The following is a 72,089-nucleotide window of genomic DNA, read 5'->3' on the forward strand; positions in this document are numbered from 1 at the left end:
AAATAAATGAATAAAATAAGGGTATTTTGTCCAATTACAACTAAAAAATAAATATTAAAAAAATAATTCATTCTGCATTGCCTTGCCTTTTCCATCCCTCCATTCTACTACTTCTACACTGAGGATCTTCCCTATATTTTTATGACATCCTACCCTTTTCTCCTCCTTTCATTTATCTTAGTCTACCTTCCACATATGAAAAAAACATTGATCTTTAAGTTTCTGTGTCTGGTTTATTTCACTTAGCACAATAATCTCCATTTACATCCATTTACCAGCAAATGCCTAAATTTTATTCTTCTGTATGGATAAGAAGAACTCTATCACAATTTCTTAATCCATTCATCTACTGATGGGTATCGGGTTGATTCCATACTTTAACTATTGTGAATTATGCCTCTGTCAACATCAAGGTGCCTTATATTGCTATAATATACTGATTTTAGTTATTCTGGGAAAATACCAATGAGTGGAATAGCTGAGTCATAAGGTGGTTCCATTCCTAGTTTTTTCAAGAATCTTCACACTGCTTTCCAAAGTGGTTGTACTAGTCTGCAGTCCCACCAACAATGTATAAGTGTACCTTCCCTACCCCTAACCTCGACAACATTTATTATTATTTGTATTCTTGATAATTGTCATTCTAACTGGAGTGAGATGAAATCTTAGTGTAGTTTTATCTGCATTTTCTCAGTTGCTAGAGATGTTGAGCATTTTTTTCATATATTTGTGTTTCTTCTGAGAACATTTATTGATTGGGTTATTTTTATTTTGGAGGGGGTGTTAAGTTTGTTGCATTCTTTATATATTTTGGATATTAATCCCCTCTCAGTGAAGTAGCTAGCAAATATTATTTCCCATTCTATATTCGCCTATTCTCTCTTCATGCTTTTAATGGTTTCCTTTGCTATCTAGAAGCTTTTTAATTTGATGGCATTTCATTTATTGATTTTTGGTTTTCTTTCTTGCACTTTGAGGTTCTTGATAAGGAAATCTATGCCAGCATCAATATGATGGAATGTTGAAATATTTTCTTCTAGAAGTTGCAAGTTTTCTGGTCTAATTCCTAAGTCTTTAATGTATTTTGACTTGAATTTTGTGCAGGGTGAGTGATAGGGATCTGGTTTTATTTTTCAACATAGAAAGTCCCACAATTTACACAATAAAATCTCCTCTGGCAGCTATAACTTATTCACAAACATCCGCCTGCACTCGTTTTCTCAAGGAAATCTTCCAGAGGGCTAAGAGCAGGAACATGGAAATTGCATGCCTTCAAGGTTCCTTGGCTTTACCAATTAATAGTTTTGTTCAGAATTTTAAGTCTTCAGATGAAAACCTGCCTGAAATACTTCTGTCGTAATTATGCAAGGTCTTGAAAGGTTCAGGAAAGAAGCAATCTCCATATTGATCATATAAGCCAAACTGAAAGCAGCCAGTGATCCAAAGCCATGATCTGTGCCATTGCCCAGACAATCCCATCCTATTTGCTTTGCATTACTCAGGAACCTTTCGATTTTCCAATTCACAGAGGGCAAGCACCATTTGAAAATTTCCAGGCCTCTCCTTCCTTCTTTCAAATATCTGTAGAGCAGGACTTTTCCTTATGTCAATGGGTTCTCAGAGGGAAGGCATTTGACAGCTTTTGCTGGGTCCTCCAACTTTTCTCACCACCTTGCATCTGCCCTTGCCTTGTTAATTCTGGCAAAAAAAAGGGGGGGGGGGATTGTCACATTACTTAAAGTTGATGGAGTTTTGATGTTGTTAAAAAAATGCTTTGGGGCTAGGGTTGTGGCTCAATAGTAGAGCGCTCACCTAGCACACATGAGGCACTTGGGTTTAATCCTCAGCACCATTTTATTTATAAAAATAAAATAAAGGTATTATGTCCGCCTACAAATAAAAAATAAATATTTTTTAAAAATGTTTTGTGGATATAATCCTCAAATGAGGATAAAGATGGAGTGTGGAATCAGAACTAAGGATATGATCTTAGTATGTGGGATTCCTGAATCAGCTGTGAGAATCAGCTAGAAAATGAATGTTGGCTCTCCATCTGATGCAATGCTGTGTAAAGCTCAATTTGCCAGCTGGATTAAAGTTGGAGGCTACTTCTGGACTAAGGAGCACTTCATTCTGAACCAGTATTGCCATGACATGTGTTGGAGACTGCCAGGGACCAAAAGGGAGTTCTCCCTCAAAGAATAGCCTGACAGTGCCAGGGACCAAAAGGGAGTTCTCCTTCAAAGAATAGCCTGACAGTTACAAGAAACAGCCCCCTAGGAGACATCTCACCTGGGAGACACCCTGCAGCCATCCATCTCCCTGAGACCTCCTTCGGCCATCTGTCTTCCTGAAACATCCTGCGCTATCTCACCTTGTGAAGACTTCTAGCAACTGCCGATAAGAGAGCTCCCCCCATCCCCAGCCCATAAATACCCCTGTGTGAACAATAAAAGTTTGCACCTTGATCAGAACTTTTGTCTTGCTGTCACCCTTCGTGTCTCTTGTCCCTTCATTCCTCCCCATCTAGGTTCGCTGCCCACGTTGATGTGTCCTGCCGGTCGGGGCAGGAGACCTGAGATTTTTCTGGATCTTTGCCTGATAGAGGCAAGGCACTTTCATATGGTTACTGGTAAGTGAACCTAGAAGCAAGTTAAGGTGTGAGAAGGTCCTAGAATCAGAAATGTGCTATTTAAACTACAAGGCAGTTATTCTTCTGATGAACTCACTGGACAGTATATAATAGTAATGACATTTTAAGAAAGATTGGAATTATCTATCAATTAGGGGGTATAGCTCAGTGGTAGAGCATGTGCTTCGCATGTACAAGGTCCCTGGTTCAATTCCTGGTACCTCCAAGAAGTATTTTTATCAGCCACCTTCCTCTCATTCCCTTTCCTGTATTTCCCTTAGTCACAAGAAAAGGAAGTCTAGTGGTTTAGATTTAGCACTCTCTCATTTCTACTCCTTGAGGATTAGCACATCCTAGGGCAGGGCATCAGCAAAAGAAGGTAGAGGACAAAGTAGGAATCATCCCCACCAGGATCTATGACTTCTTAAGCAAGAACCTGAATAACCACTACCCTATTCAAATTGGGTTTTATTTAGCATGTCATGGAAGAGTGTATAAAAAGAGGAAGAGGAAAAGAAATGGCTCATGGAAATTTTCTCTTAGTTTTCTGAGCAGTGTGGACTTCCTTTTTGGCTATAGAGAAGGCGTCTGAAATAAGAATAGCATAAAGACTGAAAAGAATCCATAAGAATTGGGTGAATTAGGAGTCACTGATATGTATTTCTGAAAAACAAAATAATAGCTTTCCCTTCAACTGATTTTGGACTCTGAGATTCTTTGTTTTTGTTTTAGGAATCTTCCTGGCCTGTCAGCATTCTCCAAGGCTGTTCCACAGCCCACTCTGATAGGTTTTTCATTCCATCACCAAGGAAATTATCTGGACTGGGGCATTTTCTTAGTAGGTCTTCAGATTTCCCCTTTTCCCCAGTTTCCTTTTCCTGCAAACCTTCCCCAAAGATGACAAAGGTAAAACAGAAAGATATAAAGAAGACAAGTTAAAAGCTGCCTGGGGAAATTTAGGTCCTTGCAACAGAAACTGAAAGAATTGGGGAGGAGGGAGAATATTGACTGTTGGATACATAGTCTTTTAGATGGAATTCTCTGCGGAATAAGGAGAGGGCAAGGGAAAAGATGATCTATGAAATGAACCAGTACTTTATATACTTAGAGAGTGTCTCAAATTTTAACACTGAGTGAAAATGGTCCATGCTTTTCTCCTTTTGCCACTATTTTGTATGATAGTCAACCGCTATAGGAGTTTTGAGTGAAGACTGAAAGCACATTGCATACAAGAATACTGATTTATATCATTTCAAAATCTTCCCTTGATTCAAAATCTGGCATATATGGGAAACACGGCCAATAAAGTCAAACACCCAGAACCTGGATGGCATTAGCTGAATTACTGGAAAGATCTTACTCAAGAGGATGTAGAGTGAACCCAAGATGAAAGGGAAGTGATGAGCACTTGGTAAGAGTGATGAGGCTAGGTTGGGGTTAGCAAAGTGGGAAGAAGAGGGCTGGAATGTGGATCTTTAAGTACTTTAAGGAAAGAAGATAAAAAAAGTTTTGTCCTGTGGGAAGGTCCCACTTTTCTTTACTCAAACTCTGTCAACTTTTGAAGGTGTCTGTGAGTTGTCTGCATATATCTAAGTTCTTCAGAAGGCATCAGTGTGGTTGAGTTTTTGTTTTAAATGTAGTAGCATCTGGTATTGGTGGCTTTCCAGAAACAACAAGGAAGCCAAATGATTGAATGAGAGTATACATATATTGCCTTGGAGTAGATGACAATGAAAAAATGAGTTCAGCTTTATTAAGTTAACAGGGAACTAGGGGTAAGGTGAGACTGGGTAGCTCAGTTGGTAGAGCATCAGACTTTTAATCTGAGGATCCAGGGTTTAAGTCCCTGTTCAGACATAAACTGCTGGTATTTCCCCCTCTTTAGATTTATCTAAATAGATTTATGTAAGTCCAGATAGCATAACATTGCTGGAACTTCCCCCAGAAAACTCATTAAATGGGTACCCAGGTGAGGCTGTTACTAGTTTCTTCCCCCTCCTTTGCCTATATGAGTCTTTTTTCATGTTCTCAGAAATCCCATGACAGTTATTAAGCTTGGGAAGGAGAAGGAACATCATTTGTCTGACAGAACTTGCCTCTCCAGTTGGTCTAAAAGGCTCATCAGGCTGCTGGAATGTGAGAATAGGAAACATAAAAAGGACAGGCCTCACTGAGGGAGAGAATTAAGATGGTGTTATATGCAAATGTGTGCAGAGGACACATTTGTGTGTATGGGGACAGGGCTGGTTCAAACTTGGTTCTGGGGTTGGTGTAAAGCACAACTAGGATTATGTCAGCTGTTTCTGATAAACCATTCCTCTGCATTGTGATTGGAACAAACTATATTCCAAGCAGACTCTTGCTTATTTTTTATATAAAAAAAATTTTTCCCATTTGCCTCCAGCTATATCTCATAAATAATTTTATTTTGTAACAAGGGCCCATTTTATGTTTTCTTTGCACAACATTCTTGAAACATTTTTTTAATGAAAGGCAGTGTGGTTAATCCTTAAGTCACAGATTTTTCTGAGGAACCCAAAATCTTACACAAAAGACAAAACATGCCAATGCCTAGTATACTGTATTGAGAAGTCCCCAAAACATATGAAACTGAAGTCTAACTCACCTATATCCTGAGAGGAAATAGAAGCCAACTGAGTCCTGTTTTAGATGATGTTCTAGAGAAACTATATTGGAATATCACTTGAGTGTGTTGAGATATCATTGCATACAACATGTATGATATCATCTGATATTACAAAAAAAAAAAAAAAAACTTTTACATGACCCTGCTCTACAGATATGGAAAGAGTAATGAAGTATGTTCCAGAAATTGCCTATATCACCAACTTTTAAATGGCACTAAGTTAAAGATCTAGTTTTTATGACTGCAAATCTTGGATTACTTTTTTATAATATCATATTTCACTCACATATATACAATTTAATGTGTCTCAAGCTGTGTCATTCACCGTGTGTAGATTGTGTTGCACATAGTAGCCTCTTGAGGGGCTAGGTGTGGCTCTGTAAACTCCCTGTCATGGAATGAATGCATCATGCAGGTGCACCACTGCCTCTAGCTCTGCCTCAGATCCCACACAGTACCTGAGATGAGTGTGACTCCCTGTCAATCAATCTGCTGACCAGGAGATATCAGGAAGCAAGACTCCACCCTTGAAACCTTATCCTCCCTCTAATGTCTCCACTATAAAATAAAGGAAACATGGGCTCACACCATAGTCTCTTTTCCAGTGCTCTTTCCAGCGTGGAAGCTGACCTTTAAGGTCACAGAGCTGTCCCTCCCTCGATTTGAAAACTACTTTTTCTGTATGTGTTTTTTTGCCTCTTTCTTAGCTTAATGTTGCAGCAATTGAACACAGTTCAACAGTTGAACACAGTTCATCTCGACTATATGGGTCTTTGGCAAGATTAATGGTCTCCTTTCATTTCAGGTCTTGTGCCAAATGCTAAAGACAAAGAGTTCAAAGAAATGGAGGATAAATAATACAATATTATTTCCTCCACAAATTTCACATGTTTTTCAGTTCAGGCTCCTTATAAACATACAAAAGTTATTTGTTTAATGATGTCCCAAGTTTCCAATCAGAATCTTTGACAAAAAGAATTCTTACACTTTTATCACTTTTTTAATTTGTGAATTGCCAAAGTTAAGTCAAATAAATACCAAAGTTGAATCATTTCTGCAATTTAGAATAAAGGGACCAGAAGGAACAGAACAATCTTGAAAGGACTAGAACAAAGGAATATGATACTTTTACATTTTGGACAAGTGACCATCCTTACCAGTATGCTCTCCCTGTTGTTTGTCCCTAAAGTATGAGGAGTTGAACTCCAGCCTCACACATGCTAGGGAGGTACTCTGTCATTCAGCTGTATTTCCAGCCCTCTTTTCTCTCTATTTATATATTGAGGAGTGGAAGGATACTTTGTTACTTGCTTTAACAATTCAATTTTCCTCAAGAATCCCTTGTAATAGAAGGGATTTTCCTCCAATATTTTCCAATATTGGAGGAAAAAATAAAACATCTCCTTAAATATCTGAAAATTATTATCTACGAGTAACAAACTTGCAGAGGACAGAAGTTAATATGGTTCTTCAAGGATACTAGTCCCTAAATCAATGGTCATGGTAATGACAGTTGCGGTGGGAAAAGGTGGGATAGAAACTATGTTTATCATAAAATATAATATACAGGCAGCCATCTACAACTCAAGGAGAAAGAATCCACCAGAAATCAAACCTGCTAGCACCCTGAACTTGGATTTCAGTCTTTAAAACTGTAAGGGAGCTGGGGTTGTGGCTCAGTGTTGGAGTGCTTGCCTAGCATGTGTAAGGCACTGAGTTCAATCCTCAGTGAAAGAAAAGTGGTGCAGGACTAATCACACACAAACCCAGGGTAAGAAGCAGGTTTATTGTCAGGAGCCTGACAATGCTGCTCTGCACAAAGAGAGGGACAGCAGCAGCCAGCAATGAAGAACAACAGCAACTCCTCCTTGAATGTTACCTTTTATAGGCTAGAATCATGGCCCCACACTAGGGGCAGGTTTAGTCTTAACTGACAAAGTAAGCATCTCCTGATCTTCTGGAAGGCAAGTTTGTTTCTTGGGAACAGAGACAAGCAGTTTTCCTATCTCTCAGAGGGGGAACAAGGAAACCAGCATGTCCCTTTATCTTCTCAAGGAGAGAACAGGGAAACCAGTACATCCCCATCTCAGGGACCAGAAGTTGTCTTCAATCTCTCAATGAGGGAAAAGGAAGAGACCAGAATGTCTCCAGGTTGGTAGGTTTTATCTCAGGCTACTTTCTTGGGAATAAAAACAGTATTCATAAAGTGACGGTGGGGAACAGGAAGATGGCTGCAATTATGCTAACACTCAGCACCACATTAAAAAATAAATAAATAAAAATAAAGGTATTGTGTCCATCACAACTAAAATATTTTTTAAAAACTAAGAAATTAAATTTATACTGTTTAAAAATATTATTTTCCAACAATTAACTTGTGATAATTAACTCCATTTTACTTTGTCATTGAACTTATTTAGAAAAATAAGAACAAGTCTTCAATTATTTAGATACTAGCAAAAAATAAATTTTATGGTGTTAATATATATATATATATGCATAGAGATATAATATTTACATTATAGTATAAATATAAATTATGTATATACTCACACATACCTATATATACATAAATAATCACCCATTATGAAGTGGTTTTCATTCATACACTTTGGATAACTAATTTAATTCTGACAATAGCCAAGATGGAAATCAGATTATGTCTCACTTAAGTCACTTCTTAAAGTTGATATTGATTTCTATTGTTATACCTGTCATCTTAGAAAGTTTGTGAGGGTAGAAAATTTCTTTAGCATGACAAGTTTCGTACATTTAAAAATGTAATCATTATCTCACTTAAAAACTTGCCCAGGTAAAGTCATGTCAAGCAGCAATGCTATAAGAAGAGAGAGAGAGAGAGAGAGAGAGAGAGAGAGAGAGAGAGAGAGAGAGAGAGAGATTGAAATAATATAATGCCACAGTCTGGCTGGGCAAACTAACCCCGGGGGTGACGAGCAACTTGTGAAGATTGATACAGCAGGAGTGGGAGCCGCTTTATTGTAGGAGAGTAGAGGTATATATACACTTAACTGATTATACACAGCTTATCTTAATTAACATAAACTAGATACAACAGTCAAACAATAAGGAATCCTCACCATCTTAATGATTACACACAGCTTAACTTAATTGACATAATCTAGACCCAGCAGTCAGTCATTAAGGAATCTATCATCTTAATGGCTCACTGGCGTTACTTCACAAACCATTCCCTCTGGCAAAATGCCAGGCGCCATCTTGACTTGTCTGTGGCTCTCAACAATATAAGAGCAAAATTGTATTTGTGTTCTGATAATATAGAAGCAACAAAAATCCAATAAGAAAGTTCTGACAAAGTCTAAATAGGAAATAAATATATACCAATGTATTAGTTCTTTATTGCTCTACAATACATTACCTTGTCTTTCATGACTCAGTCTCTGAAGTTGTACGAGTCTTCTGCTTCATTCTAATCATCACTAGAACTACACATCAGAACTCTGATTATAAAGCAAGATTACTATCAGTTGATAATAAAGGTGAGTAACAGATACGCAGGAATTCATTGTAATATTTTTGCTCTTTACATATTGAAATATTCTACAGTAAAAAGGAAAAGGGAGAAAAATACACCGATTGACTTGCACAAAAAGAAATAAACAAGCTAGGCGCTGTAGTATATGCCTATAATCCCAGTGGTTTGGGAGGCTGAGGCAGGAGGATCACGAGTTCAAAGCCAGCTTGAGCAACAGATAGGCACTAAGCAATTCAGTGAGACCCTGTCTCATTAAATAAAATACAAAATAGGGCTAGGGTTGTGGCTCAGTGGTTGAGTGTCCCTGAATTCAATCCCTGGTACCCTCCTTAAAAAGTAAATAGATAATCTGAATGGGCCTATATCTATTAAAGAAATTAATGGCCTTCCAAAACAGAAAGAACTAGGATCAGATAGTTCACTGATGAATTCTAACATTTTAGAAAGAAATTATACCAGTTCTCTACAATTTTCTAGAAGACAGAAGCAGAGGGAATGCTTCTGAGGCCAGATTATCTAAAACCCAAACCAGACAAAGATATTGCAAGAAGAGAAAACAAACATAAATACAAACATCCTCAACAAAATATTAACCAATTGAATGCACAATAGATAAAGGCTGTGGCTGTGTGTTTGGGAGAAAGCATATAGGAACTCTGTACTTTCTACTTAGTTATGTTGTCAACTTTAAAGTACTCTAAAATATGCTATTTTTAAAAAGTAAATTTAAAAAATACTAAGTTCATTTTCTCCATTGTATAGTATTCTAATTTAATGAACTTAGGAAGTACACCTGTTTTTATCATCTATGGAAGAGCTAGATTTTCTTCTCAGATTGTCCAGTGAAAAAGTCCTTCCCTGATGGGAGTACCTTGATACATGTAGCTTTAGTGTAAGCAGCTTGGTAGATTTCAATAAACTACCCACTCCCATTGCCTTTTTTTAAAAAAAATATTTATTTACTTTGATTAGGTATATATGACAGCAGAATGCATTTTGATTCATTGTACACAGTTGCAGCACAACTGTTCATTTCTCTGGTTGTACGCTATGTAGCGTTGCACCACATATATAGTCATACGTATACCTAGAGTAATGATGTCCATCTCATTCCACCATCTTTCCTGCCCCCATACCCCCTTCCTCCCCTTTGCCCGATCAAAGTTCCTCCATTTTTCCCATGTACCCCCCTTCCCATTATGGATCAGCATTCACTTATCAGAACATTTGGCCTTTGGTTTTTGGGGATTGGCTTACTTCACTTATTGGCTTTTTAAAAGACAACATTGAAAAGGGATTATATATCCTGGAGATTAATGCTGTATCTGAGGTGCAGGTGGCAAGGATTTTCTCCCATTCTGTAGGCTCTCTCTTCACATTCTTGATTGTTTTTTTTTTTTTTTTTTTTTTGCTGAAAAGATTTTTAGTTTGATACCATCCCATTTATTGATTCTTGATTTTACTTCTTGTGCTTTCAAAGTCCTATAGACGAATTTGGTTCCTAAGCCAACATGGTGGAGATTTGGACCTAATTTTTTTTCTATTAGGCGTAAGTTCTCTGGTCTAATGCCTATGTCCTTGATTCACTTTGAGTTGAGTTTTGTGCAGGGTGAGAGACAGAGGTTTAATTTCATTTTGCTACATATGGCTTTCCAGTTTTCTCAACAATCAATTGATTTTGATGAACGTATAATGACATGTATCCATCATTGCAGTATCATATACAGTATTGCCATTGTTCTAAAAGTCCTCTGTGTTCTGACTATTCATCCCTCACTAAGCACTGGCAATCACTGATCTTTTTATTGTCTCCACGTTCTGGCTTTTCCAGAATGTCAACTGGCTTTTCAAATTGACTTCTTTCACTTAATAATATGCATTTAAATTTTCCATGTGTCTTTTTTGGACTCAAAAACTCATTTCTCTTTAGCATTCAATACTATTTTATTGTCTTGATGTACCATGGTTTTTTTATCCATTCACATACTGCTTTCAAATTTTGGCAACCATGAATAAAGCAGCTTTAAACATTTGTGTGGAAGTTTCTATGTGGACAGAAATTTACAACTCCTTTAGGTAAATATCAAGGAATGCAATTGCTGGGTTACATGGTAAGACTATGTTTAATTTAAAAAAAAAATTGACAAACTATCTTCCAAGAGATTGTACTAGTGTGAATTCCCACTTGCAATGAATGACAATTCCTATTCTTCCACATCCCCCTTAGCATTTACTCTCAGTTTTCTGGATTTGGGCTATTCTGATAAGTTTGTTGATGGACTATTTTTTCATTGTTGATTGACTATTTTTCAATTAAATTGTTTGTTTTATTATTGATTCATTTTAAGAGTTCTTTGAATATTTTTAGCTATCAGTCCTTTATCAGGACTTTATGTTTTGCAAATATTTTCTACCAGTCTGTGACTTGTCTTCTCATTCTCTGGAAAGTACCTTTCCCAGAGCCTACGTTCTTAATTTTAATGAAATCTAACTTGTAAATTACATAATTTATTTTCGTGAATCATTCCTTTTGTTGTTGTCTCTCCTAGTCTTGGAAGAGCCATTATTCTCTGCTTTAGAATTTCTGAACCAAAAGCTAAAAACCTTTGTGCCTCCAGCGGCTCAGCAGTCTTAATTGTACAGATAATTTAAAGAATCACAGCGGAGCTGCTGCGCTGTAGCCCCCTGCTCCTCCTGGCTCACGCAGATTCGGCCTAACGCTGTTTGATTCCAGGTTCATTCTTCTGCACAGAGACTGAGAAGGACCTAGGAGTCAAAGTTCACAGATCTGCTCCGATGTCAGTGGGCTAAATGGTCTGTGCGGGCTGATCCATCGCCTGTGTGGACAAAGATCAGGCAGAATTTTTACAATTGCATGAACAAATTTCTTCTCCAATCAGGACCAAGGGGGAGCGACAGCTCCAGAGATACATTTGACCCTTCAACCTAAATCAGCCACAAGGAATTTGGATTGCATTTTCCATGAGCCTTAACTGGCGGGACATTCCTCAGAGTACTGGAAAGAGGGTGAGGGAATCCTTAATTCTTTCAGCCTGGAATAATACGTGGTAAATAAGGGACCCATTGTGCTAAAGCTTCTAGGTTTGTATTATGCTCTTAGTAACAATAAGAGCTGGATGTTGTCGGTGTGCTCTGGAAAAGTATTTGGATGTAATCTGTATGACACTTTAGGTGGAATTCATACTTGGAGTCTTCTACTCCCGAATTGAACACAAAATAGCAAGGTAATTATGCAAAATGCTTCGGGGTTTTAACAGGACAGGAATTCTACTCCAGTGCTGCCTTGTGTCAGGGGATGTAGCTCAGTGGTAGAGCGCATGCTTCGCATGTATGAGGCCCCGGGTTCGATCCCCGGCATCTCCAGGGTGGCTTTTTTATTGCCATTTTGGTTTAATTCAGGCTTTGACCTACAATTGTTAAATACTTAGTTTCATTTCCTTCGTTATCATTTCCTTTAACTGGAGCTATATCTTGCCTTTATGCTTATTTATCTTCCATTTGGTTAACTAGCAACCTACTTTTCTGTTTCCTGTAGAGTTCCCTGGGGTGTTTTATTATGTTGTGAGCGGTGCCAGAGGGACAATCCAGGAAATGGGAATACAGCTGCATATCAAATAATGTTCCAACCTGTATTAAAATGAGACCTTGCCATTCCCACTTACAATGGGAAACAATCTGAAATTAATATGTCTTAGTATTTTTTAAAAATTATTTAATTATTTATTTATTTTTGTGGAAAGTAGGTGGTAGGTCTGGGAGAGAGGACAGGTAATGTGTTTTTTTTTTTTTTTTTTTTTTTTTTTTTTTTTAAATATTGAGGGTGGGTGTTGCACTTTGGTATCCAAGGGTACACCCTAGAAGTAATTTCCTCATGTGCTATACTTACTAACCCAATTGTCATTTTATTTTTCACTACATCTCAAGATTTCTGTCCAGGAGAGTTGGTCATATCCAGCACAGAAGGACAAGAAAAGTAGCAAAGGTTAGAAACAGCCTGTGGAAATGGTAGATGGAGTTTGTTAGAAACCCAGAAAAGATTGTCTCAGCACTGAAAAGCCAACTAAGGTTGCAATCTGGACAATGAATTTGATGAATTTTTCCATTTATGTGATTTCTGTCTTGCACTTATTTTCATTCTTTGATTCAGTTGAGTGCTTTGGAATATTGATAATAAATTACTTTGTTTCTGTTCACATAAAAAAAATACACTGAAAATGGAAACAAGTATTTATTTCTCTGCCATTGCTAAGACAAGCAAACTAGACAAGCTGATGCTGATGTCCTGCTTCTGCAGCCTGATATATAAAAAACCCTTTTTAGGGACAGGTTAGGAACTGAGGGAGCTGTGGAAAGGATACATGTCATTCATCCAGCCAACCACCACTAGACAAAACACCAGGAGGAGGAACTGCTTGGCAAAGCACTGTGAGGGATGGAAGTGTTGTCATCCTGTTGCCATTAAACTCTTCTTGGAGCAGTTTCTGATCTGATGTAAGCATTACATCAGATCAGAAACTGTATGTAACAATATGTAAACATATTGTTTATTAGGGAATGCAAACTACCTACTGCCCCAGCACAACTGGGCTGTGAATGAGACAGTAATTATGTAATTGTGCATTGAAAATTAAGATATTTAAATATATAATAAACATACTTATTTCTTTATGTAAATACTTGAGAATAATTACTTTAGAAAACTATAATAGTATATAATCAAGTTCATGTATCTTTAAAAGAACCATTATGAATGAAATAAACACAATGAAGACACCAATATGTTTGTGTTGAATGTATAAAGCCAAGAGTCATGCCCATCTTGTCCCGTTGATTTTGCAATGTGGCAAACAAATCTTAGCTAAGTTTTGCAATATAACATTTCTACAATTTACAAAATAGTAATATTCCTGGATTGTTTACTGAATGTGAAAAGCACTAAGGAAAAGTAAACTGTGTTTATACAACAAAGGTTCAAAAAACTAGGACTTAAAATTTTTAAGTTCAACCATACTTACCTTTTAAAATGATTCTTGAATTGACTAAGATAATTCCTACCACAAGGTTTGTTCTTTTCTGTTCCCTCTCCATGGAATGTTCCATTTCTTTATCTAATTATACAATTGATTCCTTATTATTCAGATTCTACTTCAATCCACTTCTCCTAGTCCCTTTCTCCTTTGCTTTCCAATTAACAGTAGCATTCTTGAGGAGCTGAGAGTATCTTCAAGACATGATGGCACAATAAGAATCTATTGATGTGGCCCAATCCTTGGTGGCAGCTTTTGGGAAAAACTAAAAATGCCTAGAATATGAAATGATATGAAATGTATCCTCAAAACAGAAACAACAAAAACTGCCCCTCTTACCTCCTAAAACAATTCACATTAAAAGTATTCACAATGTTTTTAAGGTTCTGCTCTTGCTATTCAAGGTAATTGGTTAACCCATACAAATGTTTCAACTCCCTCCATTACCAAAGAATAGTCAATTATTTAGAGACAATGATTTCAATTTACATTCCCACAATCTGTGAAGTATGTGAGTTCCTTTTTAAGGAATTTTTAAGGTCTTTCTCTTAAGATTTGTGAGGCAACATACTATATACTACATGGTCAAGAGCATAGATCTCAAGTTAAGTATTCTTAACAGATAAACACACAAATGAGTTGAAAGGAAACTTTGGGAGGTGATGGATATGCTTATTTTTTATTTGTTCTTTTTAGATATACTTGACAATAGAGTGTATTTTGACATACAAACATGGAGTATAACTTCCCATTGTGGTTGTACATGATGTATAGTTACATTGGTCATGGATTCATATATAAACATAGGAAAGTTAAGTCCAATTCATTCTACTGTCCTTCCCATTCCCATCCCCCTCTCCCCTTCATTTCCCTTTGTCTAATCCATTGAAATTCTACCCACCCCCCCCCACCCTTATTGCGTGTTAGCATCTGCATAGCAGAGAGAACATTTGGCCTTTGGTTTTTTAGGATTGGTATATTTCATTTAGCATGATAGTCTTTAGATTCTTCCATTTACCAGCAAATGCCATAATTTCATTCTTATTTATGGATGAGTAATATTACTGGATATGCTTATTAATTTGATTGTGATGATGATTTGTTACCTAAAGCTTTGTCCTTGTCCCCAGTGCCAATCTAATAATAAGGAGGACACAGTTCCAATCCAATAATGAGGATACAGTTTTGAGAAAAAGGAAAAAGTTTTATTTTTGCTAGCAAAGGAGAAACACAGGGGACTCCTGTCCCAGAGCTTGTGATTCTGCCAACATGGGAAAAGGGGGGATTTAAAGAGATTACATTCCAATGGTTCTCTGTTGGAATTGTAATTCACTTGTTAACTTGGGAGCTAGTAATTTCTGAGATCTTCTAGTGCCATCCCCAAAGTCTGAATTACTTCATTCCAGTGGTGAGTGTATGCCCAGGGACAGATAAGTCTAGGATGGGGAAAAAAGGCAACCAATTATCCCTGAGATTTGGAAAGGGGGAAAAGAAGAGAAAGAAAGGTGTTTGTTTTAAAAATAAGTCTCAGTGACAGAGCATCAAGGGCTATATTCAAAGCATAAAGTAAACCACTGTTAAAATTTCACTGGTATATGTATATGGGCAAATCTATGAAATTAAATATATGTATAGGTTTTTGTATATCAACTTCACCTCAGTAAAGCTGTTTTTTAAAAAAATAGTTTAAAAAAAGATTTGTTAGATAGGGCAGGTACAATTTCTATGCAAATTTTTCACAAATAAAGCAAGAATTTTCTCAGTACTCAAACTTAAGGATCCTTGAATAGTAAGATTTTACAGTCTAGTTGGGTGAAAACAAACATATTCTTTCCAGCCCTATGTGTTCAGTACTGTTTCCTCTAATTCAGATAGTTCTTTCTCCAGGTTTGAGTAGTTTCCTCACATACATATTGATTAGAACTCTGCTGAATACTTGGGCAATCCTTTAGATCCGTGGATTTTCTCTGCAACTGTATTGTCTCTGGTAGTTTATTTTATGCCCTAGTCTAACAGAACTTCCATTTTTTTGTATCCTGAACTTCCAATTTTGTATTCTGAACTATGAGAGTTCACAGAGCTATACCTAGTGATCTATTTGTTGATGTTACTGAAAACTCAGTTCTTGCTCCTGATGCTGTAACAGTGGTCCACTTTATGCTTTGAATATAACTCTTGCTGCTCTGTCACTGAGACTTATTTTTAACATGAACATGTTTCTTTTTCTTCCTCTCTCTTTGCTCCTTCCTAATCTCTCCCACTCCCTAATCTCAGAGGAAACCAGATGGCCTTTCTTCCTCATCCTAGACTAGTTATCTGTTCTTGAGAACACAACAATGATTGGAAAGAAGTAATTCAGACTTTGGGGATGGCAACAGAAGATAGTCATTTCTGAGGAAACTACTATCTCCCAAATTAACAAGTGAATTACAACTCTGACAGACATCATGCCTTGAGCCTTTGAACTACCTCTTTAAAAACCCCCTGTTCACCCAGATGGGCAAAATCACAGCCTCTAGGACAGGAGTCCTTTGTGTTACTCCTTTGCTAGCAAAGAATAAAATCTTTTTCCTTTTCCTCAAACTGTGGCCTTGTTATTGGATTGGCACTGGGGACAAGGACCAAGCTTTTGGTAAAAATGCCAATCCAATAATGAGAACATGGTTTTGAGAAAAAGGGGAAAAAAGGTTTTATTGTTTTGCTACTAGAAATACACAGACCAGAAGCTGTGATTCTGCCAGTCAGGGAGAACAAGAGGCCTTTAAAGAGATGATATTCAAAGGCTACATTCCAGGTGTGCCTTGTCATGGGTGGTAATTCACTTGTAGACTTGGGAGATAGCTCTTCTTAGGTCTTCTGGTACCGTCCCTGAAGTCTGAATTACTTTATTCCTGTGATATGTGTCTGCTCAAAGACAAACAACTTGGTATAGGATGGGAACAGAGATTCTCCCAAGATTGAGGGGAGTCGGGTAGGGAGAAAAGAAAGGGGTAAAATGTCAGTTTTTAAATAAACCATAATGGGGCTGGGGTTGTGGCTCAGAGGTAGAGTGCTTGCCTAGCATGTATGAGGTACTGAGTTTGATCCTCAGCACCACATAAAAATAAAGATATTGTGTCCACCTATGATTAAAAAAATTTAAATTTTTTTTAAAAAACCCATAATGACAGAAAAACAAGGATTATGTTCAAAGCATGAGGCAGACTTCTGTTACATTGAGCTATTGAGATTTATTTTAAGAAATTGACTCAAGCAGTTACTGTAAAGTGCAAGTTCAGCTCTTGTAGAGTTGCAGGTTAGCAATTCCAGCAAAAGCTGATGTTGCAGTCTAGAGTCTGAAGGCTGACTGGGAGCAGTATTCCTTCCTCCTTTTCCCCCTTTTCTCTTAAGGCTTTTAATGATTGAATGAACTCTACCCACTGCTTTACCCAAACTCTGCTGATATAAATGTTTCAGTTCTTAAAAATAACTCTGGCAGGGCTGGGGTTGTGGTTCAGTGGTTTGATCCTCAGCACCACAAAAATAAAATAAAACAATAGCTCATTCCATAGTAGTATATTCAAATATATTCTAATGTCTAATTTTTGTTTGCTAGTTTTTTTTTTTTAATGATTTTGCCTTTATGTTCATCGGTGATGTGATCCTATAATTTTTTTTCTTGTATTATTGCCATTGGGTTTTGGGTTTTTATATTATACTCTGAAATAGCAGTTGTAAATTTTCTGGAATATTTTGTATAAATAGGAGTTATTGTTTTTCATTAAGATATCATAGAACTTGGGGCTGTAGCTCAGTGGTAGAGCGCCCACCTTGCACGTGTGAGGCTCTGGGTTAGATCCTCAGCACCACATGAAAATAAATAAAGATATTTTGTCCAACTACAACTAAAAAAAAAATGTAAAGAAAAAAAAGATATCATAGAACTTGCCAATAAAATTGTCCCACAATGGAAATTACATTTTATGAAAATTTTGTTTAAATTTCTGATCCTTATTTTTCTTTTTTGATATCAGGGATTGAGTTCAGAGGTGCTTAACCACTGAGAGCCTTTTTTTTTTTTTTTTTTTTTTTTGAAACAGGGTCTTACTAAGTTGCTTAGTGACTCACCAAATTGCTGAGGATGATCCTTTTGCCTCTGCATTGTCAAGTCACTGGGATTTCAGGCATGTGACACCATGCCCAGCCTCAATTTTTCATTTCTTCTAATGAAATTTAGAAAACTCAAGGCAAATCTCACAATTTCTGACATTGAGAATCTCCTAAGTGGCCACTGAAAATATTCTCCAGTTTACTCATTTATGTAAGCATCCTAGTCCGGTAGAATCATCCCCTCAGCAGAAAATCAAACAACACCCAAGTAGAGCTCCTCAATCTCAGAACACGTTTCTGCTTCATTCGTGGCTTTTCTTTCCGAAGAATTAGAGCAAGACCGGAGGAGTTTTATGGTCTGGATTTGATTTGTGTTGCGGATCACGAGGCTGCGGGAGGCAATCTAACATCTTTACCCTTTAACCCTCCCAGTTAAGAGAGTGAAACAAGTTTCTATGTATCATCATCATCGTGGTCATCATATCATCATTTTAGCAGAAATCTTTCTTCCATTGGCTCCTCTTGTCATAAGAAAAAGTGCAGAGAGATTTCTGGCGTCCGTCCGAGAAAAGGACGCGAAGATGGGGGAAGGAATTGATTGGCTGCAATTACGTAAAGATAGTCATTGGTAAAACGTTTTCTGTCTTTCCTGGAAGGATCTATTCTTTATCCTGAAGGTCTTTTTTAAAAGAGAAAGTCACTCTGAAAGGGCGGATCAGGGAGAGTGTTTCTTACTGAGATTTCCGATACTGGGCTGTTGGCATTCCTTACAGAACGTCAGCAAAATGTGGGGAATCAGGTTTCCTCGGTGGCAAAATTCTATAAAAAAGGAAGATGAAAATTCTAATACTCGCTCACCAAAGAACACATGTAAATATTTAAAGGGAGTAAATGTGTTTTATTTCATGAAAGTGGTTTGAAAAGAAACAACTTGGCGTGTCGGGGATGTAGCTCAGTGGTAGAGCGCATGCTTAGCATGCATGAGGTCCCGGGTTCGATCCCCAGCATCTCCAAGCATTTTTCTTTCACTATCATTTCTTCTACATTATAATCACAGCCCATCCATGTAGAATTCGAAAATTCTTCTTCTTCTCCAGGTGCTTACATATAGCTCTAGCTATGTGTGGCCTTTTCGACTTTTAAATTTTATTAAATTTCATTATTCTCTGTCCTCAGCAGCTTTTACAGGTGGTGATCTACAAGGGAAAACAAGAATAATTTTTGACGGTGTTTCATGGTGGGGGGGGGAAAGATTGATATTCACTTAAATAAATGTTAAATTAGAAAAGTTTGTGAATGAATTAGTGTTTTCACTCGGTTTTGGTGCAGGTGAGATGGGGGATGGGCGGTTAGGCCGAGCGCTGGTCTCAGGTTTCACATTTCCAGGCTCCTCGAGAGATGATGGTTTTCACACAACTCGCTGGAAAGAAAATGCTCTATTCCAGGCCTGACTATATGCAGTACTGGGTAAATTGAGCTCAAAAGGCGTCAGTTCTCTCAGAAACCAAACACAAAGAAGTGATATAGAAACGTTTCGACACAGATATTTTTTTTCTTCTTTCCCAGTTACTGCATTTTGTCAGTAATTTCACATCATTTTGGATGTGACCTCTTTTTTAATTTCTATATTTGCCTCACTGTTTCTCAAACTGCTCACTTCAAGTCTTCCTCTCAAGAAAAAACAGGTTCAGTTTGTAAAACTGGAGCTTTTACGTTATTCATTGCAAGTATGGCTTTCTCGGGCTAGCTCCTTTGTCTCTTTAGTGGAAGGTCTAGCCCCCTTTGGAAAAGGGGCATATCTTTTTTTTTTTTTTTTTTTTTTTAATCTTGGAGCTTCAATCTCAGCTTCCAGCTAGTGACACCCTGTCGCATTAACAAGTAAAGGACATTGACAGAATTTCCTGTGTTCTCCTTTTTCCCACTTGGCCAAGACTTCAAGCAACTTCAGTTAACAAGCAGTTTCAGCCTGCCTGCAGTGAACTCAAAACGCTTAATGGACATGAGGGTCAGGTATTAAATTCTTAAAAAGTATTAATAACTACCTACTGTCTTTTTTGTCAGAACTCTAGATGGCCATAGGTGTACCCAGTGCTTGTGCCACCTGCCTCTACAAGGAAAACCAAAATTAAGGTGTGGGCCTTAGACTGGGTGTATGAAACTGTGATGCCCTGAAATTTAGCTTCTATTAGCATCTGTTACCTCCAGATTAAATCACCCTGTGCCGGCAATTATTGAACAATTGCTCTCACCAATAACTATTACAGGCCTATAATTATTACAAGTCTGATGTAGCTTTAAAGACATTAGAACACTCTGAACTAAATAAAAAGTAGCAACCATAGCATCTATCAACAGATGCTATGGCCAATGTGGAAACCAATTACAGAATGTTTCCTTTCTGGTTTCTGGCTTTTTCATTGTGCTATATCACCCACAGCCTAGGTTAGACCTTGTGAAATACCAGTTCCACCTAGTAAACAGTTTCAAATTGTAATTATTCCTTATGCCTTCCTTTTCTTTCTCTCCACCTTTCCTTTTGTTGTCACATCAAGGTCATCACCAGATTATGATCAATTGCTCAAAGATTATTTTTTGAAATTTCTGTTTCTGACTACACAGAAAGACTTCTTTTGAAATGTAGCTACAATACAAGAAAAATGTCCAAATTTATTTTGTCCAGTAGGATGTGTGCCCATGTGATGAAAGGACTGGGAGGAGACAGAAATCAATATAGTTTCCCTAGTCTCCAAATTTCATTCAACAAGAGCAGTGATTCTCTAACTTGGCTGTATGTTGGAATCACATGGAGAGTGCTGACTTTTTCTTATACTTGGATCCCTCTTTGAAGGATTCTAGTTTGTCTGTATGTAACCTGGTTATTGGCATTTTTAAAGCCCCCTCAAACAGGTGTTTTAAATATGCAGTCAAGGCTGAGAATCACTGGTTTAAAAAGTCTCCCTTAAATTATCTCCAAATATCCAAAAAGGCAGAAGAAAACATTCGAGAGGTATATTTGCAAGTTTATTCCTTTCTCAGGCTGAGTTTATCTAGAGAGACTATTGGCAACTAAAGTAGTCATAGACATACAATGTCCCCAGATAGTTTTTTAAATCAAGGACAGAGGAAGTAATCAAAGGGATGTAAAAATTTCTTCACATTAGTCTTGCCTAGTTGAGAGAAGCTTTTATTTATTTATTTATTTTTTAATTCTATCATGATTGTCCTATGACTATAAACTCAAAATTTCTACTTCCTGAGATCTCTAATTTGCAAAGCTATTCACTGGGAAAAAAAATAGTTCATGCAATAATTAAAGGCTTTCTGGCACAGAGGAGATATACCCTAAACCGTGCTTCCCCACATTTAAAATTGAGGCTATCTGTTAATGGATTGATGGTCTTGGTTTAATCATTAAGCAAAGAATATAGTAAGTTTCCTGAAATAAATTTATTTCATGGAAGAGTTGACATTCATAACTTGGGACTAAGTCTTCATGTTTTATCACATGACTATGGATCCCTGATAGGAAAATAAAAATACTTTAAACAATATTTCAAGAGGTTATCATTTTAATTAGATAAAGCTTAATCTCATTTTCTGTAGGTTTTTTTCCTGCCCAAAGACTATTAAATAAAAGCAAAAGGTGGGAAAATAGAATGAGACAGACATTATTACACTATATACATGTATGATTACACTACTGATGAAAAGTTGTGCTCCATTGTGTACAGTGTGTCAAAATACATTCTACTGTCATGTATAACTAATTAAAACAAAAATTTTTTTTTAAAAGAGAAAACAATAAGTAAACCAATAGAAGACCAATAGAGTAGAGGAATGGGAACAGGGGGAGGGAGGAGGGGAAGGAAAGTGGAAGTGCTGGGACAAAAATGGAGCAAATTGTATTCCACAGATGTATGATTATGTCAAAATGAACATTATGTGTAACTATAAGGCACTAATAAAAACTTTTTTAAAAAAAATTTAAATGCACTTTTTAGTTGTAGATATACACTATACCCTTATTTTATTTATTTATGTGGTGCTGAGGTTGAAACCCAGTGCCTCATACATGCTAGGCAAGCACTCTACCACTGAGCCACAGCCCCAACCCCACTAATGAAGATATTTTTTAAAGGGGGAAAAAAATAAAGGTAGGAAGAGCCTGTTTCATAATAACATAGAAATGAACAGAGCTGAAAATCCTTCTAATTGCTGATATTTATTTCTTAGCATTTAAAAGAAAGGCTACAAAGACTCCTATTTACTAGCAATGAAACTCCTGTGAGCCTACCCTGAATTTGACTCCATTTAGTAGTTTTTTAAAATCCTTGTGACTAGAGAAAATTAGCTCTGAATTAAGGTCATTTAGTGAAGAATACAATGTATCCTTTCATTACAAGGAGAAATGAGATACAGCAGATCTACATTGTACTGTATGGAAATCCTTGCACAGTTCATTCTTAGGTTGTGGCCAATGAGCTCTTGATAATTTGAAAATAAAATATATATGATATAGTTTTTTTGTTTTTTGTTTTTTAATTAACCTCTCTTGTTACTTGACTACATTGGACCTCCTTCAAAAGGAGAACTACCCAGGTCTCAGGAAAGAAGCCAATGAGAGCATTTCTCCTCACAAGACATTTGTAACCAGAGTGCATTCCAGGAAACCTAACATCAGGAAAATGTGTCAAATACAGAAGAGTTTAAACATCAGCAAAGGAAATCTGGCAGTGCTTGGCAAGAATCTCTGAAATATGAAATAAGTTACCACCTGTGGTCACCTGGAATGAATGTTCCACTGGAAGGAAGACTGGAGACAGAGTGGCCCTGCCCTGTAATAATGTAAAGGGCATAAGAAAGGATTTGGTGGGTGGAAACATTATATGTTATGCATTGAAAATGTTAAAGAAAAAAATCCTAAATACCTCAATTATTTACTCAAGGCATCAGTGGAAGTCTCAGACTGTGACCATTAAAAAAGAAAAAAATCAACAAGGTTGGCAAAACACTAATAAACTAAATAGACAATTCACAAAATAATACAAATGGCCAGCAAGTCTGTGACAAGATATTTAATATCTATAGCAAGGAAGGAAATTAATATCAAACTACACTAAGATTTCATCTCACTCCACTTAGAATGGCAGCCTTCTGCAGAAGTCCGGCTGCAGCAAAATAACTGGGGGGGGGGGTGTGTGTGACGAACAACCTGTGTACGTTGATACAGCAGGAGTAGGAGCCCTTTATTGTAGGACAGGAGGGGTATTTATACATTCCACACAGCTTATCTTAATTAACATAAACTAGATACAGAAGTCAACCAATCAGGAATCTCCACACTTAATGGCTCCTTGGCCTTACTTCACAAACCACTCCCTCTGGCATTTTGCCAGGCACCATCCAGACTAGTTTACAGACTCTAACAGCCTTCAAGAAAACGAATAATGAGAAAAGCCAGAAAGGGTATGGGGGGAAATGAACTGTTGATGGGATGGTAACTTAGTACAACCACTATGGAAACCAGTATGGAGTTTCCTCAAAAGTCTAGGAATGGAACCATTATCTGGAGCCACTATAGATCCAGCTAACTAGGATAAATATTCCTTGATATTTATTTTAAAGAATTGGAGTAAGAATACTATAGTGATTTTATGCCTAACAATATTTGAACCAGCTTTACTGTCTGTCAGTGGATGAAAGGATAAATAAAATGTCATATACCTACACAATGGAGTTTTGTTCAGCCATAAAGAAGAATGCAGTTATGCCATTTGTATGAAGATGAATGGAACTTGAGAGCATTATGCTAAGAGAAATAAGCCAAACTCAGTAAGTCAAAGTCATATGCTTTCTCTCATACTTGAAAGAGAGAAAGAAAAAGGTGGGAGAATCTCATGAAAATCAAGAGACTGGTAGAGAAGGGGACTGGTAGGAGAAAGGAGGGGAGGGAATAGAGAGGTGCTGGGGGATAAAATTGACCAAATTATATTGTTCTATGGAGTACATTTATGAATTAGTAACAAGAAATCCCACTATTATGCATTTTAATTGTATTGTACCAAAAAATCAAATTGTTTAAAAATTATAATTTAGTGATATACAAACAGGCCTATGTAATAGCCCCAAAAGGTGTCACAATGAAAGAATGAGTATTTATATGTTTGCACAGTTTTTTTTTTTTAAAGGATGCCAGAACTACTCAATGGGTAAAGAAGTCTTTGAAACAGATGGAGAGGTGGCCTATGGCAAGAAGATCTCAAGTTTGAGACCAGTCTGGACAACTTAGGGAGATCCTGTCAGAAAGAAAGGAGGGAGAAAGCCCTTTAGTTAAATTCCTAATACTGCAAAATAGATGATGTTAGAGCAATGAATATATAAATAAAAAAGAATGAATTTGGACCCCCTACCTCACACATATACAGAATCTAACTTAAACTGGATCATAAACTTATAGGTAAAATTTTTAAAATTATAAAAATCTTAGAAGAAATCATGAGTAAATCCTTGTAACTTAGAACATCTTGATGTTCTAAGAAACCATTGCCCAGTTTTAAGTACAAGCAACAAAAGAAAAAAATAAATCAGATTTCATCAAAATTATAAACTTTTATGTTCCATAGGACCCCATCCAGAAAGTGAAAAAAACCCTTAGAATGGGAAAAGGGAGGAAATAATTTCAAATATACTTGATAAGAAACTTATATCTGGGATATATAAAGAGCACTTATAGTTCAACAATTTAAAAAATGATTCAATTTCGAAATGGCAAAGTATTTGCACAGACATTTTTCCAAAGGTAGGGGGAACAAATGACTAATAAACAATTGAAAGTGTGCTCAACATCATTAGTCATTAGGGAATGCAATTCAAACCCACAATGGGATCCACTTCACCCTATAACCACTAGGAAAGCTATAATGAGAAAGTGGGAGGGGGAGAGAAAGACAGAGAAGGGGGTGCAGAGAGAGGGAATAGTTACTTTGGGAGAACACCTAGAGAAGTTGGAATCCGCATACATGGTGGAGAGTAAAGAGATCCAGGAGAGGGAGGTAAGGAGAGTATAATTTAAATGGTATCTTCTCTTGGTTCTCCTTCACTACGCTTGAGGCAAGAATCCAAAATGGTTGGTCTTCTCCATGTTCTTTGAAGGCCTTGCCACTGCACAACTTTTTGATACAGGAAATTTGTTCTAGCTTGCATTCTTTCAAACACCCTTCCTCTCCATTCTTATCGTAGACAGTTCATCTTATAGCTCCTTCTTCCATTATCCTGTGTTTAGCCATCTTTGGAAAAAAAAATAGATATCTTAAGTTAACACATTCTCTTGTGTTCTTATTGCCCACAGAATACTCAGCCTTGTGCCACCTGTAAGAAATAAAAAGCTGTAGGGCTGGGGTTGTGGCTCAGTGGCAGAGCGCTTGCCTAGCACGTGTGAGCCACTGGTTGGATTCTCAGCACCATGTATCAATAAATAAAATAAAGGTTGATTGACAACGAAAGAAAGAAAGAAAGAAAGAAAGAAAGAAAGAAAGAAAGAAAGAAAGAAAGAAAGAAATCAAAAGACAGAAGCAAGGTGCAGGAGCAGAATGGCAGAATGGAAGAAGGCTTCTGGCCCAAGCTGCCAGCTTTATTTATCAATAGGTTACATTAGGTCATTGACATTAGTAGCCCATTATTGTTCATTTGTTATTAGGCAGGTTACAGAGTTAGCAACATTATGCAGCTTATTCCTCAGGTTCTGCAGTTGCAATATGCAAAGTTAGGAGCTTTGTGTAGCTCTCCAGAAAGTCCATTTTCTGAAGTTACCCTTAGTGGGGCAGCCTAGGAGCATCCAACTTAGTGAAACATTGTAGTTATCTGGTAAGCAAGTTCCTTTACTCCCAGGAGCTATGTGCCTGAGATCATGATTGAGACTGATAAGACTCTAGCACAGAGCTTCCTCATTCAGGGCATTGCCACAGCAGCTAGGCATTTCACATGTATTAATTATCTTACTAGTTCCTGGGGGAAACTGCAGAATATTCCAAATGTGGAAAACAGGGTGCCTGTTACCCTCCAGGAGTTTGCTCACTAGAGGAATGCTGTCCTGTACATTTTCACAGCCAGAATCCTTACAGCCACCAAACATTGAAACTGCAAACTGATTCTCTATCTCCTCTTTATCCTGCCTTCTCAATAAATTTCATGTTTCCCTCTCCTCCTTCTAATAGATGCAAGAAGACATTAGTCTGGGGAATGAGACACCAGTTTCTTTCATCCATATATTCTCAATCCTCCAAGTGCTTTCCTAGGCTCGCCTTACTTGGCTTGCAGAAAACTGAACAGGGCTAGCATTTTTGCATGGAATTGGTCTGGTGTCTCCTGTGATTTATGTACTCTTTCGGTTTACTCACACATTTATTTTTTTGAGCATAAATCTATTTCTAGGAGGACTCCATTGGGTTAGTTTTCACTGATTCTGCCTTTTTATATTCCCATGATAATTTATTTCAAATGCCTTGCTGAACTTTCTACTTTTGGGGTTTGGTCAGATTTATTTTACTACACCTCGACAGATATTCTTTATGTTGGGTAAATACTTGGGATAAACATAAAAACACTCTAGATATATTCAAGTACTACCTATAAAACATATATACATATATATTTATTTATTAAGCCTGTTTTCAGGAACATTTAAATAAAGTGACATTTAAAAAATTAGTTGAGGGGCTGGGATGGTGGCTCAGCGGTAGAGCGTTCCCCTAGCATGGGTGGGACCTGGGTTCCATTCTCAGCACCACATTAAAAAAATAAAGACATTGTGTTGTGTCCATCTACCCTGAAAGTAAATATTTAAAAAATAAATTAAATAAATAAATTTGAAAAAAAATTAGTTGCACCTGGGCAATGTTAGAAGATTACCTAAAAAGAAGTACCATTATTATGTACCGAACTAGATTACCAGCCGGATAAGTGCTCATCTATGACCTCGCTCTTCTTCTATTATGATATTTATATAATTTATTAACATTTCTTGTTTGATTTTTCTATCCTCTGTGATTATCTTGTACCTGATTGTAGCCACAGAACTAATTTCAATGCCCAATGGAAATTGAAAGACTTTGGAAATCAAGAACCTTATCAGGCCCAGGGTCCTTTGAAATCTTTACTTGAGTAAACAAAATAATTTTTGAATCGTCCTTATTGTATTTTTAAGAGAGCAGTGGAAGCTGGATAGGTGTTCAGTGGCATTTGATTGCTTGGTGCACTCCCTCACTCTCTGCCCCAGTTTCTGTTCTAATTAAAGGGGAAAAATTGGGGTTGGGGCCATAGTTCAGTGGTACAGCATTTGCATGGTGTGCTGGAGACCCTGTTTTTGGTCCTCAGCCCTCCATTTAAGAAATAAAGGCAGGGAAGTAGGACAGTTTAAGAATAGTAGCTATAACTTGGAAATGTTTTTCAATTAGTTAATATTTACAGTAAGTGTAAATATTACACTTACTTACTGTAAATATTACACTTGCTTAGCATCTGGATGGCCATCTTAGGTGACAGCCATTTTAAGAAAAAGTTCTGCTTTGAGGCACAAGGGCTTTGTGAGAAAGGCTCACCACTCTCATACCAACCCCAGCTTGATCCCCGGCATTAGGACCTATTTGGTTCGGATCTCTGAGCCTGCCCCATAAAAGTCCTGAAACCCAAGCCTGTTTTGCCTCTCTCTGTCTATGGAGACATGTGCCTTTATTTGTCAGCTCTGACAAGTAACCTCTTGTGTGTATCTCTGCCTGGTCTCCCTCTTTCATTTCTTGCTCGCCCGTCTCCCTGTTCCACACTTTCCTTTCAGTAAGCACTCCTTATCTGTGGGTTCTGCATCAGGGGATTCAAGCAATCCCGGACAGAAAAATATTCGGGGAAAAAAATGAACCTGTATTAAACGTGTGCAGATTTTTTTTCCTTGTCATTATAAACAATAGAGTATGCAACTGTTTGCACAGAAGTTACATTGAATAGGTATCACCAGTAATCGAGATGATTTCAAGTATACAGGAGGATGTGCTGAGGTTATATGTAAAGACCGCTTAAGCATCTGAGGATTTTGTTGTTCAAAGGGGTCCTGAGACCAATCCCTTGCAAACACCGTCAGATGACTGTATTTAGCCTCCACAAGTGAGGATCCATGCGGAAAAACATGTCTTGAAGAACCAAAAACGAGGAAGGCAGGATGGAGGAGAAGGAATTTCCCTGGCCTATGACGCCTCTCCAACGCCTGAGGATATTGGTTCCCATCTGTGCACTTTCATAAAAGCCGAAGAAACAGAGGTCCTTTCCCTCCTGCAGGGAAGGCTCTTAGGGTTTGAATCCTAAAACGGTTCAGTGAGCTCTGAGCAAGCTGCCTTCTTGCTGCCTCCTACTTTCTCAAGGGGAGTAAGATCTGACAGCTGTTTGGGGAACCAGCGTTTCAGGAATTTTTGCTTTTCAAAGCACAAGTGTGCTATCTTCTAACAGCCGTGAATATTACTAATTTGAGAAAAGACCTAATCGATCTATCTTGCTAGAAAAGCCTTTCATTCCACTCTTAGAATATCCAATCACTGGACGGTTCTGAATTACCTTAACCCGGTGGAAGGTAGAAATTCTTCAGGCCTCACAGATGCCTCCATCCTCTGCTGTGAACGCTAGTGTGGGTCTCCACTTTTTCCCATTATCTGCCCGCAGGGACGTGCTTAGTACATTTTTCTATGTAATTACACGAGCGTGATTATATGTTTTATTGAGTTTGAAAGAAATGATTATAAAATCAATATATTTGAAAAGCCCTTGCATAATAACCCCTATTGGCAAACAGCTTTTCACCTAATGAAGTACAATCCTCTCAGAAAAGGGGGCCAGCAGCCACGTGGCTCTGTGGCTTAGTTGGCTAAAGCGCCTGTCTCGTAAACAGGAGATCCTGGGTTCGAATCCCAGCAGGGCCTTGTTGGCAACAACTTTTCTTAAAAAATTGGGCAGATGAGCACCTTGAATTTAAATCTTAATCTGAAATCAATGTCTTTTTTTTTATTTATCACAACATTAAACTTACTGTTTAGAACTTTAACCTCTCAGACTTCTCATTTAGACTACACACTTAAGTACTATAAGTTTCTATGATGATCTATCTCATGATTACATTGAGATTTAACTGTATTTGGGGGCTCAAGATCAACCATGGGTAGGGAATTTCTTCAATACAACTGGAAATTTTAAAATTCAAACCATTTAAAATATATTCTGATGATTTCTTAAACTACAATCTTAAATCATGCATAAATGAAAAATGATCGCAACTCACAGAGTACTTACTCTGGCATTTGTGTCTTTTCTCAAATATTTTTAATGTATAGAAATACTCATTTTACATGCACATTTTACAGAAATTAGGAATGAGAGTGAAGTAACTTACCAAATTCTCACTGCCAATAATGAGGCGAGGATGTAACCCCAAATTTCTTATGATCTTAAACATCAAGAAATCTTCCACTGGAAAACAACCCTTGATAAACGAAGAGCTATCACTAGGGATGGAGATGTAGTTCAAAGGTAGACTATGTTCTTTGTATATATAAGGCTCTAGGTTCTATTCTTAGTCCTGTTGTATAAGGCTAAATGATGGATCTTAAGCAAATAGAGGCTATTTTAGAAAAACATTTTATTTTCTGACATTGATTCTTATCAGAATCCCTGTACTATATTGATTTTTTATTTTTTTTTAAGCGTTGGGGATGAAACCCAGGGCATTGTACATACTTGGTAAGCACTCTACCATTGAGCTACACCCCCAGTATTCACTTGATTTAAATCAGGCCATTAGAGGCAGACAACTAGTTAAAGGTGTCATGACTCGACCAGCATGCTAATTCCCCAAAGTTATTCTGGATGTGAGATCACGGAAATACGTTTGGGAAGAAACTCTATGTGGTGCACAAACCCTTCTTAAAGCTGGTCTCAAAAGAGTGGAAAGTAAACCATCTATTTTAGTTGATATAATTATAAAGCTCTACTCATTTCATCATTTGTCCCCCAAATTATTGTGTCTACTCATAAACAAGGTAAAGAAAGGTGAGCTGATACTTTCTACTCCAACGGATAGCGTACGGGGGAGGGGAGAGACAAATTACTTACATAATAACATACATAATAACTTATGTAATAACAGACATAAATACAACATCGAGGCTGTGGTGAAATAATGACTAACATTAAGAGAGATTTGGTTTAATCCGGGAGAACAAAGAAGGACAGGCTTCACTTGCCAAGTAAGAGAACAGTACAGAAAAGACAGGTGGAGCATAGATTAATCTAGGCAGAGGGAGTCAGCGAAATGCATGGGACAGGAAGAAAGGAAAAAGGGCATGATGAGGATATGAGTCATAAGACTACAGGAGGACAGGACCAAACCACGTGATTTTTTTATTATATATTTTTTTCATTTCTAGATGGACACAATGCCTTTATTTTATTTATTTATTTTTATGTGGTGCGGAGGATTGAACCCAGTGCCTCACACATGCTAGCAAATGCACTACCAGTGAGCCACAACCTCAAGCCCCCAACGTGGGGCTTTTATAGGCCATGTTAGGAGCTTTAATTTTATATCAAGAGCAACCAAAATCATGTGGAAATGGGCATGAACACATACTTTTTTCAAAAATTTACTAGCCAAGAAAAAAATTGCAATATTTGATATTTATTCTTCTAAAATATTTTTGCTTTCTTTTTGGAAAATAGATTTGAAATTAAGCAAAAAGAGCAGATTTCAAGCAATATAAGCAGAGATGCAGGGAGTTTAAATGCATGGAATACTCAAAAGGAATTGGTATTGAGTTTTAGAAGGAAAAACTCCGCAATATTGAGTCTATTTCTCACATGTGACTACTTTTCAAGCCATTGTAAGTGAAAAATTTGGGCAGAAAAATAAGTAAATGCATTCCTTATGTTTGCTTAATTATACAACAATAAGAAATAATCCTATCCTGTCTCTCTTTACCTATGTTGATGAATTTGCTGATGTTTTAATGAGTATTTAGTTTTGCTAATTGAGAATTCTGGAATTTTTAGCTTGTTATTCTGTTTATTATCAGAAGTTCCTAGCTGCCAAAATAAGGTAGTCAGAGGATAAGTTGTCTAAGATCTTTTGAAGCCCAAGGCAGTTATCTAAGGAGCTTAAAAGACCTTGGTAGTATCTGCAAACTCAGCAAAGAGCGTCTCCCCACTATGTAAACTAAGCAAAGAACTCCTACAGGTTGTAAAGTGAAGGAGCTCTCAATTTAATCCAGAGTTGTTTTCTCCCTTTGGAGAAAGCAAAACTCAATGGCTCTCATTGTGTCCCGACGATTTCGTCTTGCCCCCGCCCCCCCCCCATCTCTCTCTCTCTCTCTCTCTCTCTCTCTCTCTCTCTCTCTCTCTCACACACACACACACACACACACACACACACACACACACACACCCCTGTGTAAATATAAATGCAGAGAAGGCAATAAAGTAACTGACAATGCACAGGAGGGAAAGGAACTCAAAGCTAACTTTTTCCCATGCTGGGTGGGGATGGAACCTAGTGCCTTGAACATGACAGGCAAGTGCTCAATCACCCAGCTACATCTTCAGCCCAAAACATTTAAAAAATCTTTTTATTTAGATAACTTCAGGCATACTAGACAAGATTTCAACCACCAGACTATATCCCTAGCTTCTTAGCATGTTGTTTTTTGAATAATAAAGTCTGTATACATGTTCTGGGCCCACCATTAACCAAAAGGGAACCTTTGTTAAATGAAGGCTTGACTATCCTAATGTTTTTCACTCTTTTTCTTTTAACTCCTACTTTTTTTCTTTCTTTCTTTTTCTTTTTTAATATCGGGGATAGAACTAGGGACACTTTTCCACTGAGCTACAGCCCCAGTCCTGACTCCTACCTACTCTTACCTTTAAAATAATCTTATTTTTACAGAAAAGTATCAAGAATAAGACAAAAATTCCTATGTATCCTTTACCCAATCTTCTCAAATAGAATATTCTCTCTCTAGACACACACACACACACACACATACACACACACACACAGATTTTGAACCATTTGAGAATAACTTGTACACCATGACCCTTCACTCCTAAGTATTTCAGTGTGTTTCCTAGTAAGAAGAGCATTTTCTTGTACAACCAAAATACAATGATCAAAATCAGAAATTAACATTGGTACACTACTCTTATCTAATATACAGGCCTTATTCAGATTTAGTTAATTATCCCTAAAATGTTTCTTTTGGGAAAAGAAAAAAAAATTTTCAAAGAGAGAGAAACTTTTTAATATTTATTTTTTCGTTTTCCCTGGACACAACATCTTTGTTTATATGTGCTGTTGAGGCTTTCCCCTGACACAACATCTTTCTTTGTATGTGGTGTTGAGGCTCGAACCCAGGGCGCACGCAAGCCAGGCGAGCGCGCTACCGCTTGAGCCACATCCCCAGCCCCTTCTTTTCTTTTTTGACATTTTTAGAGTCCAGGCTAATTATTTTATGGCATTTTTTTTTTTTTTTTTTGTACTGGTAATTGAACTCAGGGGCACAGAGCCACATTCCCTGCCTCACTTTGTATTTTCTTTAGAGGCAGGATCTCACTGAATTGCTAAGGGCCTCACCTTTGCTGAGACTGACTTTGAACTTTGATCCTCCTGCCTCAGGCCCCCAAGCCACTGGAATTACAGGCGTGCACCACCACGCCCGACTGTTTTCTGGAATATTTTTGAATGTGGGTTAATCTACTATTCCCTCATGATTAGATGCATATCATGTATCACCGGCAGGAATACCAGAGAACTGATACTGTGTGCATCTTAACAGGAGACGTGTCAGTCATCCCACTACCAGTGGTGTTTCCCTGATTGTTTGGTTATGATGGTATCTGCCAAGTTTCTCATACCTTTTCCTTTGCAATAAATATCTTGTGAGGAGATACTTTGAGACTATGTATGTGAATATATTATTATCATTCAACTTTTACCCACTTAATTTGGTACCCATTGAGGATTCTTGCCTGAATCACTTATTGCCAACTGGTGATTTTGTAAATCTGCTATTCATTCAATAATTATGTGTTGATTTCCTACTACAAGAAGAGCATTTTCTTTCCCTCCATTTACTTGTTTATTTGTGGGGAACTGTGGGTTCTTATAACCCATTGCTATTGTTTATTTTGATATTTCTTAATCTGCAAAATAATTCAGGTTTCAGTGTAGGAAACAGGGAGCATTCTAAGAATTTTAAGCAGGAAGGAGATAAATTTAGGAAATTGGATTAATATAAAATCATCAGAAGAGATGGAGAAACAACAGATGAGGATGGACCTTTGAGTATAAAAAAAATCTACTAAACTAATCTACAAGGGAAGCTATCAATGAAATTATTGAGAACACACCATTGTAGCTGCAATACAGGAAACACAAAGTTAAGATTAGCAGACCACTTCCTCTATAACTGCATCCCAAACTTATGAGGTGGATGACTGGGCTTGGGAACATGGATTGTGGTCACTGCTTCTGCAGTTACTGTCTCTCAAATCTAAAAACCAGCGACCAGACTAAATCAGAAAAAGTATCCCAAAACTTGCTTGCTATTAAATAAAAAATCCAAAATCATCAGGATGATATTCTGCCTTCTACATCTCAGAGGAGTACATCTAATAATTGGTTCAATCTCAAGATCCCAGGCTGCCCAGGTGTCCAGAAATATACTTTTTAGATTGTCAGATCTTCCTGTATAGACCGTCAACCAAAAGAAAGTGGGAATGGATGCTGAATGCCAAAATATATCCAACAAAGCTAAACTCTTCTGTTGTTAGAAAGACAATAGGAAACAAAATTAATGACTTTTTTTTTTTGGTAGCAGCAAAAATGTGTGTGTGTTTTTCACTCTAGAAGGAGGCTTTTATTGGCTTGTAGCAAGCAGAGGATAAGAATAGTATGAACATCCTGATAGATGGAAAAGGTGATATATACAATCCAAAATTCATTCATGATATTCATCCATTCTCAGATATTTTAAATATTCATTATTGATGAAAATTAGGATAAGAGGGGGATTTCATAATCTGATAAAGGTTATTCATAAAAATATACACAACATTTTACTTACATGTGAAAAAATCTTTCTTGTGTGGTGGAAGAGAAGGATTTCCACTTAGTTTTCTGCTCCTCAACATGATACTGAAAGCAACCACAGTGCAGTATGCCAGGAAAAAGAATTAAAAGATGTGGAAATTGGCAAGGAAGAAATGATACTTCTTATATTTCAAATGTTATGCAGAAAATCTAAAATAATATACAGATTCATGTTCAGAGTGGGTAAGAGAGAAGAGTGTGTTTGCTGAATATGAAATCAACATGCAAATCAGTTGTATTTATCTATAAACATTGAACAAAATGTGTGTTATTTTAAAAAATGTTTCCTGGATAAGCATTTACGATTATATTACTTTTCCAGGGCTGTCATAACAAAGTAACACAGACTGAGTGGCTTAAACAACAGAAATTTTTGTCTCACAATTCTGGAGTCTAGAAGTCTGAGCTCAGGTGAAAGCAGAGTTGCCTTCTTGTTCTTTTTCACACTTTTTTGTTAGTGCATAATAATTGTGCATAATATTAGGATTTGCTGTTACATATTTGTACATGCACACAATGTAACAATATAATTTGGTAATATCACTCCCCAACACTTCCCCTCTCCATTGCTGCTCTCATTCCTTGGTCCCTTTCCTCTACTATTCTCCCTTTGATTTTCATAAGGTTTGTACCAAGCTGGGATTGTGGCTCAGTGGTGGAGTGCTCCTCTAGCATGGGCACGATCCGGGTTTGATTCTCAGCACCACATAAAAGAAAAAAAAAAAGATATCATATTCTCTTGCCGCAGCCCGGCTGGCTGGGCAAAATAACCAGGGGGTGACAAACAACTTGTGTACTTGATACAGCAAGAGTGGAAGCCCTTTATTGTAGGACAGGAGTGGTATTTATACATTCCACACAGCTTATCTTAATTAGCATAAACTAGATACATCAGTCAACAATAAGGAATCTCCACACTTAATAGCGCGCTCGCGTTACTTCACAAACCACAGACTCTAACATTTGCCAGGCGCCATCCTGACTTGTTTACAGACTCTAACATTCTCTCTCTCTTAAAAAAAAAAAAAAAAAAAGATCTGCCCCACCGTTCTTTTCCTTTTTCCTCTTTACCTTCTGAGTTTGACTTACTTCATGTAACATAATAATCTCTAGTTCCATCCATTTTCTTGCAAATAACATGATTTCATTTTTCACATAATTTCATTTTTCTTTAAGACTGAATAAAACTCCACTGTGAATATATACACCATATATATATTCATCTGTTGATGGACATCTAGGTAGCTCCATAGTTTGGTTATTTTGAATTGTGCTACTATAAACATGGGAATCACTATAGTATGATAACTTTAATTTTTCAGGATAAATACCAAGGAGTGACATAATTGGGTCATATGATGGTTCCTGCCTAGTCTTTTGAGGAACCTCCATACTGATTTCTATATAATTTATAATCCCACCCTCAGTGTATTGTGCTTCTTTTTCTTCACAGGATTCCTCTCCAGCATTTATAACAGTCTACCACGTCCCAGCCCCTACTATTTTTTATTTTATTTTATTGTTTTTAGTTGTAGATGGACACAATACCTTTATTTATTTCATGTGGTGTTGAGGATTGAACCCTGTACCTCACATATGCTAGGCAAGCACTTTACCACTGAGCTACAGCCCCAGACCCCCAGACCCTACTATTTTTATTCTTGATGACTGTCATTCTGACTGGTATGAGATTAAATCTCAGTGTTGTTTTGATTAGCATTTTTCTAATTGCTAATGATGTTGAACATTTTTAAAATATTTTTGTTAGCCATTTGCATTTGTTCTTTTGAGAAGTGTCTGTGTCTGTTTAGCTTATTGGAGAAGAGTTTAATTGGGTTATTTGACTTTTGGGTATAGTTGTTTTTTTTTTTTTTGAGTTCTTTATATATTCTAAATATTAGTCCTCTGTCAGAAGCAAAGATTTTCTCCTATTCTCTAGGTTCTCTCTTTACATTCCTAATTGTTTCCTTTGCTGTGCAGAAGCTTTTGAATTTGATACCATCTTACTTATTAAGAGTTGGCTTCTTCTAAGGTCTTTCTCCTTGAATTGTGAATGGCTATCTGCTGGTATCTTCATAAAATGTTTTCCTTTGTGTGTCTGTCCTAACACACACTTCTATCAAAGGCTTTAGTCATATTGGGTCAGGACCACCTGAATGACCTTATTTTAACTAAATTCCTCTCTAAAAATTCTATCTCCAAATAGAGTCATATGCTGAGGTGCTGAAGTTAGGATTTCAACATACGAATTTTATGTATGCTTCTGATCCTAACAAAGCTTAAGCACACATGGAATTTTCTTAGAACAAAAGTGATAATTTGTTCATTTACTCAGTATTTTATTTATTTGTTTTCTCTTCCTTTCTGCTTCCCTGTCTCTCCCTTCCTTCTTTCTTTTCTTCATTCTTATTTCTCGTTCTCTCTCCTTCCTTTCTTTTTTCCTTCCTCCCTTCTTTCCTTTTACTTTAAGTATAAATATATAAGTGACACTATAATTTATCTGATCGAATTCAAAACAAGTGCTATTTGTCAATGGAACAGTTTCAGACAAAATGTATTAACTTCTCGTGTTCCCTATTTTAAGTCAAATAAATGTCACTTGCAGCTCATTTAAGATTGAATACTTCCTGCTGCACACACAGTTATATACTTCCCTATGGGTTGATGTATTCAACAGATAGCCTTATACAAGTTCCACATTCATCAAAATTGTTTCTACATTTTAAAAACACACTTTTTTACTTAATTTCTAATTGTTTTTCTTTTAGAATTGATCTGCAGAAACTTATTTATTTTTAATAATATTTTTATCTTTATATATGCTAGAAAAATCTTTATAGTTTATCCTTGATTTTTTTCAATTTGTCAAAATGATTATATTAAATTTGGTCTATGCAAATAAATCAACATTTTTTTGTATAGTATTTTTATTTTTTTATTTATTTTTTTAAAATCTTTTTTTTTTTAAAGAGAGAGAGAGAGAAAAGAGAGAAAGAAACAGAGAAATTTTAATACTTATTTTTTTTTTTTTTTTTTAGTTTTTCGGCGGAAACAACATCTTTGGTTGTATGTGGTGCTGAGGATCGAACCCGGGCCGCACGCATTCCAGGCCAGCACACTACCACTTGAGCCACATCCCCAGCCCAGTATTTTTATTTTTTAATTTATTTTTTTTTTATACCAGAGATTGAACCCAGGGGTCTTAAACACTGAGCCACATCACTAGCCCTTTTTATATTTTATTTAAAGACAGGGTCTCACTAAGTTGCTGAGACTGGCTTTGAACTTGCCAGGTTCCTTCTGCTTCAGCCTCCTGAGTTGCTGGGATTACAGGCATGTACCACTGTGCTTGGCTGCTTTTTTTTTTTAATCTTTAGAAGGCTTTCCCTGTACTAAGTTCAATGACTGAAATTTATTTTAACCAAAAGGCCAGTTTCTATTTCTTAATCTTTCACTTCACAACATCCATTTTTAGCTTCTGTATGCAAAATATTTTTAAAAGCCTCAACTATTCAGTCTTAATATATAAAAGATTAATTCAGTCTTTGCTCAGGCAAAGCATAAATGCAAAAAGAAATGCAGGTTTTCACACACACACACACACAAAAAAAAAAAAAAAAAGCAGCAAGAGACAGAGTTATTATAGAATTTAGGAGGGAGAAGAGTTTAATTTGAAAGAAGTTTTTTGACAGAATCAAAGCAAAGCAAAGTTCAGTAAAGTAATTAGCATCAGGCCTTACCTGAGAAGTAGAGTCAGACCCTGTTTTATTGAAGCTACAAAGTGGAGATAAATATTAAATACATGGTGTTTTTGTGTATTTTTGCAGTCATGTTGGGATGAACCCAACAGGGACTGTACATGCTAAGCAAGCCTCCTTCCATTGAGCTACATTAACATCCCATAATAATAAATATTAAGAGACACTTTCACTGAAACCCTGGACTTTTTTGGTAATCAAGTCTGAGTTGTTTTTGTTTTGTTTTGGTACTGGGAATTGAATCCAGCTCCTTGAAGGGCAAACACAGTCTCTACACTGAACTACATTGTTGGTCTCAGTTTCTAAAACCTAGGTAAAGTCATCTGAGTCTCATGACTCAGATACTCTAGACAATAGTGATACAATACTGATACAATTTCCAAGAATTTTCTGAGTTACTGCTTTAGAGAACACCATTTCTTGGCCTATGTTAATTGCTCTTCTGGAAAAATGCAAATAGCAGGTTTTTTGTTTTTGTTTTTTTTTTTTTTTTCCTGGTTTAAAAAAGTACTAATGGGCAGCTAATAAAAACCATTTCCTTCCCCATCTTTACAAACATTTTTATCAACTCTCTTCCTAGTCAAAGGCTGTTCTTTGCCTAAAACTTCTCTTAGATATTTTCTTAGGTCCAGGCAGCCAACTAAGTAGAAATTATAGTAATCATATTTTTGACCAATTGTACAACCAGTGTATTTTAATTAATTTTTTAAGAGAGAGAGGGAAGATAGAATTTTTTAATATTTATTTTTCAGGGTTTTTTTTTTTTTTTTTTTTTTTGGTGGACACAACATCTTTATTTTATTTTTATGTGGTGCTGAGGATTGAACTCAGCGCCCTGCGCATGCTAGGCGAGCACGTTACCGCTTGAGCTACATCCCCAGCCCAACCAGTAGTATTTTATATTCAAAAATTAAATATGATTTTTCTAAAGTAGAAGGAATGAGATATAAAATAGTTATTTATTTGGAAACATAGGAACCTTTGTGACAAAGGTAAAAGTATTATTGAAAAAAACAAAGAACAGGGGTAGAAAAATATGGATACATTGGTTTGACCTAATCCCCTCTTTTATCTCTCCCAATTTTCTGCCTCTTCCAAAAAAGAGTTATATAGCACCAGAGTTTGAGTGACCTTGGCAGAGATAGAAAGCTAAATTTTTTTCTGTAGCATTTTTTTCTTTCAAAATAGGATGCAGGAAGATGAAATCTGATTTAATATTTAAAGTTTAAATTGATAGAAATATTAAGAGTGCTAAAATCCAAGTACCGGTTTATTAAGATTTAGCCTTGAAAAATGGTTGTGGGTGGAGACTTAAAGAGTAAGAAAGTGGAGATGCTGGGGATTGAACCCAGGACCTCATGCATGCAAAGCATGCGCTCTACCACTGAGCTACATCCCCAACTCCATGGCATTTGCATAGCACAAAAATACTGTTCTTTGTATACATTTGACCAAACTTTCTCTAAAATATGTTTTGTGTAGTCTGTTATGCATGAATTGTGTGTATACAGGTCTTGAATATCAGAAAGAGGATTTATGCAAATTGTGCCCCTAAAGGCTTTAGATTCATCTGAAACAAAAACTCTGTTCAGAAAGAGTGGTTACAAAATTGACTTTTATTTGTACAGGAGTATCAACAGCCATTTGGAAAAACTAGCATCAGGAAAAGTAGATACATAAATGGTAACAGCAAACTTCTAGGAAATCTAATGTATAACACAAAGTCTAACAATTAACAGGGGCCAATCAAGCTAGGTAAAGGACTGGGATAGATCATAGTATTGTAGCATGGGCGCATGGGTCTGGGTTCTTTGTCTCATGAATTTGAAGAATAAAATCCATGGACACAAGGGTGAAAGCAAAGTAACAGGATTTGTTAGAATAATAGAAAGAAAGCTGCGCTCCCAAAGAGGGAGGGGTCCCAGGAGAGGGATACCAAAAGATTGCTATTGTCTAGGGGTTTATATAGATCTATGAATTTAAGGAAGTCAACCCTGTGCTCAATCCTGGGTAAGGCATTCAATATCCATGAGATGTTCACGCAGCCTGTCCAATCAAAATATCAATCAGACATTTTCCCTTCTTTGGAGAAGCATGGAGTCATGTACGTCATGATTTTAAAATAGCCTTCTTATAAGTTTTTCAGCAAATATTTGTACTATTTGTGCTCCACTGTGGAAGTTACTTAAGAGCCCATCTACCTATTGCCCAGCCTTATTTCTTCCTCCTAACATCATTATGAGGTCACCCAATCTCATTTTATGGGCCTAGTCAATGTATGTTTAACTGTGGAGAGCAGGTTGTGCCATGTTGTGAGTTATTCCTGAATGAAGAGTAGTAGTTCTCAGACTATGCCTAAACTTGTGTTACTCCATATTATAAAGTAATAGTTTGTCTTAAGCTACTCCATTTTGAGTTTAAGTACTGAGGTGGAAGACTCTATACTTTCTTTGTTCAAGTAAACAATTATCATCTGCCTAGCACAACCATAAGGTACAAACTGCTAAATAAATTAATCATGCTAATAAAAATGACCACCTATGAACTTACCAAATTAAGCAGAAGCACATGGATGCATGAATATATCAAACTCATATTGGAAAAAACAGATTCATGAGTTTATTGAACACACCACTGAATGAAGCAACTCTCTCACTCAAGACCCATAAAAGAAGGAACACCCCAAGTCCAGAAACAAAAGCACTCTGACCTTGTCACCTGGTCATTCATCTCAAGCCTTGCCCAGGAAAATCTCCATAACAATGAACTCCATAATTTCATTCCTTCAGCTTTAGCAGACTGGTTTCTCCAAGCTGACATCTCACCTTGATATTCCAAGCTGACACATGGAAACTGCCATTAGACCTTGAACTAGAATAAGTTCCTGGGCTTTGAAAGTTCTGCACTCCGAACAAGTTCATAATCTTATCTGACCACTTACAGTGTGACTCTTTGCCTTCATTCATATCTGCTGTCTGCCTTTGCTCTTAGTTTAGATGCCTGAACCTGGTGGTTGCCTTAAACATTTACTAGGCTTTCCATAACATACACACATGCATATGCACCACATATATTTGTTAAGTATGATGTGTGAATTGAGTGTTATAAATATTTGAAATTAAGGTTGGAATAAAAGAACTTGCTTTTGCCCAGCTTATGACTATCAGGTGACTCACAAGTATTTGGTGAACCGCCACCAATGAAAGTGGTGTAGGCAGTGAATTTGTTATTCAGTAAATTCTGATAATGTGGAAAGACACAAACATGTTTGTTCTACGTTAATGACATAGTTCACTAATGACACTCTTAACCTGGTCTAAGAAGAAAACCGACTAAGTAGAGCAAGTAAACCTGTATCCTGTGGAATAAAAAGTATAATCAAGATGCTGAAGATTCAAATATAAATCCAGATTATACAATTTGAAAAGGTTTTAGCATAATAGTATGAACAATAGCATCACATCAGCATCATCTAGATTCTTGCTAAAAATATAGTCTCTGGCCCTCTCCAGATCTATGACAGGAATTCTGAGGGTAAGCTCCAATAATTTGTTTTAATAAGCCCTGGCGGTGATTACGATAAGCGCTAAAGTTTGAGAATCCCTGGTGTAAGGTACTGATGAATATGACAGCGTACCATTTTCTAACAATAATCCAGCACTAAGGTGTTTCCAGCGTGCAAAAAGAAAACGATTTGATATAGTTAGTCTGAATTTTTATAGCTCTATATTAAAATAAATATTTAAATGTGTGCCGGGACTTCACAAGCACACATGGGTACGCGGCTGCCTGGAAACGACATCCAGAGAGCTTGCTGACCACGGATCGGTTACCAGCGCGCCCTGCGGCAATGCTAGGGGTCCACACGTGCCCGTCGCGCTCGGCACCGAAGCCTTGAGGCCACGAGAATTGCTGGTTAGTACGCAAGGTGGAAAGACGCACGGAAAGAACTGGAGTGCCAAGTCGCTTTGCGGTAGGGAGAGAGGGAAGGGCCACCCTGCGTAGTAGGTGTGTGGTGGCTGGAGGTTTGCACCGCTTTAGGCTCTGTCCATGCTCTCGATGAGTAGTAGCCTTTCAGTACACAACGTTCATACTCGCGAAGGGTCTTGTGCCTTGCTAAGGGATACAACCACTCACTTTATTGGTTTATTTTCCGGAACTGGCATTTAATTCAAAGGCTTTATTCCACTGAGCTACATCCCTGCCTCCCTTTTAAACAGCAGGCTGGCTAATTTGCCGAGACTGGCCTCGATCTTGCAATCCTCTTGTCTCAGCCTCCGTAGTAGCTGGAATGAGAGGCGCGTATCACCACGCCCAGCTTTCAGTCGCTTTATTTCTTGAGATGTATATTTTTAATCTTTTCAATCGATTTCAAACGTTTCTCCTTAGATTTGCCTCTAGCTTCCATTGTTTTTCTCCTCTCCTTCTCCTCTCCTTCTCCTCTCCACAACCGCAGATGGTTTGGGGAAGAGGCAGGACACCCATGGCAACTCCTGGGCATTTCCTGGGAAATTTCAAGTACTGCAGAGTGCCTTGGAACATTCAGACTGGTGACCGCGCAAGACTTGTTCCAAGCATAAAGAGGTGGTCTCCCGAGGGACTGAAACCCCAAGAGGCCAAGGAAGAAAGGGCGGGCAGGAAGGAGAGGAGGAATGGGAGGCAGTGCGGGTCACAGGCTGGGAATATGCAGCTGCCCCAAATGCTAGAAGCTGCACCGGAGAGTCAACTGATACTCAAGCTGAATCCTAAGGCAGAGACCAGGCTTGGCCTACGAGGAAAGTTAGACTGCCCAAACCATCGCATACAGGCTGAAAGTATAACGCCCAAGAGCGGGGAGCTAAACCACGTTTTGTCGTAGGACAGATGTAGACAGTTGGGACTGAACTGTTGAAAATAACAGTCGCAGTGATAGTTCGCACGCGGGAGAGGCCCTTCTGGAGCTTCCGTGTCAGTGTCTGCAGAATTATCAGAGGAACCACGCCAGCCTCATGTCCATTTCACAGTGTCACCGGGAGGCCAGAGCAGTCCCACCAGCAGCGAAGTGGATCACATTTTTCTGTAGATCTCTGCCAAGGGTAAATTCTGAAAAAAAAAAAATAAATAAAAAATCAACTAACATACTTAAAGTCCACTGCTTCAGTCTTACCTCTACCTGCTAATCAGGCTGCTGTAAGCCTGAACAATTTGCTGCCGGGTACTTACCCTGGGAGGTGATGCTCCCCTGGTGTCAGAATTTGTATGAAATTCAAGAAGCTCAACCTCAAATTGGTTCTCGTGCACAACTCTGAACTTCTATTTATTTGGCCAAGTTTCATCTTTCAAGACTCTTATAGTCATCAATTTCTGATCAATAATGTGGTATAGTTTCTGTCTACTGTTGTAGGTACATATTTTTATCTTTGCCAGAGCACATATACTGTACTAAAGTTATATATATATATATATATATATATATATATATATATATATATATATATCTCCCCATACAGTTAATACACTGTACTCTTATATCTTGAATAGAGTACACTTGTAATTTATTTCTCTCTGCTCTTCCAATGGTTGCTATGTGCCAGGCCCTATGCTGTGGTCTTAGGATATAATGATGGAAAAACCTAGTCACAGCTTCTGACGTCCTGAAGGTATCTTTAATTAGAGAAGGAAGCAACCTTAAATAACAACAAAAATCTATATAAACTGTGCAAATGATATTAATGGAAAATACAAATGATGAATGCTATTATTTAGCAAAGAATCTATTAAACCTACCTGACTATGTTTCTATAAATTTAGCTCTAAAAAGTCACAAAATTATGTATTATACTAGTTACAGAAAACTGGTAACCATCAATTAAAAGAAAGAAGAAATTTTTGTGTGCATGGGGATGTAGCTCAGTGGTAGAGCGCATGCTTTGCATGCATGAGGCCCCGGGTTCGATCCCCGGCATCTCCACTTTATAAATACAGCAACAACCACTTTCTTCTGTTTGACAGAGTTAAGTTTCTTTACTTACCCCAAAGATTGACCGGGTTTTAAGATTAGATTGAACGCCCTACTGGTCACATTTAAATGTTCAAAAACTGGTCTACTTTGTTATAATGGAAAATGGCAGTTTCTAACCACAGATAGAATTCTTCACTAAAGTCCGCTTTCTTGATTTCTTATCCCTTGGTCTCCTCCCATCCTAAGGGTTAGACTTTGTTTTGTATTAGGGACTGCTCGAGATATTTACTATAAGATACCTTCTCTTTTCACCAATGTGCTACATTTCTTCACAGTAGTACATGCAACCTATTGTAAGCCTACGTGCGCGCAAGCGTGTGCAAGCGCGCGCGCACACACACACACACACACACACAAATAGCCTGTTGAATAAGGTCTAGCTAGTCTGGCTCAACTGAATCTGAGGTTACTTGGGGATCCAAAGAATAGCTTTTTCTTCTAATCAGTACCCGATTTATTGAGATAATCTTGAAAAAGGAGCTACATAAATTGCATTACATTTTTGAAAGATATAATAGATGTAATAGATATAATTTGCATGGATTGTGGTCCTTATTCTATTTTTAGCATCTCCACTGTATGTCTTCACCAAGAGGAATGTATGATGAGATGAATTTGGTGATATGTAAGTATTTGTTTGCACTTATTTTCTTCCATTCTGTAGGTTGCCTTTTTATTCTGTTGATTGTTTCCTTTGCTGTGACATTACTCAGATTTCTAACTTTTGCTTGTTTCAGTATGTACCTTGAAATTTCATCATTATTTAATTTTATAGTTCTATGATTGCTAATGACTTTGAGCATCACTTCACGTCTTTGTTAGCTCCCTACATCTCCTTTTGTAAATTCCTGTTTATATCATTTTCCCATTTCATTATTTGACTTTTTATCTTTGTTTTTTGGTTTGAACTGCTGGATAAAACTCTGGAGCATAAATCATTCTGCAGAGAAATGTGCCAGGACTTATGCAGTTATGTAAAAACTATATCAGTTCCATCTTTTTTTTTTTCCCATGCCATTTATTTTTTGAGGTTCAGTTTGTCCAAGAGAATTTTCCATATTCTGGATTTGGCTGATTGTATCCTGATGGTGTTATTATCCATGACCAACTGCAGTGAACAAAAAGTGCCCACTCAGATTCACCTTCAAGGAAGGACTTGTTGCCTCAGCAACCTGCAGCTGTCAGGGCCTTCAGGGGTTGCCTTAGCTTTCAAGGCAACCCACATCAAATGACTGAAGGAGCAGTGAGAAGGCCCCAAAGAGACTCAGATGGGTGGTTTTAGCTTCAGAAATCCCCAAGGTGTTTGTTGAGGCTACCAGGCTTGCACCCTAGCTTGACATCTTCCTCTTCTCAGTTTGTGTCTGCTCCCTGCTTTCCATAGATATGGATCCTGAAGTTACTTCTTGATAAACAACCTGCACATTCAAGTCCACCTCCAGGTCTGCTTTCCAGAGAATCTAATCTGTGACACCAAGCCACTATCCTCCTATGAATATGGGAATTCTAAGAAAATTCTTACACATATCTGAACAGGGACATGTTGAAAGATTTTTTTTGCAACTTTCATCATATTTAAAGGGAATTGGAGGCACTCTAGTGCCTATCCCTGAAGGTACAATGTGAATAAGATGTAGGGAAAAAGTAACTTCTTTCTCTAACAGTCAATACAACACAGAAGGCTACACCTTTCGTAGCCTAGATGTGTGTGGGTTTTTCCCTACTGATGAGAACACTGATCACTTCTCCAGCTGGGTGTCCTATATTTCAATCCAATTCTGACATTATTTGCCTGGAGTTAACTACATTCATATGTTCCTTTTTTTAATCCCACTTTCCCTTTCTTGTCTCAGACTCCTACCACCATATGCAATAATTTGAATGTGTTTAATACATCATTTTATGTATATGTTTTCTTGTGACATATTACTTTGTGAATATATTTTAATTTTATATACTTCCAGCCACTTATATGAATCAATGTATTTCTTTCCCTTTAAACATGGTGTTTTGCCATGTGTATATGTTATTCATTGTTTCTAATGAATGCATGGTATGTTAAGGATCTACCACTATGATATTGTGATATAATAAAATACAATAGCAAAATAAGATATATATCCCCAGTAGAGCTGATGAAACCTCTGTAGATGGTTCGCTAGGAGAATCTTTCTCAGGATGGAGGCTGGTTGCCAAGGGAACCAATCATCTGATTCGAATCTTGGAAATTTCAGGCTCACTTCCTAGCTTCTGGGGAGTTCAGCAAGGGTCTGAATGTTGAATTGATCATAAATAGCTAATGATTTAATCAATGATGCCTACAAAATAAAGCCTTAAAAATCCAAAAGGACAGAATTCAGAGGCTTCTGGATTATTGAACATGTGGAGATGCAGAGGGTGAATAGCAGGAGAGGGCATGGAAATTCTGTGCCCCTTCCCATCCCTAGCTCTATGCATTTCTTATTCTGACTATTCATCTCTATCCCTTGTAACATCCTTTATATAATAAATAGATAAATGTAAGGAAAGTGTTTCCCTGTGCTCTGTGACCCACTCTAGCAAATTAATCCAACCTGAGCAGTGGGTCATGGGAACACACAATTTATAGCTGATTGGCCAGAAGCACGGGTCAGAACTTGAGACTGGAAAATGACATCTGAAGTGGGAAGCAGTCTTATGGGACCAGGCCTTATCCTGTGGCTACTCGAACCCACTCTTAAGTTAATATAAATTTCATCCATAAATTAATGTTAACTTATAATCATAAACATTTTTAATACTATCACATTAATATCACAACACATGAACAAAACTTCCTTAATCTAATGCTCAGTTCCTGTTCAATTGTTCCTTTCCCTATTTTATTTAAATCAAGACTTAATCATGGGCTAGGGAAATAACTTGCTCCACATTTATAAGGCCCTGGGTTCAATCCTCAGCACCACAAAAAAAAAAAAAAATCAACCATGTCATATTTGTCTGTCATTCTCCTTATATGTCACTTAAACTAAATCAGTTCCACCTTTTTCTTTTTTCCCATGCCATTTAGTTTTTTTTTTTTTTTTTTTTTTTTTTTGTAAATATTTTTCAAGGTTTTATTGCAAACCAAAATTGGTTCATTGCACACAAAAAAAGTTGTGTGGTAGGAAGAAGGGATTGTACATATTATAACCATGTTAATTACAGTACATTAAAATGGTGGTTTACATTACAAATAAGCCTGTAAGTTTAAATATACTAGTGTTATAACCCAATGTACAGACCTTCTTTATACAATACATACAATTATCAGGAATGCAAAAAAAAAAACCACATAAATAATGCCCATTTTACAGGTGACATTTTAAACAATGAAAACACCAAACGGTTTCAACAACTGGGGCATTGGTCCATAAAAACCCTTTCTAAAAATAGAAATATTTGTAGCAGCAATGCTTTCTTTTAAGCATCTGGATGCAAGTCATTGCAAGACCATTTCAATAAAGTTTAGTTATTAACAATATCTTACAAAAAAAAACAGTCTACACATAAAATTTATCTTCCAAATATGGAAGAAACAAACAATGTCCCACATTGTAGTGTCCTGCAAGTGTCACATTGATGCTTATAACAAAATCCATCTATGATCAGGCATACCACACTCATACCATTGTTCACATAGTATATCCACAAGGAAAAATAAAGAACTGAAACACTCTGCGATAGGAAAAGCTTTGGAGCTAACACGATCTCAGCAGAAAAGGCACATTTCAGAATATTCCTTATCACAGCCTAGACAGACCCACAGAAGATCCTTCTTAGATCAGCATCTTCCTCCTAATGAGATCGTTGCATCTGTCTAGGGTGGCACGCTAATGCTCATTTCAGAGATAGCACCACGTTGGAAGGAAGGATAAAAATGAAAACCTCACGAGCTCACTGAGAGGAGGGTGTGCTCTTTGAAAAGCTTCCAGCAAACAGTGTGCAACAGGATTGCCAAGCTTCCAGAGATGTGCAAATTCTCTCTTTTAAGATGTCCTGTCAGCTGGCAGCTCTGCCCAAAGGCTAACTAAAACATTTAAAACACACATGAAATCCTTCAAAACCACCCCTAAGACTGTTCAGAGGAAAGAGTCCATGGGAGGTGCATATGAAAAGCCCAGGAATGCCTCAGCAGCTTCCTTCACGCTGGCTGTGATGAGGATGCTGTCAGGGGACCTGCCGATGGAGTTGGGGACAGGTTCTTCGGTAAACTCAGGATCAAAATGCCGCAGGTCGCTGGGTCCACTCACATTTGGGTTAAAAGGGGGCGTTATCTTCTTATTAATGAGATCATCCCAGTTAATCAGAGAGAAGAAGACGTGATTCTTAATCTCCATAAAGTCGTCCTTGGCACCGAGCCTCTTTGTCCTGTCCTTCTGCAGGAGTCCCTCCAGGAGATGTCTTGCAGAATTTGTGATATTTGGTTTCAACTGGAGGGGCTTGTTCAGAATGTTATCGTACATCTCAGCTGTGTTTCGGCTGTAAAAAGGAGGCAGGCCATACAGCATCTCGTATAAAACAGCCCCCAGGCACCACCAATCCACCGTCCTGTCGTAAGGCTGCTTATGAAGTACTTCGGGTGCAAGATACTCAGGTGTGCCACAGAAGGTGGATGTCGTGCCATTGTGTTCAATATTTTCCTTGCAGAGTCCAAAGTCAGTAAGGACAATGTGTCCCTGTGAATCTAGCAAAATATTCTCTGGTTTTAAGTCTCTATAAACAATGTTCAGAGAGTGCAGGTAACCCAAGGCACTGGCTATTTCAGCAGCATAGAATCGAGCCCGTGGTTCAAGGAAGCAGCGCTCCCTCTGAAGATGGTAGAATAGCTCTCCTCCATTAATGTAGTCTAGGACAAAGTACAGTTTGTCGGCAGTCTGGAAAGAGAAGTGAAGGCCCACCAGGAAAGGGTGTTTCACATTCTTCAGTAGAACATTCCGCTCCGACATAATATGCTTCTCCTCCTTCTTTTTCAGGATTGCTTTCTTCTGCAAAACTTTGACTGCATAAAATGCTTCTTCTGCCTTGTGTCTTGCTAGAAGAACCTTTCCAAAACTGCCCTTCCCAATTACTTTCAAGAAGTGAAAGTCAGATGGTTTAGCATGAGGATTGGATGATGGACCAAGGTTGATTTGCTGAGAAGGACTTGGTGGAGGAGAAGGGTTGGCATTCATAAGCTCGGGCTCCTGAGGTTGGGAGATTTTCAAAATGGACTGAACTTCAGGGTGTTTGCACGCATAGGAGTTATTGGCAATCTTCTGAATAAAGTCGTTCAGGCCCATCCTCCTCTGTTTCATGAAAGCGATGAGAATCGCTACCATTCCCCTCATTCTGGAGTAAGTGAGGGTGCCTCTAGCAGCCTCGGTTTTCACCGTCATTGCCACCGACAGAGCACAGAGAACCTAGGCTGACGGGAGACCGGCTTGGCCAACACCATTTAGTTTTTGAGGTTCAGTTTGTCCAAGAGAATTTTCCATGGATTTGGCTGATTGCATCCTAATGATGTTATTAAATATATTCCTGTATTTCCAACATATGTCATAAATAAATGGTTTCATGTTTTTTATTATGTAAGTTTCTCTCTCTCTCTCTCTCTCTCTCTCTCTCTCTCTCTTTTTATGTGGTGCTGAGGATCAAACCTAGGGCCTCTCATGTGCTAGGCAAGCACTCTACTGCTGAGCCACAACCCCAGCCCTAAAGTTACTTTTTTAACACAAATATTTCATTGGTGATCCTGGATTTGTTCTATTTTACTTCATCAAGGAACACATGATGTGTGGCTGCCTCGCTTTTTAACCATGTGAAATTTTACCTAAAGGAAATGGTCTTTTTCATGTTTAAATGCTTTGGCTAAAACCTCCAACACAACACAAAGAAGTAGTGAAGATAACAGATATCCTTATCTTGTTATGAAAATTATTTTAATCTATTTGGTCATAAAATACCTTACGGAGACTTAAATAGGTAGAGCACACCATAAAAATCTATGAACAGCCAGGTGCAGTAGCACATACTATAATCCCAGCTTAGTTCTACCCAGGAAGCTGAAGTGGGTTCCAGGTTCCAGACCATCCTGGGCAATTTAGTAATATGTAGTTTCAAAATAAAAATTTTAAAAAGGACTGGGAATATACAGCTTAGTGGTAGAGTGATTTTGTTTACCAGGCTCTGGGCTGGAACCCTAGTACCACAAAGCAGAAACAACCTCTGAGCAATATATATTACAAAGAATTTATTTTAAAAAACCCAAAAAACTCACAAAAACTCTGGTACAGTAGTACGACACCTGTAATCCCCGCTCAGATACTGGGGAGGCCAGAACAGAATGATCACAAGTTCAAGGACAGCATTTAGCAAGATCTTTAGCAACTTAAGATATATCCTGTCTCAAAATAAAAAGTATGAAGAAAAAAAATTTAAAAAGGGGACTGGGGACATAGTTCCATGGGCTCAATTCCCAGTACCAAAATCTTACAATAATTTAGATTAGCTCTGTCCTAGAGAAATCAGCTTTGATTTTTGGATTGGTTAACACATAAAAATGTTGTGGGATACTTGTTTGTTTTGGGGGAGCAGTAGTACTTAGTCAAGTTATTTCTAAAATGAGCCCCAAATAAATGTTATTTATTTTGATTGAAATGTTCTTGAATGAGAAATTTAAAAATAAAAAAAGAAAGCTATTCAGATGCTTTGGTCTGTCACACTCCCACTGTTATTTCAGCAAAGTGACTATAGTTCTGAATTCATTCACCCAGTCTTATCTGTATCATTCATTTTAGGCTTGGCACGCACTGCTTGTTATGACTGGCAACACTGTATTGTCTTTCTTATGTTTTCTACTCCACAGTAATAACAGGACCATTGCTTACACATCCATCCATTTGAGAAAATGTAACCTATGAAGTGGTCAAGAGCTCAAAAGAAATAAATAGTAAGGTTTTAGTTTTTGTTCATTTTTTCTTGTATACTTACAAGGTGTTCTTTGCTCCAAGAATGCTTCAGAATAAAATTAAAAAGTGAATGACACTATGGATCTGTTATTTTATCTTTTTCCCTTTCTACTGTCCAGCATTATCTCTAGTATGGAAACCAAAGAAACCAGGCCAATTAACTAATTTTCAAAAGTATGTGACATAGGGTCCAGGACATTACTGGATACTACAAGAAAACATAGGCTGTTATGAAAGAACACGCAGTACTGTTCAGCAGAAGTGAAATGGTAAGCGCTCTGATCAGAAACCTAAGCGCTTTAAAGACAGTGGAGGTGCTGGGGATTGAACCCAGGACCTCGTGCATGCTAAGCACGCGCTCTACCACTGAGCTACACCCCCAGCCGGCAAGGTGCTTGTAGTCCTTTTATCATTTATAATCATTATATCTTTACCTCTAAAAGATTTTGATAAATTGCGAGGGAAACGTGGAAAAAACTATCCCATTTATGAAGAGTGGAGCTGGTTTCTATACAGCAGCATCTGAAGAAAACAACAAAATGAGATTCCAGAGGAAGGAGTCTGAAAGGAAACATTGTTGTTACTTCCTCGGGACCAACTTTAAGGCCCCTAGAAGCCAAAACAGGTAGCTGTGCTGGGGTGACTGCAAAGGGGTCCTAGTTTACCGCGCTCCAATCCTGGCACCGAGCACTGTCCATCTCGGAACAAAGACCTTCAAATCGTCTCGGTATTCAGAAGCCACCATGTATACTGAACGTTCCATGCTGACAGCAGGGGATGTCCCTATAAACTCAAGATGTCCCGAATCAATCATTGGACCAACTGGAAACTTGCAGCCCAGTGAGGGACATTACGTCCGGAGCTGCCTTTACTTTCTGCAAAAACCTGGTTGGTTGGTTGCTAAACCGAGCTAGCGTGGGCGGGTTGGGAAGCGGATGTTAAAAGTGAACATTTGATGATCAGATTAGGGCAGGGTTGACTTCTATTTCCAGGCAACTAGTCCTTAGAAAACCCGGGAGCTATGAAGAATTACTGGCTCCTTAGATTTTCTGTGGAAAACGTTTTCTGTATTTTGAAGAGCAGGCTTGGCTCGCCTAAATTCACAGCCGTTGGCTTTTGGGGCACTTGGAGCAAAATTTCTCATTCTCTCTCTTTGAAACAATTTCAGATTTACTAAAAAGTTTTTTAAAAATAGCATAAATGTATGAATATGCTTTTTACTCATATTTAGCTATTGTTGGTATTTTACCCCATTTGCTTTATCATTTACTTGCTCTCTGTTCCCACACAATACTATTATGAAGTTTTGTAAATGTAACCTTGGTACAATAACTGTATTTAATCTGTAGTCAGCATTCCAAGTTCACCAATTAACTTGATTTCCCCCTCAAGTGCTGGATCTAGTGTAGGACTTCGTATTGCATTTAATTGTCCAGTCTTTTTAGTTGTCCTTAATCTAGAACATATCTTTGTCTTTAATGACATTGAGATGTCATTGGAAAATATTATTTTTATTTCCTGTTTTTAATATATTATCTTTCATTTTAAGTTTGATATATTTTTTTAAAATTAGGCTCAGGTTATGCATCCCCCACTGGAATACTCTGTAAATAATTTTGTGTACTTTTTGCAGTATAATACCTGAAAGCAGGGGAAATCTGTCTGTCCCTCATAGGTGGAGTTAATTTTGATCACTGCTATATGAGGAGACAATTTAAGATTGCAAATATCCTACTCCCCATCAAAATTTTTCCCTAGATTTAATATCACTGTTCAAACCAATGATGGTTCATCTTCCAATTCCATCTCTCTTGCTAGGTTGGTTTGTTGCTCTAAGCATGAGTTCCAGTTTCTTTTTCATATATTTCTTCATTTATCAATTTATCATTTGTATGGATCCCTATTTTAATTTTTATTTTTTTTAAATATTTATTTTTTAGTTTTCGGTGGACACAACATCTTTATTTTGTATGTGATGCTGAGGATCGAACCCAGCGCCCAGCGCATGCCAGGCGAGTGTGCTACCGCTTGAGCCACATCCCTGGCCCTAGATTCCTATTTTTAATAGTTTATGATTGATTTCTATACACAAATATTTTGGTGCTCAAGTAGTCTTATATTTGACTAATGTCCCTTCAAAGCAGTTTTGGTATTTGAAATGCCCCCATTATTTCTTGTGTACTTTTTAACTTTACTTTCTCCTAGACTGTGTCTATTGTCATGTCCAGTAAGTACACAACTAACATGGGGCCTCCTACAAGCACATATAGATGAGAGTAATCACGGTGAGAATTTGGGCTGGGAATTATTTTTCTCCAGCTGATTTTTTTTCCCCTGGCCTGGTACATCCTTTTCAAAACAAGTAGGAGTAAGGGCGAGTCCTTTTTCCTCCACAAACATAAATATAGCCAGCTTTCCATATCCATGGGTTCTGTATCCATGGACTCAACAGTGCATTGAATATATATTAGAGGAAAATTGTGTCTGTATATGGGAGAAAAAAAATATGGGAGGATGTGCATCTTGGGTTTTATGCAAAAAGTTTTTTAATAAAAGGACTTGGATATCAATGGATTTTACTCTTGATAGTGCTCCTGGAGCTAATATCCCTCAGGGACCAAGGAACAGATGTATGTCTAAAGAAGTTTGTACTTTCAAATAGTAGAAAATTGTGATCTAAACTCATTGTAGTGCTTTTACATTAGTGCGTATTTTTCTTTTCTCCCTTTCTTTTCTTTCTGTTCTGCCCTTCAGGAAAAGACAAAGTAATGAAGAATGATATCTGGTTCCTTTTTATTTTAATTGCCTCCTCCTAAAATGCTCTCAAAACCAAATGCTAGGGCTAGGGTTGTAGCTCAGTGGTAGAGTTCTTGTCTAGCATGTGTGAAGCACTGGGTTCAATCCTCAGCACCAAATAAAAATAAATAAATAAAATAAAGGTATTTTGTCCATCTACAACTAAAAGAAGAAGAAAAAAATGCTACCGTCTCATCTTGAAGGTGCTCAATACCACCATCAGAACCACTATTGATAGGCCTAATTTCTATTCCACACTCTGCACCGAGTAATATTCTATAAATATGCTTATTCCCCTTTGCAATTTCTACTCATTTTAAATTCTGTACTCAGTAATTTTTTAAGGACACACAAAAGAGAACTCAGGAGCAAAAGAGATCTCTTTTTCCTGCCTAGAGCTGTGCTGAGCAATTTTACTTTATGGTAAAGAAACTTCAATAAAACCCAGTGTTAAATATTTCTTTGGGGCAAACACCATTTGGGTTTTGCAATAGAGAACATAAGTCTAGGACAAAAAGGGAGGCAATGTTTTAAACTTGTTTATACATACTGAAGTTTGCCACATTTGGAGTTATAATGGCCTTGGAGACTTCTTAGCTTTCTAGATTGGACAAATTATTTAATTTCTTAAAATCTCAATTTCTTCACATTGAACTGTAAACAATAATACCTATTTTCAGGATTGTTGTGAGGTTTATAGAAGAAATGTACACAAGTTGCTTTGCTTGGGGCCTGGTATGAAGTGTCTTTATTATTCAGTGGCTATTTTTACTTTTATTGTTTGTATTAAATTGGGGCTTCTTAACTTGGAAGAAGCCATAAATATCCTTTTGATTGGCACATCTTTTCCAGCTCAGAAACTGAAATATCTGCCCACAGGGATCTCTGACAGTGGAAGGAGAACCATATGGAAATAAATGGTCCCTTTTTAAAATGAATTCTCTCACAGAAAAAAAAAAATGTTCTCTAAACACTTTTCCTTTACAAGTGCTATTAGGGCAACAAGCTCACTGCTCTTGAATAACTAAGATATGATAAATTCCTTGTGAAAAAAAATAAACAAAAGCATCTTTTAGCCTATAAAAGCAGGTAAAACTTGCTCTTTACTGATAAGCAAAAGTAGGAAGGAAAAAGATACGAGAATGGAAAAACAACGCTCAGAAAGGATTGAAAATCAAAATTAGTGGCAATGCTTAGCCTAGATATTCTGGGGTTTTATTTTTGTTTTTCAATACAAATGAGTAATATTTAAAATGAAAAGAGATGGGGCTGGGGATGTGGCTCAAGCGGTAGCGCGCTCGCCTGGCATGCGTGCGGCCCGGGTTCGATCCTCAGCACCACATACCAACAAAGATGTTGTGTCCGCCGAGAACTAAAAAATAAATATTAAAAAAAAAAAAAATTAAAAAAAAAAAAGATAAAATGAAAAGAGATAAGAGAAAAAGAAGAAGGCTTCTATAGTTTGGATCTTGATTGTACTCCAAAGGCTCATGTGCTAAATGCTTGATCTTCAGTTTGTGGTGATACTGGGAGATAGTGGAACCTTTGAAAAGTAAGTGGCAGTAGGAGCTCCTTAGGGAATTGGCATGTGTCCTTGAAGGGGATTATGGAGCAGTAGGCTCTTCCTCTTCTTCTTTTTATTTCCTGGCTATTAGTTGAGCAGTTCTATGTGTCTTGTGCTCCAGTCTTGCGCTCTTGCCTTGCTACAGACCTGAAACAATGTCAATTGATTATGGACTGGACCTCCCAAACATTGAGCCAAAATAAATCTTAACTCTTTATAAGTTGATCATCTCAGGTATTGTGTTCTAATGACAGAAAGTTGACTGACAATAAGGCTAAGGACCAGATTTAAGACTTTAAAAATATACATTGTGCCTTTTTACAGTAAGCATCAAAGTCAAGTTTCCCCTAACAATCTGAGGGAGAATTTCAATGAGAGGTATACCTAGGACTTAATATTACTGGGTCCAAAAATTTACATACTTTGGTAAGTGAAATAATGGCCCCCAAAGATATCCAGGTGCTAATCCCTGGAACATGTGGTAAAAGAAAGCATAGATGTGATTAAGTCAATGATTTTGAGATAGGAAAATTATACTGACTAGATGTGCCTTAAACATATTCACACGTATCTTCATAAGAGAGAAGTAGAGCAAAAGGCGACCTGTGGTGTTGGGTGTGTGGGAGACTCCCTCTTCTCAGGAGAACATCATGAAATCCCTTACCCCTCCCCCTCCTCTCCAAAGGGCTCCAAGCCAAGAGCGCCAAATTCAAAGGTTTCCTCCCAATCCCCACAGGACACAGTGTCTGCTCCCTGTTTCTGAGTCACTCAGCCAATCAGCACCCGCCACATCCCCTATGCAACCCTTCTTAAGTCAAGCTTGTAAGCACACACTCTCTTCTATCTCTCTGCCCTCTTCCTCTTCTTTCTCTCCTCTCTCTACCCTTTCTGTCTCTCTCTGCCCCCTCCTCTCCTCTCTCTGCTTTCTGCCTCTCCTTTGGGCAGACCCCCAATAAAATCTCTTGGTTGAATCTCTGTCTCTGGTGAGTCACTCGCCTTTCATGTGGATTGAAGCAAGATGCTGCACTGCTGACTTTGAAGATGGAGAAAACAACCACTAACCAGGGATGCAATCAACACAGCTCTCAGAATTGGAAAAGCCAAAGAAGCAGATTCTTCACTATACTTCTGGAGGGAGTGTGGCCCCAGCAAAACCTAGATTTTTGCTTTCATGAGATTGTTTTTGGATTTCTGACCTTTAAAACTGTAAAAGAATAAATATGCATAGTTTTAAGTATCCAAGCTTATGTTAATTTGTTACAGCAATCATATGAAACTAGTATACATACTTCATTGCACAAAGTATGGCAACATTAATTGTTGTACAGCCACAATAATTTATCTATTGCCAGCAGTGCACCCAAGTTAAATTTCCCAACATCTTTAATTTTCTTTTTTCTTACTTCTAGTGAGATTCAACATGCCTTCATATTGAAACTATTTAGGCATACCTTTTCTGAGTTTTCCTTGGCTCATTTTCTTTTGTGTTTCTTTATTTTTCTGATGGTATTTTTAGATTATTGTTTGCTATTTTTTTTGTAAGAGGTCTTTTTATGTAGCGTTTATGAATTTCTTGTAAGTTTTAGTTGTTACAAAAATCTTCTCTAAGCCTATTATTGTTCTAATTTCATTTCTGATACTTTTTGTTTAGTGAAAACTATTAAGATTGGAATGTGTCCTTCCCAAAGTTCCTGTGTTGGAAACTTAATCCTCTAATTCATATGTTAATGGAATTTGAATGTGGGGCTTTTGACAGGTAATTAGTACTAAAGGAAGGCATGAGAGTGGGACTTCCATGATACATTAATGATTTTATAAGAGAAAGAGAGATCTGAGCTAGCTTGCTCAGTTTCTTCTTGTGATATTCTCTACATATTGTAATATAGCCAGAAGGCCCTCATTAGATACCAAACAGATGGCACCAATAAGCCCTTTGATTTCCTGGTCTCCAGATCTATGGGTCAAATAAATTTATTTTCTTTATAAATTATCCAGTCTAAGGTATTAGAAATGAACTAAGACAAAACCCATCACTTTTCATGACAAGAGTATGCATTTTCAGTCATTTGTTCTTTTGGCTCTTGTTTTTAAAAATTTTTTTTACCAGTTATGACTGTCTAGAAAATCTAGTGGACCTTCCTACTCCCCAGCAATTAGTTTCTATATAGAACACATTTCTAGTCTCAAAAGGGGTAAGAGAATTCTTTAGATGTCACTGAAAACAAAACAATGTCCAGGCCTCTATAGTGATTTAGGAACTCCTGAAGCTAAGGTCAAAGTGATCAAGAGCCAAAGTTATCGATGTGGCAACACTGCTGAAAATTCCTTGGAACTGGAGCAATTGGGAGCAAGAAATGCAGGAGGTCAACTTTGGCTAGCAGAGGAGCAGACCCTGAATCCAGATGCTAACAGAAATGCCACTATGAGCACAAACATTTAATATCATACTAGCAGATGAGGCCTAGGAGCTGAGCCTGACACTCTTATATAGCCCCAAACCTGTAGTGAGACAGAAATGGTTCATGGTCAACTTTGTCCTAGAGTTTTCAGCAGGGGCTAAAATAAATCCTGTTTGGAAAAAAAAAAAAAAAACACTTCCCCAAGTTAGGCCTGCAAGATTCCCTCATATTAAGATCACAAATAAAGTCCAATAAAGATCAATACAGACACAAGAAAATAAACTACTATGTTTGAGAAATAGCAGATACACAAAAAAGTCATGTTTAGACCTACAGATATTTAAGATTCAAAATATAAGGTTGAGTTTGTGGCTCAGGGGTAGAGAGTTTACCTAGCTAGTGTGAGGCACTGGGTTCAATCCCTGCCACCACATAAAAATAAACAAAATATGGATACAAAATATAGAAGAGCTAAGTAGGAAATATGTCAGTAAATTAAGGATATGATTACAAAGTACACAAAAAGAGTGAGTAGAATTATGTAAAAATTTAGTCTCAAGAAATAAACCTCAAAAGTAAAGATAAAATCATTAATTTAAAAAATTCTTAATATTAACTACATATTAGCTATTAGCTACAGCTGAAAAAAATTACTAGCATATTAGCTACAGCTGAAAAAAATTACTAAACTGAAAGCTGAAACTAAAAGATTAATCTAGAATACAACAAACATTTTTAATAAATTTAGATGAATATGACTATAAATTATTTGTATTGAAAGACCCCCCGTCCAATGAAAGACCCCCGTATCCCTGTCCAAGGAGAATCACACGAAACACTGGCTGCAAAAGCAAGAGGTGTTTATTGAGACACAGGCACCTGCGGGTGCCCAGCAGAACCTCAGCTGGAGCTTTGGTGAACTGGCACACCGGGCTTGGGGATACAGAGATTTTTATAGGGTTTGGGACAGGTTTCACGTGCGTGGGAAGCAACAGGTTTCTTATTGGTTTGTTTAAATCTAGCATATAGGCCACCTAGGGGGTACAGGTCTGCATTCCAAAAACCACAGGTCTGCATTCCAAACACCACAGGTCTGCATTCTATTCTTTCTGTTCCTGCTTATCTGTTCCTGTTTATTCATTCATGCCTCAGGATGTGGGGGCTCTGTCCTTTCTCAACCGGTTATATGGAAAGCACATCCGGGCGCCTGAGCCTGTTTATGACAAGCCCGGTATCTTGATTTCATATCTTGGCCTCAGGTAACTGGGCTAACTGGGCTAGGGTCTTTCAGTATATCCTCCCATATGGATTGTTCCCCTAATCCTAGAATTTGAACTGCCCTTGCAACCTGTTTTGACCAATGGTTTGACTACTTCCAAGCACAGATCTCAAGTGGCTTCAACTCTTGCCTTCTTGGTATAGCATTACTATGTAAGAAAGTCAGCAATTCTGCTGGGGATATCACATGGAGGAAAAAGTCATGAACCTTAGGAAATAGTCTCTATCGATTGTAAGATATATGACTGAGGCCCAGGAGTAGTCAGTCCCAGGCAACCTCCAACTCACTACAAATCAATCAGTAAACCCAGTTAACTTCACAAAGAGAAGAGATGATATATTTCAGCTGAGCTCTTCCCACATTGCCAATCCCATAGACTTTTGAGCAAATAAATGATTGTTGCTTTAATCTACTGAATTTTAAGATACTTTGTTACACAGCCACAAAAAACTGATAAAAAAAATTAATAGGAATAGAGGATCAATTGAGAAATTCTGATGTATATGTAATTAGAACCCAGGAATAAAAGAAGAGTAAAAAATGTCAGTGAGGTAATACTTTAAGACATAATAGCTAGGAATTTATCAGAAATTGAGGAAAAAATTCATCCATAGATTCAAAAAGTAGTGAATTTCACTAGCAAGTAAAAAAAAAACAACTATAAGCCTGGTGTTGTGGTACATCCCTGTAATCCTAGTGGTTTGGGATTCTTAGGCAGTAGGATTTTGAGTTCAAAGCCAGCCTCTGTAATTTAGCAAGGCCCTAGGCAACTCAGTGAGACCCTGCCTCTAAATAAAATATAAAAAAGAGCTGGGGATGTGGTTCAGTGCCGCAGTCCGGCTGCAGCAAAATAGCCGGGGGTGACGAATAACTTGTGTTCGTTGATACAGCAGGAGTAGGAGCCATTTATTGTAGGACAACAGAGCTATTTATACATTTTGTAATGTATAAATTACATATAAATTAAATAACAGAGCTATTTATACATTTTGCGCAATTTATCTTTTTTTTTTTTTAAGAGAGAGGAGGAGAGAGAGAGAGAGAGAGAGAGTTTTTTTAATATTTATTTCTTCCAGTTTTCGGCGAACACAACATCTTTGTTTGTATATGGTGCTGAGGATCGAACCCGGGTCGCACGCATGCCCGGCGAGTGCCCTACCGCTTGAGCCACATCCCCAGCCCAGCACAGCTTATCTTAATTAGCATAAACTAGATACATCAATCAACCAATAAGGAATCTCCACACTTAATGGCTCGCTTTTGTTACTTCTCAAACCACTCCCTCTGACATTTTGCCAGGCACCATCCAGACTTGTTTACGAACTCTAACATTTCTCTGGCAAAATACCAGGTGTTATTTTTGACTTATTTACAGACCTTAACAATTCAATGGTCAAGTGTCCCTAGGTTCAATCCCAGGTACCAAACAAGCAAACAAAAAAAATATAATTACATACTTCACACAGAAACTGTTATAGCAAACATAAGAGGACTAAAATCAGCCACAGATATGTCTTCAAAAAAAGAGCAATTAGAATGTTAGCCACCATATTAATTAACATTAATTTCATGATAAAATATATTTTTGATGTATTGGAAGAAAACAATTTTTGTTTACAATATTATTTAATAGGTTTTATTTTTTAGAGCAGTTTTAGGTTCACAGCAATATTGTACAGAAAGTAAAGAGAGCTCCCCTGTACACCCTGCCTGCCCACATGCACAACATTCAACATTATAATGTCCCACCAAATTATACATTGGAAGAATCAATGAACTTACATTGACATATGATTGTTATTCGAAGTTTACAGTTTACATTATGGTTTGTTCTGAGAGTAGTGCATTACATGGGTATTTATTGACAAATGAAATGTACACACCATTATAGCAACAAAAAGACTAATTTATCCATTCCCCAAATCCTTTTTGCTCTGTCCATTACCAACTCTGGCAAGTACTGATATTTTCAGCTTCTACAGTTTTGCCTTTTCTAGGCTCATCTATTTGGAATCACACAATAACATTTTCACACTGGCATATTTTTCTACATAATTTATGTTTAGGTTTCCTTCATGACTTTTCATGGCTTGATAGGTCATTTCTTTATAGCACTGAATAATATTCTGCATCTAGTTGTTTGATAATTGATTTAATCTATTCACCTACCAAAGAACATCTTTTTTGCTTCCATTTTTTTTTTGCTGTTATGAATAAAGTTGCCATAAATATACATGTGCAGGTTTTTGTGTAAACATATTTTCAACTCATTTGGGTAAATGCCAGGGATTGAAATTGTCAAATTGTTTGGTGAAAATGTTTAATGTTATTTTTTTAAAAACTGCCAAACTATCTTGAAAAATAGCTGCACCATTTTTCTTTCTGAGCAGAAAAAAAAAAAAAAGTTCATTTTGTCACTGTATTGAATTTTGGTTATTCTAATAGGTGTGTAGTGGTAGCATATTATTGTTTTAATTTTCATTTCCCTAGTGTTATATGATGCTTAGCATCTTTTTCAAAGTTTAGTTGCCATCTGTACATCATTGGGGAAGGGTCCAAATCTTTTGCTTAGATTGTCATTAGGTTGTTCATTTCTTATTGTTGAAGTTTTAACAATTCTTTATATATTTGGGATAACATTCTTTTATCAGAAAAGTATTTTGAAAATATTTTATTCTGGAATGTGTTTTTTCTTTCCATTCCTTTAACACATTCCCTGCTACTTTCCCTTGCTTTGAAATTTGCTTTGTCTAAAATTAATATAGCAATTCAAGATTTCTTTAGATTGGCATTATCATGATTGATCTTTTTCATTCCTTACTGTTTATCTATTTGTCTATATATTTAATGTGATTTTCGTATAGACAACATATAAACAAGTCTTTTAAATCACTTTGACAATCTTGTGTTAATTACTTGGTATATTTAGACTGTCCTCACTTAAAGTGATAATTAGTAGAATCAAATTAAAATCACACGTATTTGTAACTGTTTTCTGTTTGCTGAACTTGGTTCTTTGTTGCTTTTATCTTCATCTCTTTTTCTGGCTTTCACTGAGCATTTTATGTGATTGCATTTTTTTTTTTTTTAGTTGTGTAGATAGACACCATACCCTTATTTTATTTGTTTATTTTTATGTGGTGTCAGGAATCGAACTCAGTGCTTCATGCATACTAGGCAAGCACTCTACCACTGAACCACAATCCCAGCCCCAATTGCAAAAAAAGTATTGTTCTGTTTTAATATATTAAAAACTTTTAGTGGCTTCCATAGTGTTTGGAAGGTACACTTAAAATTCTGATTGAATTTAATTTTCAGATAGTACAAGAATGTTATAACAAAGTATTCCCAATTTCTTGTTCCCATCCCTTATAACTTTGCTGTCATTCACTTCTATCCATAAGCAATAATCACCAAGTACACTCTTGTTACTGCTGTTATAACTTTGAACAAAGTATTATTTGTGAGATTAATTGAGATTAAGAAAAATATAAGATTTTATTTTACTTTCATTTATTCCTTTTTTATTTTCTTGGAATTGGGAATTGAACCCAGAGCCTCATAAACTGAGTTACTTCCTCAGCTCTTTTTATTTTCTGAGACCCCTAGGGTCTCATTTAGTTGCTCAGGCTGGTCTCAGACTTGCAGTCTTCTTGCCTCTGTCTCCTAAGTAGCAAGATTGCAGGCATGAGTCACTGTGCCCAGTTTTTTTATTCCTTTTCTAAATCTTTTCATGTCTTTATGTAGACCCGAGTTTCTGAACTATGTAATTTTCCTCCTCTCTGAAGAATTTCTATTTAACATTTTTTTTGCAAAGTAGGCCTACTAGTGAAAAATTCTCTCAATGTTTGCCTGAGAAAGTATGCATTTCTTGTCAGTTCTGAAGAAAAATTTTATTAGACACATTTTTTCCTCTCACTAATTTAAATATTTCACTCCACTGTTATTCCTTGCATGATTTCTGAAGAGAAGTAAGTCCAATGTGATTCTTATCCTAATTATTCTGCAAGTAAGATACTTTTATTCTCTGGTTTCTTTCAAGATTTTTGTCTTTTATTTTCTGCAGTTTGAACATGCTGTGTTGGTGTCAATATGTTTGTTGGTATTGATCTTACTTGGTGTTCTCTGATTCTTGTGTTTCTTTATTCTCCTTCTTGTGTTCCATTATATGTATGTTGTGATTGATCCAGTTTTTATTACAGTCATGTTACGTGCTTAGGGATGGAGATACATTCCAAGAAATGTGTAATTAGGTAATTTCATTGTTGTATGAACATCATAGAGTCTGCTTATACAAATGTAGATGGTATAGCCCACTACACACATAGGCTGTATGATATATATATATTTCTCCTAGGCTACTGCTATGGTTTGGAAATGACTTGTTCTTCAAGGGTTCATGTGTTGGAGCCTTGGTCCTCAGTGTTGTGGTGTTGAGGTGGTGTAACATTTCAGAGGTGGAATGTGAAAACATGGGATAATTTTTCTCTAATGGACACAATGAGAATTTGGTAGAGCTCTTAAGACATAAAACTCAGGAATAAATGGAATTTTTAACTCTCAAGCTACTCTTTGCTGAGTCTCCTGCAACTAGATAATTACAGCTTAACTTTCCTCCCCCAGGTATTCATTGTCTACTTCTGCAGACTGTCAGATTAGGTTACTTAGTCTCCCCCCAACTCCACTGGATTGTCTTTTCTTATGGATGATGATGATAATTCGAAAGACATAAGTAGTGACTGAAAAGTGCCAGGCATTTATTTATTTTTGGTGGTGCTAGGGTTTGAACCCCAGGGCCTTGTGCATGCCAGGCAAGCACTCTGTCACCTCAGCTATATCTCCACCCTATGTCAGGAGTCTTAAAAGTACTTTACACATTCACTTAATCCAATCAATAACCTAATAAATATTACTAGTTCAAGAAATTTAACGGTTGAAAATAGTCTTTCTGAGTACATTTTTTGGTGGTTCTTTTATTTAAAAAATCTAGACTTTTATTCAATATTTATGCTTTTATTCAACAACAGTTGTATACCTATTATGTGCTGATGTACTGGGTGTACTACAATGAGTAAAGAAATATCACCCTTGCCCTCTAATTGGAGAATAAGTTGTTTAAATAAAATCTTGTTTAGCAAGTCTATCAAGTTTGTATTGAGAAATAATTCAGAAGTCATTGGTATAAAATTATGATTCTTTGAAATCCTGAAAGAGGGACAAAAGAAATGAAGCATTAAGTGATTTAAATAGCAGATTGGTAGTACTATTCAAGCGTTGAGGAAAATCATAACAATTGACCTCATTCAAAGGAAAATATGATTGTTTACTTGCTAAGTGAGCAAATCCTTAGTCTTCTATCCCAGGGATTGAAGGTGGGTTTCCCATGCTGGATAATTGTATGCTGACAATGAGTATATGACATTCAATAGAGGAAGTTGAAGGGGAGAGAAGATAAGCTGTCCTTGTCAAAGCTGAGAACAAAATAGGAAGGACAAAGCAACCCCATGTTGGCAAGATTCTCTCCAAAGATTTCACCAAATACAGAAAATCAAACAGTGAGTGGAAAGGGTTTCTCAGTTCTCAAGCTAAATTGTCAAGTTTAAGCTTCCTCCTGGAAAGACAAAAAGTGTGGAGCAGAAGTGCCTGGGGATGGAGTTTGTGAAGTCACCTGCCCAAGGTCACACGGTGAATGGGACAGAGTCACAATTATGACTCCCGCCCTTCTCAGTGTTGGTGGTTGTGTTGGTGGTTGTCAGATCAGGCCAGGCGGGCAGCGACCAAAGGAGGCAGATTTAAAAGGGTCGCTGAAGGAGGCTTTATTGAGATACCACTCCCGGCTGATACTGGATCAGACCCACAGAGGGGTCAGGGGAAGGGTCTGAGGAGAAACCGGGAGGAAGCTCCACCGGACTGGACTTTTATGGGGCTTACAGCAGGAAAGGAAGGGCTTGGGACAGGAAAAAGTGTTTTTAGGGTCCCTTGTCCCTTTGGAGTTGGTCAGGGGAGTTGGCTGAACTTCAGGATTGGCCAGGGGGTCCTGCTGATTGACAGGTGTTAGTCAGGAGATCTGGCTGATTGACAGGCGTTTCCACCGCACCTGATTGATGTTTCTTTCCTGCACGGGCTCCTTTGTTCTAAGTCGCCACCACCGACCTAACAGTGGTAGCCCACACTAAATCATTTTACGCCCTAAGATTCCAACCTACTTTAGAACTAAAAGGGCGCCATCAGGGCTCTGCGTTTTTCTTTTTTTTTTTTTTTTTCCCCAATCACGATTTCACCCTATTGTTGTGCGCGAGTGTGGCAGACGGATCAATCCCAAGAGAAGAAACAAGAGAGACAAGAAGGCGTCTCCTAACTGGGTCAGCAAATTTCAGAAGCAACTTAGAAAGATCACAGAACCGGGTTTTTGTTGTCGTCGTTATTCCCAGCCGGCTACCCAGAGAACAAGAATCCTAGGAGGCAGGGAAAGTTGTTCCCCCGCAGAGTGCCGCAACCAAGGGAGTCCAGGCTCTGGAAGACTTTGGGGCGGCTGGCTGAAGTGGGGTCAGCAAACCGGGACGGAAATCCTGCGTTCCTTCATTCGTGTATTCATCAAGGATCTAGGTTTGAATATCGAGTTAGGCAGACCTGTTTTACCTGTTCGTTTGATGTGTGCCGAGTAAGCGAACCGCTCTAAGTGTCATTCATCCGTCTTGTGCGTGCTGTGAAGGATGCCTGGATTCTGGGTGTGGTGTGAGGCTCGAGTCAGAATTAAACCCGAGAAAAAGTGACTGAAAGTATTTCTACAGAACGAGCTGTGAGGAGGAATAAAATGATGCTGGCAGCAGGGCATGTGACGAGGTGGCCGAGTGGTTAAGGCGATGGACTGCTAATCCATTGTGCTCTGCACGCGTGGGTTCGAATCCCATCCTCGTCGACAAGTAAGGATTTTCTTTAATCTTTGGAGTAATTCTACTCAGTGTAACCTTTATATTTGGTGGATTCAGCCCGCATTCACCACCAAACTGTTGTATCCTCGCTGACCTTTGCCTTTGCCGTAGTTCAGATCTCAGTACTGAGTCTCTCAACATCTTAAGAATCCTGTTCTTCCTTAGAAACGCTCTCAACTAGTCCTAACTGAAAACTGTTCCTTTCATTCTCCCCAGCAAGGTATTTGGGTCACTAGTGGCATTGGTGTTTACTTTTCATTTTCCTTATTACAACAGAATATTTGTAATATTGATAAAAAATAGAATCAGTTTTTCTTTTAGTCATTTTAACTTAAATTCTTTTTTAAGCTGAAAGCAATATTTAAAGCACGGTCTCTGGGTAGGTTCATCAGAAATGACCCAAGTATTTGTAACTGATGAAGAGTCCTGGGCTTCAATCTTAACCTATTGCATCATAAAGGATAAGATGTATCTTACATGTAAGATGTATTTAGTTACAATAATGGAAAATGGACTAAACACCATACATCTAGTAAGGAGTGTAACCAAAACTTACACTCACCCTTTTTAAAAAATATATATTTTTCAATTGTAGACTGAACACAATATCTTTACTTATTTACTCATTTTTATGTGGTGCTGAGGATTGAACCCAGGGCCTTGCACATGAGAGGTAAGCACTTTACCACTGAGCCACAACTCCAGCACTCCAAATGTGACATCTAATAGTGCAGAATCCTATTTCTATAAATATCCATCATGGGAAAATTGCCCCTGCCTTCAATCTTCCCAGACATACCTCTGATGTCTTAGATTTCATTTTTTCAATATTTTTATTGGTGTATTACAATTATACAGAACAGTGGATTTCATTGGCACATTTGTATATGCATATAACATGATTTGATCAGTTTTGCTCCCCAGTACTTGCCTTCTCTTTCTCCTACCCTAGTGGCTTGCTTCCCTTCTACTTTCATGACTTCCTTTTTTTTTTTTTTTCTTTTCCCTCTAGCTTTCACATATGGGAGAAGACCTTGTACACTTACATTTCTGAATTTGGCTTATTTATTTATTTTCCTATAAATGACACAAATTTATTCCTCTTTATGGCTAAATACAACTCTATTGTTGTACACAAATACCACATTTTCTTTATCTGTTTCTCTGTTGATGGACACTTAAGTTGATTCCAAGATTTTTTTTATCATTTCATTTCATTTTCTATTATTGACTATAGTCACCTTGATGGGTAGTATATCTCAAAACTTATTTCCTCTATCTGAAACTTGTATTATTTGACTATTCTCTGTTCCCTCCCCCAACTCCCACCTTCTGGTAACCATTATGTCTCTGAATTTTAACTTTTTAAAAGTTTCCATATAATGGAGATCACGTGGTACTTGATTTTCTGTGCCTGGTTAATATTGCTCATCAAAATCTCTTCCATGTTCATCTCTGCTGTTGCAAATAACCGAATTCCCTTCATTTTTATAGCTGAAGAGTATTTCATTGTTTATATATACACCAAATTTTCTCTTTCTATTTATCCCTTGATGGACATTCAGTTGATTCTTTATCTTGGCTATTATGAACAAAATATCCCTATAACAGATTAATTTCAATGCCTTTGTATATGTACTCGGAAGTGTGAGTGCTGGTTCATATGACAGTTCTATTTTCAGTTCTTTGAGGAACCACCTTATCATTTTCCATTATAGCTGTAGTATTTTACATTTCTACTAGTAACTCACAGGAGTTTCTTTTTATCCATATATGGCTAGCCCTCATCCCTTTTATCTTTTTGATAAAAGTCATTCTAATAAGTGTCAGGTGATATTTTATTGGGGTTTTAATTTGTGTTCTCTGATGATTAATGATGCTGAGCATTTTTTTTCATGTATCTGTTGGCCATTTTTATGACATCTTTTGAGAAATGTCTCTTCAGGTCTTGACTATCAGGTTATTTGTTTTCTTGCTGCTGAGTTATATAAACTTTTTATATATTTTGGTTTTTAACTCTTTTCTAGATGTATGGTGTTTAGTCTATTTTCCATTACTGTAACTAAATACCTGAGACTTGGTAATTTATAAAGAAAAGAGGTTTATTTAGTTCACTATTTTGGAGGCTACAAGTCCAAAGAGCATGGCACAGGTTGTAATGAGTTCCCCTCTGGTTATGTCACTTCATGGTAGATGGCATCATGGTGAAAATGTGTGCAAGAGGAAGAACAAACATGGTCAGATAGGAAGCCAAAGAGACAGATGTGGGACTAACTGGGGTCCCATTAGAACTATTTTAATCTATTCTGAGAGCATGCCACCAATGACTTAAGAACCTCCCTCTAGGCTCCATCTCTTAAAAATCACTTCCTATGCTGCCACATTGGGGCTCACACTTCACACACATAAACCCTGGGGGAACAAACTACATAGCAGATAGTTTGAAAATACTTCCCTCATTTTGTGGATTGACTCTTTACTTTCTTAGTTGTTTCATTGCTGTGCAGAAGCTCTCTATTTAATCATATGTATCTATTTCTGGTTTTATTGCCTGTGCTTTGAAATCATATTAAAAAATCATTGCCTAAACCAAATGTCATGAAAATTTTCCTCTAGTTTAATAGTTTCGGGTCTTAAACTTTTCATCCATTTTGAGTCAAGTTTTGTAAATGATGTGAGAAAATAATAAAATTTTATTCTTCTGAAAGTAGATTAAACCAGTTTTCCTATTACCGTTTATTGAAGAGACTGCCCTATCCCTACTGTGTGTTCTTGGTAACTTTATTGAAAATCAATGGACCATATATGTAGGAGTTTATTTCTGAGCATTTTATCCTGTTTCACTGGTCAATATGTCTATCTTTATCATATTCACTTTATAACATATTTTGAAATCAGATAATGTGATGCCCTACCTTTGTTTTTTTGTTTGTTGTTGTTGTTGTTGTTGTTTTTTTCTTAAGATTGCTTTGGTTATTTGGGGTCTTTGTGGTTCCAAACAAATTTGAGGAGTATTTATTCCATTTCTGGGGAAAATGGCTTTGGAAGTTTGATAAGGATTGCATTGAATTTATAGATCACTTTGGGTCATATGAACATTTTAACAATGTTAGTTTTTCCATTTATTTGTGTTTTATTAAATTTTTCATCAGTGTTTACTAGTTTTCAATGTATAGGTCTTACACTTCCTAGCTTAAATTTATGCTAAAAATCTTTTTTTCGGTTGTTAAAAAAAAAAATTGTGTGGTCAGCAGAAATGCCAGCTCTGGAAACAAACCAAACCAAACAAACAAACAAACAAAAAAACCCACCATCAACAAAACAAAACAAATGGAATTGTTTTTTAAATTATATTTTCAGAGACACATTATTATTACATGGAAATATCAGTGATTTTTAAAATATTGATTCCTGAATTCATCAGTTTTAATGGTTTTGATTACATGATTTTATATCTAGAAATTTTATTGTCTTTTAAATAAAGACAATTTACTATTTTGTGGTGCTGTCAGGGTCCCCCATAAAAAACAGGACCCTTCAGGATTAATGGAAGAAAACCTTCAGGGGAACTAAGACAGCCAAGCTGTCTCTCAGCCTTATGGGGTTAACAGCTATACCAGATATAGCAGTTAAATTGCAGTTTTCAAGGCTATGGGAGTGAGATAGCAGGCTGAGAGATGGGAGACTGGAAGAGTCAGCTCAGCCTTCTGAGATTGTGTGGTCAGCAGAAATGCCAGCTCTGAAAATAAAAATATCAAAGACTTTTCCAAATCATAAGGGCAACTCCAGGTGATGAAGGACAAATGTGTACTAGAATAATCACCAGAGTAATGCACAGTTACTTTTACTTATTTAAATAGTAAAACACATACCTTAACTTTTGGGAAGGAAGATTACCAGCATCTCATTGGGGGTTCTTCTGCCAGAGGAGTTCAAACCACCCTAAATCTTAATATCTCAAATAACTAACAAATAACAAATAAATAAATAAATACTCAGAAATATATTTACATGATAGATCTAGTCCATGTGGGTTCTTGAACTAGACTAAAAGAAACTGGCTCTGGTGGTTTATTTAAGGGGCTACATCAAAGGCAGGGATAAGGTTTCAAGGGCTGAGTCTTCCTTCTGGATATCTTGCAGTCAGCAGGTTGATTGACATCTGGGCAAGTCACACCCATCTCAGGTGCTGTGTGGGATCTTAGGCAGAAATTGAAGGGGAAGTTAACTGGTAGCAGGGAGTCAATCCTTGTGGGGGATGTCCCAAGGAGTTCCCAGTGCCAGACTTATCCCCTCAGGAGGCTACTATGTATAACATACCTCACAGACCACTTGTGACACCTACCAACACTTAAGATGATACTTAAGATGGTGTGGTATGTGTTTAAGATACTTAAGATGGTAATTGGACATGCAACACATTAATAAGCATGAGGAAGAGCATAGGTGCTGCTGTCATCCTATCTCTACATGTAATGAAATTAAAAGACCAAGGACCAGCCTACCCTGTAGATGTCATAAAAAGCTACTCCTTTTGTTCTTTGCTTGAATCTTCACATCCCATTCCCACCATGTGCTGTCTCCTTTCTGGCTCCAGCAGAAATCTATAATAAAGCTTTGACAATTTAAATTCTTCCCAAGTCTATTGTTTGGTTCTTCAACTCTGGATCCAAGCACCCAAGGTTGGTAACAAGTGTTAGGAATCTAAGAGATGATTTCTTTTCCTGTTAGGATGCTTTTTACTTCTTCTCTTGCCAAATTGCTATTATCTAGGGCTACTTTCATGTTGAAAATAAATGGTAAGAGTGGACATGTTTGTCTCGTCCCTGATCTTAGAGGAAAAGCTTTAATTTTCACCTCTGAGTAGGATGTTAGCTAAGGGTTTATTATATATACCTTTTATTATGCTGAAGTACACTCCCATTACATCTGATCTGTTGAGTTTTTATCATGAAAGGGTGTTGAATTTTGTCTGATGCTTTTTCTCTATCTGTTAAGATTATTGTATTTTTTATCCTTAATTTTATTGATGTGATATATTTATTGACAGATATTAAAATCTGTTTTCATTTCCTCAGGAAACTGGTTTCATTAATTTTCTTAGTCCTCTACTCTAGACACATCTTTAGGCAGCTGGTCATATCCTCACTCCTGAGTTGGATACCTTCTTTGAAGGAACTATCAAAAAAAATTGTATTGAATAGAGTTAAACAGGCAAGAAGACTTTAATCAAGACTATTACAGGGGCCAGGATTGTGGCTCAGTGGTAGAGCACTTGCCTAGCATGGTTGGGACCAGGGTTTGATCCTTAGCACCACATAAAAATAAAGGCATTGTGTTGTGTCCATCTACATCTAAAAATATAATAAATGTTTTTTTAAAAAGACTATTGCAATAGGAGAGAGATTTATCTCAGATTCAAATCCCACAGGAGCACCTGGTAATTTTAGACAATGGGTAAAAAAGTCATTGAATAGAAAATTACTAAGAGGAAGTAAATTTTGTATCAAAGGTAGAGAAAGAAAAAGTTGATTGAACAACCAAGAGTGAAGGATTCAGAGTGACCTGACTTAGGAGGATTCTTGCTAAAATTAAACTGGATGGGCCATGTACAAGAAGTAGTCCAGAAGACAGCTCAGAGAAGCTCAAAGTTTGGTTGAAGATGAAGTCCTTATAACCCTCCCCAGAGACTCTCTCAGCTTCCTAAGGAAACAGGAACATATAAGTCACAGAACATATAAGTCACCAGGGAACACATCTGCATGTATTCCCGGACTCTCCCAGGAGAGAGTCTGATTCTTTCTCCCTGTTGCATCTTCCTCTTGGCTTCTCTCCAGTCCTATGTCTATGGGTTCAGGATCCATATACAGTTAGGTCTTTTCTATTACCTTAATTTAGAGACTTTGGGATAAAGTCTGAATTACTGGATTTGAGCTAGGACACATAGATGCCTAATAATAAATGTGATCATAATCACTACATCATTATCTTTTAATTTTTGAGAACTGGTCCTTGCTGGAGCCCTCTCAGCTCTCAGATGCAACCATTAATTCAGGGAAAGATACCAGACGGGGGATGAAGAAAAGACAGACACACGTAGAAAGACAAAGGTGGGGCCAGGTGGGCAAACTCTGATGGAGTTTGACTGACCCAGAGCTAGCTCAGCACTTTTATTATATAGGTTTCATCAAAAGATTATTTGTGGGAAAGTTTTAGTAAAGCAGACAATCTGAAGGATGCAGGACTGGCAAGACATTAGGATTACCTTTTTATGTTCAGAATTCTCTA

At 37.3% G+C, this 72,089-nt stretch overlaps 1 protein-coding gene and 9 non-coding genes across 10 annotated transcripts; 7 read left to right on the forward strand and 3 right to left on the reverse strand.

Moving 5' to 3' along the window:
* Positions 1 to 2,786: 2,786 nt before the first annotated feature.
* Trnaa-cgc (transfer RNA alanine (anticodon CGC)) lies at positions 2,787 to 2,858 on the forward strand. The gene has a single exon. It is a non-coding gene; the product is annotated as a tRNA-Ala (tRNA).
* Positions 2,859 to 4,416: 1,558 nt separating this feature from the next.
* Positions 4,417 to 4,489, forward strand: Trnak-uuu (transfer RNA lysine (anticodon UUU)). Its single transcript has one exon. It is a non-coding gene; the product is annotated as a tRNA-Lys (tRNA).
* A 7,616-nt stretch (positions 4,490 to 12,105) lies between these two features.
* Trnaa-cgc (transfer RNA alanine (anticodon CGC)) lies at positions 12,106 to 12,177 on the forward strand. The gene has a single exon. It is a non-coding gene; the product is annotated as a tRNA-Ala (tRNA).
* Positions 12,178 to 18,871: 6,694 nt separating this feature from the next.
* Trnaa-agc (transfer RNA alanine (anticodon AGC)) lies at positions 18,872 to 18,943 on the forward strand. The gene has a single exon. It is a non-coding gene; the product is annotated as a tRNA-Ala (tRNA).
* A 9,871-nt stretch (positions 18,944 to 28,814) lies between these two features.
* On the forward strand, positions 28,815 to 28,888 carry Trnat-cgu (transfer RNA threonine (anticodon CGU)). Its single transcript has one exon. It is a non-coding gene; the product is annotated as a tRNA-Thr (tRNA).
* A 10,304-nt stretch (positions 28,889 to 39,192) lies between these two features.
* On the reverse strand, positions 39,193 to 39,264 carry Trnaa-ugc (transfer RNA alanine (anticodon UGC)). The gene has a single exon. It is a non-coding gene; the product is annotated as a tRNA-Ala (tRNA).
* A 4,479-nt stretch (positions 39,265 to 43,743) lies between these two features.
* Positions 43,744 to 43,815, forward strand: Trnaa-ugc (transfer RNA alanine (anticodon UGC)). Its single transcript has one exon. It is a non-coding gene; the product is annotated as a tRNA-Ala (tRNA).
* Positions 43,816 to 46,944: 3,129 nt separating this feature from the next.
* LOC144256540 (serine/threonine-protein kinase Sgk1) lies at positions 46,945 to 49,302 on the reverse strand. Its single transcript, XM_077801654.1, has one exon. It carries the CDS (start codon positions 49,257 to 49,259, stop codon positions 47,964 to 47,966), a length of 1,296 nt encoding a protein of 431 aa, XP_077657780.1. The 5' UTR covers positions 49,260 to 49,302; the 3' UTR covers positions 46,945 to 47,963.
* Positions 49,303 to 51,140: 1,838 nt separating this feature from the next.
* Positions 51,141 to 51,212, reverse strand: Trnaa-agc (transfer RNA alanine (anticodon AGC)). Its single transcript has one exon. It is a non-coding gene; the product is annotated as a tRNA-Ala (tRNA).
* A 14,494-nt stretch (positions 51,213 to 65,706) lies between these two features.
* On the forward strand, positions 65,707 to 65,788 carry Trnas-gcu (transfer RNA serine (anticodon GCU)). Its single transcript has one exon. It is a non-coding gene; the product is annotated as a tRNA-Ser (tRNA).
* The last annotated feature ends 6,301 nt before the right edge of the window (positions 65,789 to 72,089 follow it).

The sequence above is a fragment of the Urocitellus parryii genome, chromosome 8, assembly GCF_045843805.1.
Source record: "Urocitellus parryii isolate mUroPar1 chromosome 8, mUroPar1.hap1, whole genome shotgun sequence".
Lineage (NCBI taxonomy): Eukaryota > Metazoa > Chordata > Mammalia > Rodentia > Sciuridae > Urocitellus > Urocitellus parryii.

What these genes read in the sequence shown, in the direction of transcription:
- LOC144256540 (XM_077801654.1), bottom strand. Translation starts at nt 49,259, where the DNA reads ATGACGGTGAAAACCGAGGCTGCTAGAGGCACCCTCACTTACTCCAGA.